At 42.1% G+C, this 72089-nt stretch overlaps 1 long non-coding RNA gene across 2 annotated transcripts; it reads left to right on the forward strand.

Annotated features, from left to right (window-relative positions):
- The first annotated feature begins 19006 nt into the window (after positions 1-19006).
- Positions 19007-59084, forward strand: LOC112254019. Of its 2 annotated transcripts, none has more exons than XR_002954098.2 (4): positions 19007-19260; positions 57119-57181; positions 57541-57646; positions 57783-59084. It is a non-coding gene; the product is annotated as an uncharacterized LOC112254019 (long non-coding RNA). The 2 variants fall into 2 exon arrangements; XR_002954097.2 differs by lacking the exon at positions 19007-19260 and adding an exon at positions 48664-49288.
- Positions 59085-72089: the final 13005 nt, after the last annotated feature.

Raw genomic sequence — 72089 nt, forward strand, 5'->3', positions numbered from 1 at the left:
GCAGCCCATGTCATCATCCCCCAGAGAGTAGCCCCAATCAGTCCGAGCCCCAAGTAATACATTTGGGTCAGATAACTCACACCGGAATTGGCCCGAGCTCAATCCCTGCATCCAAGCCATAAGTAATACTGCCGAAGTCAGCTTCCTGCGAGTCTGACTCTCAGCGAAGTGCCCAGACTCTCAGCGGAGTGCCCAGACTCTCAGCGGAGTGCCCAGACTCTCAGCGGAGTGCCCAGACTCTCAGCCGGAATCGGTCCAGATCCACTGTGCTAGCTGGGAGGCTTTTGGCACGAGCATGTCGACAATCACCAGCGAGTGAGCTGCGCACTGGAATTGGAAAGCATTTTAAGGACTATAATTTACTCCTCATGTAGCCTACGGTATGTGCCGACACACACCTAGGCCTAGGCTATTGATGGATTGTCGGATTCTCAGTTTGTCAGTGTCAAAGTAGCCTGCCATTTCGATCATTTGTGCGGTTTTCAAAAAAACTCTTCCAGAGTCTCCAGTCATGTAAAATGACGTGGAATTGCATGAAATGCGTTTAGAAAAGACCAACATCCTAGGCTACTAAAAATGTTCCCCATGTTTGCCTCTACTATATTGCTCTATGCCACTATGCAAATGCCATGATATGCATGCAATGCTTTATTATAAGGTGATTTATTTTACCTCTTGCATTTCGGTACTTTCAAACTCCCGTGGTCACCACCCTCTAGCGCTCACTTTTTGTTCTGGCACCTTTTTCCTACATAAAAAAAAACGTTGCAGTACACTTTGAAAATTCAATTGAGTACACATACATTTTACACCCATTCTTGATGCGACCAACTCCAACTCTACTCCTGCTAGCATGAAATTGCAATACAGTATATGTGTAAGTTTCTGCTTTTCTTGTCTTAGTCAACCTTGTGTTCTTTTTCTTTGTGTTCTTGAACGTCGCCCTGTTTCTTTAGGTTCTGGAACGTATCCCTGTCTTTCATTTTTGTTCATTGATTTCACCTGTGTTCGTTTCTCACCTCATCAGCTCCCTATTTAGTTCAGTTCTTTCTGTTTGTTTGGTTGCGAGGTATAGTTTTTGTTTTTTGACTGCCTACCTGTGTTTGACCATTGCATGCCTGTGACCACGATTCCTGCCTTCTGCGAAGGCTTAATAAACATCTGCCCTGCGTGAATCTACACCTTTTTCTCCCTGAGTAATCATAACAATAGGGCTATTACACTATAGCGGCATAGGTTTATTTAATGATACTGTTTTTCAAATGCCCCAGATATGCTCAATATTCCATATGCTATAAACCGTGGGCATCTCATATTCACATAATCTCTACTAAATCAGGACAAGCATGGTGACAGGCTTGGTATGGGCACAACACGATTGGTACAGTGGTGAGACTTTTTAGCACAGTGTGCACCTACCTCCACAACACAACCTGAGTACCCTTATGTGATTTTAAAAATGTTATCAAGTTGAAACAAGCTCCCAAAGACTTGGAGAGATTTACCTCGAGTTCAAGGAATGCAGTGACCTACATTTTCTTGTAAGTGATTGTCGCAATTGGAGGGTCAAGGAATTGGCGGGTCGAGGTGAGCTCGTGATAGGTGTATATGCCTTCCACCCTCAAACTACTTTCTACGATTAGGTCATGGGGGTCAAGTGCTTTACCCTCGCAAAATATTTCTGTTGGTAGAATTTCCAATTTGGTCTCCGAATCTTCATGCTTCCACGTAACTGCTCATTACTCTTTCAAACTCAGTTAGAGGAGACGCCACAGAGCTACATAGACCAGAGAAAGTGAGTTAGACAGAGATTTTCCCTCGGGTCAAGTTGACGGCCCATAAAACGTTGGAGAGAGAGAGAGAGGTAGGGAAAGTCCAAGGGCAAGCTGGCATTGATGCCTCCTTTTAGAGAGGAAAGTCATGTGGAGTACCAATTTCACACTGACTTATTGACCAATGGAGACCAGTGCCCAGCTACTGCATGAACTTAGCAAAGGCAGCACATCGGACTTCTCCATTTTGAAATCATCTGATAATCATTACTATTAGAGAAAGAAAAGAAAATACATAAAGTATGATCAAAGTATGAAAGCAATAATTTCTCTCTCTTGTTGAGAAGTGGAGTGGTGGACAGGAAAGAGATGAAGAGAGACGAAAGGCTAGACCACTATGGGCACTCCTGTTTTGTCTCACACTTTCCTCCGTTCCTCGTTCCTCTTTCCTCTTAAAACACAACCCTCTTTCTTTCCCTTGTTCTCCCCCCCTCGCTCTGCTACACTGCCCCTCATCCTGACTCCCTAGCTCTTTGATCCTTTACTGGTCGGCTGGTATGTCTTGGCACATCTGGCATAGTGCCCCACGGTTCTCTCCCGTGTTTTCCCAGCACTCTTGAGGCCAAGGGAGGGAAAGACTGGAAGGAGAAAAGGAGGGTACAAGAGGGTGAGTTTGCACCTGTAGCATTTAAGGGCTGTCTGGAAGCCAAACTGTGGGCCGCGGCGCGGAGGCACTTGTCTGGAGATGGCTGTCTTCACCTCCCTCCTTTCCCCCTCTCTTGAACTCTCTCTTTCATTCTGACATTCATATCACTCATTGTCATGTGGCAGCTGTGGCTGGTTAGTTATATTTTAATGACTTGTCCATGTCGTGATTTGTATGTTGCAGCCAAGTCATCACATGCACTTTTGAGCGCTCTGCCACCAATGGACAGTACATCAGTTCAGACAATACAGATCAAGACAAGGATGGAGGAGTAACTGCATCGGATACTGTGCTGTAAATGACATACTCTTCCTGTCTTCACAGTAGGTGAACACAATGTTCTGCATTCACTTATTGTGTTATAGTGTTTTGATGAATGTACTGTATGCAATAGGCCTTTGGCCCAATTTGTAATAACTACCCAACCATCCCCATCTGCACACACACACACACACACACACACACACACATCCCAGCGCACACCCCGTCCTTACACACTCCATCAAATCCGCCACCCTCTCTCTGGGCAGTCATAAAACCAACACATCAAAGTGGGCCTGCTATGGTGTTACCCACAATTCCCTATGGCTCTGACATCACTGCAGCCTGTTTGCACAGCTGCTGGCCACCAGAGTCAAGCCATGCGCCCCCACTCCCCTTCTCACAGCTACTCACTTCCGCCTGTGGATGTGTCTGTCTATGTGTCTGTGTGTGTCCTTTTACATTAGTCTGATTTTTGTCCATATGCAGAAGGCTGTGTTTCTCTGTTAAATGAGACTGTCTGAAAGGAGTGGTGGGTGTGTGATTGTCGGTTTATTGGCATCAGAACATGATGGCATATACTGCATACAGCACTTGGATTCCCCATGCTTCCACATCAAACTTTATTTGTCACATGCGCCCAATACGACAAGTGTAGACTTTACAGTGAAATGCTTACTTTACAAGCCCTTAACCAACAGTGCAGTTCTAGAAGAGTTAAGAAAATATTTACCATGTAGACTAAAATAAAAAGGAATAATAAAAAGTAACACAATAAGAATAACAATAAAGAGGCTATATACAGGGGGCACCGGTACCGAGTCAGTGTGTTGAGGTCATTTGTACATGTAGGTGGGGGTGAAGTGACTATGCATAGATAATAAACAGCAGTGTATAAAAAATGGAGGGGGGGGTCAATGTAATTGTCCGGTGGCGATTTTATTAATTGTTCAGCAGTCTTATGGCTTGGGGGTGAAGTTTCGCTTAGGTACAGATCTACTGTAGGATCAACTTCCCCAATCCAAATTGTAACCATTAGTGGGGAAAATGCTAAACTGACCCACGATCCGTGTGTAGGGGCAACGTTACCCTTACTGCGGACAACACCAGTCTTTTTATTGATCCGTGGTCATTAGATATTGGGACAAACTCCCTATTGTCTAATATTAGGACAGAAGCTCTACTATGTACAAACACCCATTACAACTGTATTAATCTATCATATTCTATTTGTATGGCCCTTGTTACAAAAACATTTGTCACAAAGGGGTTTAATAGGTTTTAGAAACCAAGCCTAGAGCCCCAATGAGAAGCATAGTAACAAGGAAATATCCACTGAAGGAAGAATCCTTGAGAGGAACAAGCCCCAGAGGGGGACCATTTGGAGTATATGGCCTGACATTTGGAGTATATGGCCTGACATTTGGAGTATATGGCTTGACATTTGGAGTATATGGCTTGACATTTGGAGTATATGGCTTGACATTTGGAGTAAATGGCCTGCCATTTGGAGTATATGGCATGACATTTGGAGTATATGGCCTGACATTTGGAGTATATGGCCTGATATTTGGAGTATATGGCATGACATTTGGAGTATATGGCTTGACTTTGAGTAGATGGCTTGACATTTGGAGTATATGGCTTGACATTTGGAGTATATGGCATGACATTTGGAGTATATGGCTTGACATTTGGAGTAAATGGCCTGACATTTGGAGTATATGGCTTGACATTTGGAGTATATGGCCTGACATTTGGAGTATATGGCCTGATATTTGGAGTATATTGACATTTGGAGTATGGCTTGACTTTGGCATGACATTTGGAGTATATGGCCTGACATTTGGAGTATATGGCATGACATTTGGAGTATATGGCTTGACATTTGGAGTATATGGCTTGACATTTGGAGTATATGGCTTGACATTTGGAGTATATGGCATGACTTTTGGAGTATATGGCTGACATTTGGAGTATAAGGTATGACATTTGGAGTATATGGCTTGACATTTGGAGTATATGGCTTGACATTTGGAGTATATGGCATGACTTTTGGAGTATATGGCTTGATTTGGAGTATATGGCCTGACATTTGGAGTATATGGCTTGACATTTGGAGTATATGGCCTGACATTTGGAGTATATGGCCTAACATTTGGAGTATATAGCCTGACATTTGGAGTATATGGCTTGACTTTTGGAGTATATGGCCTGACATTTGGAGTATATGGCCTGACATTTGGAGTATATGGCCTGACATTTGGAGTATATGGCTTGACATTTGGAGTATATGGCCTGACATTTGGAGTATATGGCATGACATTTGGAGTATATGGCTTGACATTTGGAGTATATGGCCTGACATTTGGAGTATATGGCCTGACATTTGGAGTATATGGCATGACATTTGGAGTATATGGCCTGACATTTGGAGTATATGGCCTGACATGTGCAGGAAATGGCCTGACATTTGGAGTATATGGCCTGACATTTGGAGTATATGGCCTGACATTTGCAGTATATGGCCTCACATTTGGAGTATATGGCCTGACATTTGGAGTATATGGCCTGACATTTGGAGTATATGGCATGACATTTGGAGTATATGGCTTGACATTTGGAGTATATGGCCTGACATGTGCAGGAAATGGCCTGACATTTGGAGTATATGGCCTGACATTTGGAGTATATGGCCTGACATGTGCAGTATATGGCCTCACATTTGGAGTATATGGCCTGACATTTGGAGTATATGGCCATCTACAGGCAACTGCCAAAATAATAAACACTTAAGTAAATGAGGGATACAAAGTGTTTTGAAAGCAGGTGATTCCACGCAGGTGTGGTTTCTGAGTTAGTTAGGCAGTTAACATCCCATCTTGCCTAAAAGGTCATGTGGAAAAATGTTGGGCAGGCCATTATTTTGGCTACCGTGGATATGCTCGCATGGGATGACAAGGCATGAGTAATCACTGGCTTGATGATCACGAAAACGATGTAAACCATATGCGATGGCCGTCTCAGTCACCAGATCTCAACCCAATTGAACGCTTATGAGAGATTCTGGAGTGGTGCCTGAGACGGCGTTATCCACCACCATCAGCAACAAACAAAAATGATGGAATTTCTCGTGGAAGAATGGTGTCGCATGCCTCCAATGGAGTTACAGACACTAGAAGACTCTTTGCCAAGGTACATTCAAGCTGTTGGGCTCATGGTGGCCCAATGCCCAATTAAAACCCTAGAGTCGATGTCCGGGCCCCTGCGGAAATCAAATTAAAATAATAAAATAAAAGCTAGGAATATATGTTTTTGTTTTGTTTGATGCGTCTCAGTTCACCACATACACCGATGTTGCACTTCCACACCTGTGGTGAAAGGTGACAGACCCAAAAATGGGTCTACAAACTATGACCCTCCTTAGAAATATCAGACTCTCATGAATACGATGGTGTTCTCCGTTTTGCTCTACGACCCCTACAAGCGTATTGGGACTCGTCTGAAGTCGGCGCAGCCGATCTGCCAACTTCTGTCTGTAGCCTCCGAACAGTTTGGGCTACACGCTAATATAACCCTTCTGTGGAAAGGTGAGACTTTCACATGTACAGGCCTCACAACACTCCTCTGAAGGTCCCGCGGTACCAGTTGAAAACGTTTATGGAAGTATACAGCATGTGGAGACTGCTTAGTGGCAAAAATAAGGGGTAAAACAAATCCTGATCTTTCTTATCTCTCAGATAAAGGACAGAGACTTCAGAACAAACTTCCTTTTACTCAATGCATTTGTATGCGCTAATAGCAGTATTTCATTTAAAAAAAGAATATTCTTTAAACTCAAAATCCGATGGCAAACTGATCCTCCTATGACCTTCTTAAAACAATTCCATATACATGTAGTTTAGTAGAACCACCCACCCCCCAAGTTTAGACAGTTATGGAATAAGACAATTTATGTTGGTGTTCCCTTTATTTTGGCAGTTACCTTTAGGTCATACCATTACGGAGAGAGGGGACACTTCTTTCCCCAATGTTCACTCCTCTACCCCTGTCTCTTCCCCTCTGATTTCATTGGATTTGGGATGTACTCATTTGGGGATTCCCATTATGTCAATGGTCCCTCGAGGTGGTCACTGGTTCTGCACTCTCATCACCATGTCCCCAGACAGACAGGATACCCAGAGGCCTCTGCTCTGTCACACAATGGACAACAGCCAGTCTTCTTAGCAGGGTGACACTGAGAAATGACTTTCAATTAATCTGGTCACCAGTTAACATTGTGATCTGTAGGGGGCAACTGTTTGGGCAGCATTTTCAGGAGCGAGTGCTTCATTATGTGTAATGATGCACTTTAAGATTCAAGAAAAGTGTCAGTAGCTTCATGTTGAATCGAATACAGTGCTAGTAATGCTGTAAACTCATGGATGATATATCATATATTTAATCCAGACATCAATAGTTTATTGAATTCACTCTCTCTACCCTTTGTTCCCTGTCTCTTCCACCTCCTCTCCTCTCCTCTCCTCTCCTCTCCTCTCCTCTCCTCCTCCTCCTCTCCTCTCCTCTCCTCTCCTCTCTCCCTCTCCCTCTCCTCTCCTCTCCTCCTCTCCTCTCCTCTCCTCTCCTCTCCTCTCCTCTCCTCTCCTCTAACACCACCTTTACCTCAAGTAAGGACATGAGTGCCCCCTATGGACACTCTAAAGGAACTGGTACTTTCCTGACCTACGTTCCTCTCAAGCTAACTGGGCCCTCCACTGCCACAAAGTATGAGTACTATTCAAAATAACACTGGGCGAAAAGAGTAGAGATTAGGGAAAACAGGAGAACAGGTGGAGAAATGAGTTCAAAAATGTGTTTGTGGCAGTCAGTCTAGGAGGACCTCTTCAGGATGCGTCCCAAATGGAAAATGTAGCAGTGAAGCGATATTTCGCAGGACAAGTGCCCAGTGAGTAAAAACACATAGCCCTATTACCTGACATCACCTACAAGACTTTTATTTTTTATTTCGATTCAGACCAAATACACGGAAGGTTGTATTGCAGGGCCTGTGGCCTGACTGGTGGCCAACTCAGGATGGTTGTAAGATGGCATGTACTACTGAAAGCAGGGAATTGTGGGGATGCTTTTGACAATATGGTGATTGGCTAAACCCAAACTCCCTTTCCATATGATATATTACATAATCCCAATATTACGCAATAGACATCCCAAATTGAAAGTGTGTGACTGTGGCAGAGTCAGGGGAGAACATTCACACTGTCATGTTGTGAAGGTAGTAAAGGTAGTAAATGTAGTAACAGGTAGTAAAGGTAGTAACAGGTAGTAACAGGTAGTAAAGGTAGTAACAGGTAGTAAAGGTAGTAACAGGTAGTAACAGGTAGTAAAGGTAGTAACAGGTAGTAACAGGTAGTAAAGGTAGTAACAGGTAGTAAAGGTAGTAAAGGTAGTAACAGGTAGTAAAAGTAGTAACAGGTAGTAAAGGTAGTAACAGGTAGTAAAGGTAGTAACAGGTAGTAACAGGTAGTAACAGGTAGTAACAGGTAGTAAAGGTAGTAACAGGTAGTAAAGGTAGTAACAGGTAGTAAAGGTAGTAAAACTAAACATTTCTACACGCCAAGGAATGCTCATTGTTTTGCGGCTCAATCTAACAGCCAATTTCACCGATAACTCTTCAATATCGGCTTTAAGTGAAGGCAGATTGTTGTCGACTAATTTGCTTTATTTATTGAAAGCACAAACATTTTTGCATCTACTCTTCGGGGTAGGTGTTGTTGCTCAATCACAAAGAGATATGGCTTTTACCAAGGGAGACTGTAATACTGACGAGTCCTAACTGAAGAAGCTAGGCTATTCAGAAGTCATAGTTGATGTCTATGTCACAGTCGGGTTGTACAATTGATTTACAACTCATTTGACACAACAGAGTTTGTCAAACACACAAATAATTACACAAGTGTTGTGGAGACACCGCGCAACGGTTGTGTAATCATTTTTGTGCAGACAAACGTTCCATTTTATCATAAAATACAGCGCTCTACCACCAATGTACAGTATAGTACATCAATTCAGACAAGACTGATCCAGACAAGGGTGATGGAGTAACTGCATTGGTTACTGTGCTGTAAAGGACATGTTGCTCTAGTAGAATGTGCTGTAGAAAAACACAGCACATTAGAATAGGGGGAATGCATACAGCATATGGTTTCTTATATTAGGGTGATATACAGTGCATTCGGTAAGTATTCAGACCCCTTGACTTTGTGCACATTTTGTTATTAAAAATGGATAAAAAACAAAACGTCTGTCATCAAACAACACACAATACCCCATAATGACAAAGCAAAAACATTTGAAAAAACAACATTTTTGCAAATTAAAAAAGTATTCAGGCCCTTTACTCAGCGGTTACAGCCTCGAGACTTCTTGGGTATGACGCTACAAGCTTGGAACACCTGTATTTGGTGAGTTTCACCCATTCTTCTCTGCAGATCCTCTCAAGCTCTGTCAGGATGGATTGGAGAGTTGTTGCACAGCTATTTTCAGGTCTCTGCAGAGATGTTCGATTGGGTTCAAGTCTGGGCTCTGGCTGGGCTATTCAAGGACACTCAGAGACTTGTCCCGAAGCCACTCCTTTGTTGTCTTGGCTGTGTGCTTAGGGTTGTTGTCCTGTTGGAAGGTGAACTTTCGACCCATAAAGGCCTGATTAGTGGAGTGCTGCACTGATGGTTGTCCTTCTGGAAGGTTCTCCCATCTCCACAGAGGAATTCTGGAGCTCTGTTAGAGGGACCATTGGGATCTTGGTCACCTCCCTGACCAAGGCCCTTCTCTACCCAATTGTAAAGACAGGGGGCATCTCTAGGAAGAGTCTTGGTGGTTCCGAACTTCTTCCACTTAAGAATGATGGCCACTGTGTTCAACGCCGCAGACATTTTTTGGTACCCAGATCTGTACCTCGACACAATCCTGTAATGGAGCTCTACAGACAATTCCTTCGACCTCATGGCTTGCTTTGACGTGCACTTTCAACTGTGGGACCTTGTAAGACAGATGTGTGCCTTTCCAAATCATGTCAAATCAATAGAATTTAACTCCAATCAAACTCCAATCAAATTGTAAAAACATCTCAGGGATGATCAATGGAAACAGGATGCATCTGAGCTCATAGCAAAGGGCCTGCATACTTATGCAAATCAGGTATGTAAATAAGGTATTTCTGGGGGTTTTCCCCAAACAATTTCCCCAAAACCTTTTTTTGCTTTGTCAACATGGGCTATTGTGTGTAGATTTGATGAGGATTTAATCAATTTTAGAATAAGGCTCTAATGTAACAAAATGTGCAAAAAGACAAGGGGTCTGAATACTTTCCGAATAATGCACTGTCCTTGCCTTGAGGCCCAGTCATTTTCTACGCTCTCCGTTCATGGTCATATATAGGATGAGAACAATAGAAGTGTTGACTACAGTATATGTGATCAGGCTAGTGATATACATAATTTCAAATAGGAAATAGTAAGTAGTTCTTATCATGACAGAGGGGACGAGAGGCGAAGGCTGCAAGGTTCTCAATGGCCCGAGATCTTAATAGCATCACTCCACACCTGAGGGGGGGGGGTCAAAATCAAAAGTAACAGTCAGCATCTGGTGTGGCTGCATTAAGTTCTGCAGTGCATCCCCTCCTTATGGACTGCACCAGATTTGAAGGTTCTTGCTGTGAGATGCTACCCCACTTTTCCACCAAGGCATGTGAAAGTTCCCAGACATTTCTGGGGGGAATGGCCCTATCCCTCACCCTCTGATCCAATAGGTCCCAGACATGCTCCATGTGATTGGTATCCGGGCTCTTCGCTGGCCATGGCAGTACACTGACATTCCTGTCTTGCAGGAAATCACGCACAGAACGAGCAGTATGGCATTGTCATGCTGGAGGGTCATGTCAGGATGAGCGTGCAGGAAGGGTACCATATGAGGTAGGAGGATGTAATCCCTGTAATGCACAGTGTTGAGATTGCCTGCAATGACAACAAGCTCAGTCCGATAATGAGTCTGAGCACTGGAGGGATTGTGCGTTCCTGGTGTAACTTGGGCAGTTGTTGTTGCCATCCTGTACCTGTCCCGCAGGAGTGATGTTCGGATGTACCGATCCTGTGCAGGTGTTGTTACACGTGGTCGGCCACTGCGAGGATGATCAGCTATCCGTCCTGTCTCCCTGTAGTGCTGTCTTAGGCGTCTCACTGTATGGACATTGCAATTTATTGCCCTGGCCACATCTGCAGTCCTCATGCCTTCCCACAGCATGCCTAAGGCATGTTTGCGCAGATGAGCAGGGACCCTGGGCATCTTTCTTTAAGGTGTTTTTCAGACAGTAGAAAGGCCTCTTTTAGTGTCCTAAGTTTTTATAACTGTGACCTTAATTGCCTACCGTCTGTAAGATGTTAGTGTCTTAACGACCGTTTCACAGGTGCATGTTCATTAATTGTTTATGGTTCATTGAACAAGCATGGGAAACAGTGTTTAAACCTTTTACAATGAAGATCTGTGGAGTTATTTGGATTTTTACGAATTATCTTGGAAAGACAGGGTCCTGAAAAAGGGACATTTCTCTTTTACTGGTTCATCATGTCACCATTGTGTCACTTCTAGTTTTAGTTGCAACGCCAGCAGGATGGAAGAAGTTAGGAAGAAGGGAAGAAGAAGAAGTTAGTGGATGGAAGTAAATGGAATAAAGCCCCAGTGTCTAGCTGCATGGATAACGTTGGTGTCGAAGACTAACATTCTCTCTGGGATCCAATCTCTCTTTCAGATGGTGTCACCCAGTTTTCCTCTCCACTCACATTAAGAGAGCTGATTGCTGTCTGTGTGTTCCCAGCTGTGTGCTCGCAGTCAATACGATTTTCCAATCGGTCAGCGTGCCCACCAGAGAAGGGGTGAGATAAACAGCTTAGCAATACTGAGGGGGAATATCACCATGACATGCCCACCCTCACCTAATTCCATAGTAGTTGTGAACAATGTCAAACTTTCAGCCATCATATTGACATCATTGACTTGCATATCTTCCTTTGGGATCAGTATTAGCAAGCGCATATCCTATTGTGCATACACACGCATGCATGGCCAAATGGCACCTGTGTTGCCTACATAGTGCACTACTTCTGACCAGGGCCTATAGGGCTCTGGTCAAAAGTAGTGCACTATGTAGGGAATAGGGTAAACCATCAGCAGCAACCACATATCCCTGTCAACGTCCATGTGATTATCACTGTAAATGTATAGTTTGACTATGAAGTTAACAAAACTAGTTGAGCTAACATACCTACTTGTTCTGTTAAGGGATCTGCTGTGTCGGGATCTCCATTGCTTTACAGTGCTCCTGCCCTTTAGTAAGTGACTGCAGAGAAGAGAGGGAAACGGGTTCTGCTGCCAAGACATTGTCATGTGAGGCGTACTGTAGGTCATACCAGGACAGAGCGATGTGGAGCACATCAGCCAGTGGGGAGTAGGCCTACTCAATCACAAACATAGACATAAAAGAAGCAATAGGCATTTACACATACATTGACAAAATAATTTACACACACACACACACACACACACACACACACACACACACACACACACACACACACACACACACACACACACACACACACACACACACACACACACACACACACGATAGCATGCATGATGGCTCATGATGCATACACACACAAACACACAAGGAAGCATCATATTTTCTGCATGTTCTATCCAGCTATTTGGGTTTATTCTTGGTAGAATCAAGTCCCTCATTACTGAACCTGCAAGCCTAACCAGCCTATACTGTACAGGGCAGTATAGAGCAGATCTCCTTGAGAGTCTGAAGAGATAGGAGAGGAAGGAGGAGAGGAAGGGGGGGAGATAACAAACAACAGAGAGAAATAATCTACAGAGGAAGTCACTTTTTTAAACACCGACCTGGAAGAGAAAAGAAAGGGTAAACAAGCATAAGTCTGAGAATAACCAGAAATGACAGAAAGAAAGAAAGAAAGAGAAAGAAAGAAAGAAAGAAAGAAAGAAAGAAAGAAAGAAAGAAAGAAAGAAAGAAAGAAAGAAAGAAAGAAAGAAAGAAAGAAAGAAAGAAAGAAAGAAAGAAAGAAAGAAAGAAAGAGGGGCAAGGTTTAAGAAAGAAAGAAAGAAAGAAAGAAAGAAAGAAAGAAAGAAAGAAAGAAAGAAAGAAAGAAAGAAAGAAAGAAAGAAAGAAAGAAAGAAAGAAAGAAAGAAAAGAAAGAGGGGAGAGGTTTAAGGGGGCAGTAATGAAAAGAGTAAGACTAAGGAATGCATGCATCTGAAGAATTCTAACTTTAAACTAAAACCGCTATCCCAATAACCTGCAATCAAGCTCCAAACCCTTACGTCACACCTCTTCATATCCAATAACACTACCTTACTTACACCTAACAGTAGTAGCACATCAGGGCTTGTATTCATAAAGCGTCTAGGATCAGGTCTTCCCTGTCCATACTATCTATCTATAAGATTAAACAGACCTTGGATATAATCTTTTAGGAAGTAGCACTCTCTGGTGTCAAATCAGGGGCGAGTCAAACTGTGGTCGTTGGAAATCCTCATTGCTATTATTTTGGTTATGTTGCCCCCAGCAGGACAAACAGTGAAGTGTTTTATCTCACAAGAGCGTTGTGACATCGGAAGGTTGTGAGTGTTAACAACCACCAGGTGGAATAAGGGAGCACTGGAAGTAGTACCTGAAAGTAGGGCAGCCCGTCTGCTATGGAGTCTCACTGGGTTTGTTGAGAGAGGCCTTACAAACTGGTCTCTCTCTCTCTCTCTCTCTCTCTCTCTCTCTCTCTCTCTCTCTCTCTCTCTCTCTCTCTCTCTCTCTCTCTCTCTCTCTCTCTCTCTCTCTCTCTCTCTCTCTCTCTCTCTCTCTCTCTCTCTCTCTCTCTCTCTCTCTCTCTCTCTCTCTCTCTCTCTCTCTCTCTCTCTCTCTCTCTCTCTCTCTCTCTCTCTCTCTCTCTCTCTCTCTCTCTCTCTCTCTCTCTCTCTCTCTCTCTCTCTCTCTCTGCATTATGGACTGAACTTAATAATCATCAATGTGTCTTTCTATGGCATATATTGTAATTAATCAAAAGTTGGGTTCTGGGGGTGCTATAAGTGTATATACTGTATACAATTGAGAGTGGCCAAAACCACAAGTTTGTAGCCCCACCACTTGGTTTCCTTGACTTGACAGGAATAGTCTTACTCCTCAAGTCTCTCCCCAAACAGTGTAAATACTGTAAGTAGGTTTTCAATATGAGGCAAGACTTCCAGCCTACAGGTCCCAGGAATCTTCCCCGTATCTCTACTGCCACCGTAAGTATGACCTCAGTCTAACGGTTGCCTCATTGTTTCAGCCTAACAGTTCAGCTCTTGCTCTCCCTTTCTCTCTCCACAATCCCTCAATCATTTACCTCATCATCCTGTTCTGCCCTTCACATTGTCCCTCACAGTCAGCTGTGCTAACTGCCCCATGGTCTCTGGACCGCCATATCCTCTGGAATGTCTGCTGCTGTGGGAACTCACCTACCATATATAACAGAGACAGTGGCCATGTCCCAAATGGCACCTTGTTCCCTATTTATAATATTTCTGACATCATTTTCTATGACCAAAAAAAGCATCTGGAAATCAGAACAGCGATTTGGATGAGGATTTCTACTTCAATGATTCAGAGGCGAACGACATACTGCTCATCCAGGATCAGGCCCAAATCTCCAACACTCGAAGGAGGAAGAGGCGGCAATATCGATGCAGGATACCTATACGTCGACGAGGCAATAAACTGCCTCTACCCTCCATTCTATTGGCGAATGTGCAATCACTGGAGAATAAACTGGATGAGCTCCATTCGAGACTAACCTAGAGGCTAAAAAAAAATGTTCCCTTTACTCTACACACAGAGATGCACACAAAGCTCTCTCTCGCCATCCATTTGGCAAATCTGACCATAACTCTATCCTCCTGATTCCTGCTTACAAGAAAAAACTCAAACAGGAAGAACCAGTGACGCGCTCAATGAAGTGGTCAGATGAAGCAGATGCTAAGCTAAGGGACTGTTTTGCTAGCACAGACTGGAATATGTTCCAGGATTAATCCGAGGAGTTTACTACATCAGTCACTGGCATCGACAACGTCGTCCCCACAGTGACCGTACGCACATAACTCAACCAGAAGCCATGGATTACAGGCAAAATCCACACTGAGCTAAAGGCTAGAGCTGACGCTTTCAAGGAGTGATACACTAATCCGGACAAGAAAGAAATCCCACTACGCCCTTCAGGGAAGCATCAACCAGGCGAAGTCTCAGTACAGGAATAAGATTGAATCCTACTATTAGCTCTGATGCTCAACAGATGTGGCAGGGCTTGCACACACAAACACACACATACGGTGGCTTGCGAAAGTATTCACACCTGCTGGAATGTTTCCTGTTCTGTTGCCTTTCAACCTAGAATTAAAATAGATTTTTGGGGGGTTTTGTATCAGTTTATTTACACAACACGCCTACCACTTTGAAGATGCTAAATATTTTTTATCATGAAACAAACAAGAAATAAGACTAAAAAAACAGAACTTGAGCGCGCATAAGTACTCAACCCCCCAAAGTCAATACATTGTAGAGACACCTTTTGCAGCAATTACAGCTGCAAGTCTCTTGGCGTATGTCTCTATAAGCTTGGCACGTCTCGCCACTGGGATTTCTTCCCATTCTTCAAGGCAAAATTGTTCCAGCTCCTTCAAGTTGGATGGGTTCCGCTGGTGTACAGCAATCTTTAAGTCATACCACAGATTCTCAATTGGATTGATGTCTGGGCTTTGACTAGGCCATTCCAAGACATTCAGGGTTATCTTTGGTCTCTTTGTTTGCTTCTCTGATTTTAACGCCCTCCTTGCCTGCTCCGTGAGTCTTGGCAGGTTTGTTGTGGTGCCATCATCTTTCCATTTTTTAATAATGGATTTAATGGTGCTCCGTGGGATGTTCAACGTTTCTGATATGTTTTTATAACCAAACCCTGATCTGTGCTTCTCCACAACAGACTCTGGGGCCTTTCAGAACAGGTGTATATATACAGAGATTGTGAAACTTAGATTGCACATAGGTGGACTATATTTAACTAATTATATGACTTCTGAAGGTAATTGGTTGCACCAAATCTTATTTAGGGGCTTCATAGCAAAGGGAGTGAATACATATGCACGCACCACTTTTCCTATTTTTTTTTTTTTTCAATCATTTTTTGAAACAAGTTATTTTTTTCATTTCACTTCACCAATTTGGACTATATTGTGTGTCCGTTAAATGAAATCCAAATAAAAATCTTTTTAAATTATAGGTTGTAATGCACCAAGGGGATGAATACTTTTGCAAGGCACAGTACATACACACTTTCACAATCTTCACATACTGCTGCTACTCTTTTATCATCTATCCTGATTGCCTAGTCACTTTTACCTCTACAGGAGCTACACTACTATTCAAAAATATGGGGTCACTTCTAAATGTTCTTGTTTTCCATGAAAACATACATGAAATGAGTTGAAAAATTAATAGGAAATAAAGTCAAGACGTTGACAAGGTTATAAATAAGGATTTTTAATTGAAATAATAATTGTGTCCTTCATACTTTGCTTTCGTCAAAGAATCCTCCATTTGCAGCAATTACAGCCTTGCAGACCTTAGGCGTTCTAGTTGTCAATTTGTTGAGGTAATCTGAAGAGATTTCAACCCATGCTTCCTGAAGCATCTCCAACAAGTTGGATTGGCTTGATGGGCACTTCTTACGGTCAAGCTGCTCCCACAACAGCTCGATGGGGTTGAGATCCTGTGACTGTGCTGGCCACTCCATTATAGACAGAATACCAGCTGACTGCTTCTTCCCTAAATAGTTCTTGCATAGTTTGGAGCTGTGCTTTGGGTCAATGTTCTGTTGTAGGAGGAAAGTGGCTCCAATTAAGCACTGTCCACTCCACAGGGTATTGCAGAATGTAGATCCCTTTTACCCTGTACAAATCTCCCACTTTACCTCCACCAAAGCACTTTTTCCAATGTTAATATCTTCCTTTTATTGGCCAGTCTGAGATGTGGCTTTTTCTTTGCAACTCTGCCTAGAAGGCCAGCATCCTGGAGTCGCCTCTTCACTGTTGACGTTGAGACTGGTGTTTTGTGGGTACTATTTAATTAAGCTGCCAGTTGAGGACTTGTGAGGCGTCTGTTTCTCAAACTAGACACTCTAATGTACTTGTCCTGTTGCTCAGTTGTGCACCGGGGCCTCCCACTACTCTATCTATTCTGGTTAGAGACGGTTTGCCCTGTTCTGTGAAGGGAGTAGTACACATGGTTGTACGAGATCTTCAGTTTCTTGTCAATTTCTCGCATGGAATAGCCTTCATTTCTGAGGAGAAGAATAGACTGACGAGTTTGAGAAGGTGTTTGTTTCGGGCCACTTTGAGCCTGTAATCGAACCCACAAATGCTGATGCTCCAGATACTCAACTAGTCTAAAGAAGGCCAGTTTTATTGTTTCTTTAATCAGGACAACAGTTTTCAGCTGTGCTAACATAATTGCAAAATGGTTATCTAATGATCAATTAGCCTTTGAAAATTATTACTTGGATTAGCTAACACAACGTGCCATTGGAGCACAGGAGTTATGGTTGCTGATAATGGGCCTATGTAGATATTCCATTTTTTAAAATTCTGCCGTTTCCAGCTACAATAGTCTTTTACAACATTAACAATGTCTACACTGTATTTCCTTCACATATTTTCTATGGGGGGAATTTATTCTTGAGTGAAGCGCATGCTATATTCCCTTTTCATACACTTTTCTCTCTACACATATTCTGAATTTGAACATAAGCATGCTATTCACCCGCTATTTGTTTGGGGTGGAGATTGAAGACATGAAGGTGTGGCAGAGGTGTGTCTACTCATACGTCATATTTAAACCTGGACTTAATTCCCTCATGATTCCACCACTTTTACGCACAAGGAAATGCTGAATAAGGTCGAGAAACCTGTCAGTTCCAAGTGTTGTTTTTTTTAACCTTTATTTAAGGCAAGTCAGTTAAGAAATTCTTATTTACAATGACGGCCAATCCCTAACCTGGATGACGCTGGGCCAATTGTCCACTCCCTATGTGACTCCCAATAACGTCCGGTTGTGATACAGCCTGGAATCGAACCAGGGTCTGTGGTGACGCCTCTAACACTGAGATGAAATGTCCTAGACCGCTGCACCACTTGGGGGCCCCAAGTGGAACAACATCAACAACAAAAAATGTCATTGTGGAAATAACACCATTCTCCACGCACTGTAATTTACAAATTGATAAAAGCTATTGACAAGAGCTAGGTAAATGAGTAAACCGTTTGGATAATGGGATTGTAAATATACATTACAAATGTTTTAGATCTCTTTTACGATCGCTGGAGACAAATGTGAAACCAGTCAAATGCATTGGTGTGAAGTACACCTAAGTAGTGTTCTGGTACTGTACTTTTACTTTTACTTCATTACATTCTTTAAGAAAATGATGTCGCTTTTACTCCATACGTCTTCCCTGACACCTAAAAGTACTTAAAGTACAATTTAAATGCTTAGCATGACAGGAACATGGTCCAAATCACGTTCAAGAGAACATCCCTGGTCGTCTACGGTCTCTGATCTGGTGGACTCACTAAACACAAATTATTTTGTAAATTATGTCTGAGTGTTGGAGTGTTCACCTGACTATCCATACATTTAAAAAACAATAAATTGGTGCCATCTGGTTTAATATAAGGAATTTGAAATGATTTATACTTTTTTCTTGGGATACTTAAGTACATTTCATCAATTACATTTACTTTTGAAACGTATGTATATTTAAATCCAAAAAAACGTTTATACTTTTACTTTAGTGGTCTTTCTCTCCTCTATATTATTTGTCCTACTGTATCTAACCTTTAACCCTTCACACTACTATCATCCCCCCCACACACACACAACAAAACAGACAATAGGTCCTTGTGCGGTTGCCAAGTCACGCCTCCATTACACCCCTCCTGTTTCAAGTGCCATGAAAACGGAAACAGACAGGTATCTATTCTATTGTCCCAATGTTTTCCCCCAGCCCTCAGATATCCTGGAGGATATGTAAGTCAGCCAGGTATTTCCGCAACGTAAGCTGTGAGTTGACGGCCTGTCAAACCCAGACACACAAACGGCATGCTACCGCACACACGGACACATAAACACAAACACAGACAACCACGGCCTCTCATACACAGGAGACGATGATAATGGAAGGCATGAGTGTCTTTTCTGTTTTGACATGACGCCACAGGTCTGATCTTTTTCAGCACTCAGCCTGGTGTGAGCTTGTGTGGTCCCCCGGCGCACCTACTACTATAGCCTCAATGAGGTCATTGTCTCAGAACAGAGAGTGGGGGAGCGAGGAAAGGGATGTCTTATTCAAACATCAAAAGTTAAAGCAGGTAGGATTTAGGAGTTTAATGGCTGTTATGTGTATCGGTGTTAACGACTGTGTGTATATGCTATTGACATATTAACATAAGAATAATGTACTTAGTGTACTTACTGTAAAAGTGTGCTGAAGTGTGTCTGTGTTACAATTTAGGACACTCGAACTCGGGTAGGCAGCTCTATTTAGCCCGTGGGCCGATTTTCGTCGGAGCCCGGAACATAATTATAATAATTTTTACACCGCAGATTGACTAAGCCCAAAAAGAGATTGTATTTGAGAATAACAATTTCATACCTTGATTACATTGCGACACGATCACGTCTCGTTTTTTTTTTATCCGTGCGAATGGGAACAGATCTCCAACATTAATCTTTTTTTTTCTGAGTTCCTGTTGATTTTAGTTTTCTTTTACCTCCTCAAAAAATCCCTTGCGGGACGGTTTTGACTAGACTCCTGCTTTTACTCGATAGACTTGAACTATTTTTTGATGAGCAGCAGGACCACATTCTATTCAGCCGCTGTAGACCAATCCAAAATCTTTAGGCTTTCTCTTTAAGGGAAATAATCGTCGTTATACCTTCAGAAACTGAAATCCTAAGATTAAGTTCACTTGATTTGTCAATAGAAGCTCCAACCGAAATTTGACTTCCGCTTTTATCCCAACCTTTCCGAAAGACACACGTGCATTCGGAAGTATTCAGACCCCTTCCCTTTTTCCAAAATGTGCTACGTTACAGCATTTTTGTAAAATGATTCAATAAAAGTAACATCCTCATCAATCTACACATAATACCCCATAATGTCAAAACAAAAACAAGGTTTTCAGACATGTTTGCAAATGTATTAAAAATTTAAAAAACAGATTGCTTATTTACATAAGTATTCAGACCCTTTCCTATGAGACTATAAATTGAGCTCAGGTGCATCCTGTTTCAATTGATCATCCTCGAGACATTTCTAGAACTTGACTGGAGTCCACCTATGGTAAATTCAATTGATTGGGTATGATATTGAAAGGCACACACCTGACCATATAAGGTCCCACAGTTGACATTGCATGTCAAAGAAAAAAAACAAGCAATTAGGTCGAAGGAATTGTCCGCAGAGCTCAGAGACAGGATTGTGTCGAGGAACAGGTCTGAGGAAGGATACCAAAACATTTCTGCAGCATTAAAGGTCCCCAAGAACACAGTGGCCTCCATCATTCTTAAATGGAAGAAGTTTCGAACCACCAAGACTCGTCCTAGAGCTGGCCACCTGACCAAACTGAGCAATCGGGGGAGAAGGGCCTTGGTCAGGGAGGTGACCAAGAACCTGATGGTCACTCTGACAGAGATTCAGAGTCCCTCTGTGGAGATGGGAGAACCTTCCAGAAGGACAACCATCTCTGCAGCACTCCACCAATCAGGCCTAAATGGAGGAGTGGCCAGTCGGTTGCCACTCCTCAGTAAAAGACACTTGACAGCCTGCTTGGAGTTTGCCAAAAGGCATGTAAAGGACTCTCTGAACATGAGAAACAAGATTCTCTTGTCTGATGAAACCAAGATTGAACTTGGCCTTATTGCCAATTGTCATATCTGGAGGAAACCTGGCACCATCACTACGGTGAGGCATGGTGGTGGCAACATCATGCTGTGGGATGTTTTTCAGCGGGAGGGACTGAGAGACTAGTCAGGAAGAGGGAAAGATCAATGGAGAAAAGTACAGAGAGACCCTAATGAAAACCTGCTCCAGAATGCTCAGGAACTCAGACTTGGGCGAAGGTTCACCTTCCAATAGGACAACAACCCTAAGCACACGGCCAGATAATGCAGGAGTGGCTTCTGAATGTCCTTGAGTGTCTCAGCCACAACCTGGAGCCCGGACTTGAACCCAATTGAACATCTCTGGCGAGACCTGAAAATAGCTGTGCAGCGACGCTCCCCATCCAACCTGACAAAGCTTGAGGATTTGCAGAGGAGAATGGGAGAAACTCCCAAAATACAGGTGTGCCAAGCTTGTAGCTTCATACCCAGGAAGACCCGAGGCTGTAATTGCTGCCAAAAGTACTTCAACAAAGTACTGAGTAAAGGGTCTGAATACTTACGTAAATGTGATATTTCACTTAGATTTTTTTCTATACATTTGCAGATTTAAAAAAAAAACAACCTGTGTTTGCTTTGTCATTATGAGGTATTGTGTGTAGATTGAATGGAAATATATTTTTTAATCCATTTTAGAATAAGGCTGTAACGTAACAAAATGAGGAAAAAAGTCAAGGGGTCTGAATACTTTCCAAATGCGCTCTGTTTTCAGGTTGGAGCAAGGTGCTACAACACTGGGCGACAATGGAGCAGTTGTTCTGGGGGATTAAGTGCCTTGCTCAAGGGCACAACTGCATTAAATGGCATCTAGGATTTTATACCCTTTGGTTGCCAGCTCACATCCCGACATATTTCGAGGAGGGATGCGACACCACTCTTCCACAAGATCATTTGGTGTTTTGTTGATGGTGGTGGATAACGGTGTCTCAGGCGTCGATCCAGAATATCTCAGAAGTGTTCAATTGGGTTGAGATCTGGTGACTGAGACGGCCATGGCATATGTTTAAATCGTTTTCATGCTCGCTCAGTGACCACTTGTGCCCTGTGGATGGGGGCATTTACATCCTATGGGGGCTTAGCCATGGAAGCCAAAACAATGGCCTGCACAGACTTTTTACATATTACCGTGAGCATGATGAAATGTTAATTGCTTAATTAACTCAGGAACCACACCTGTGTGGAAGCAACGTCTTTTACTCTACTTTGTATCACTCATTTACTCAACTGTTTCCATTATTAGGCTCTGGTCAAAAGTCGTGCAGTCTAGGGAGTAGGGTGACTTTACGGACACAGGCATAGAGAACATAGAGTCCCCCCCCCATCATGATGTTCTAGCTCTAGCAAACCCTCTGCCCTCTATCTCTCTTCCCCATTAGGCACACATCCACCAGGCCAAGTCACACACACACACGCACACACACACACACGCACTTTGCTGTCACACAGACCCACTCACCACTGAGAGCCTGCTCTTCAGGCCTCTTAGGGTGATAATGTTATCTGTCCTACTTAAAGTACCATATCCTCCTGCTCTCTATTGAGCTCCCCCCATTTTCTCCTCCTCTACCTCCTTCTCTTCCTGGATGTATGCAATCTCTCATGGTGTGTGTGTGTGTGTGTGCGCGTTCGCATGTTTGTGCAATCGGTAAATCTGCTACGGGGCCCCACTGGCTGGTCGGTCCACCTGCTCTGAGGATCCTCTTTTAGTATAAAATGTCTTATCTGCCTGCTGACGTGCGCATGCGTGAGCACACACACACACACACACACACACACACACACACACACACACACACACACACACACACACACACACACACACACACACACACACACACACACACACACACACACACACACACACACACACACACACACACACACACACACACACACACACACACACACACACAGAGCTGGGTAATATGAGTGCATGGGAAGATCTGCTGAACTCCCTACTCTACATGTCTCTACCTCCTACCATACCCTTCCCTTCTACGACTTATAATTAAAACCTCCATTGTATTGTACTGTCCATCATCCATTTCTTGACTTTCACTGATTAATTTGAGCTCTTAGAAGAGCAAAATACCTCCCCGGTGTATCTCAAGCTAACACTGTTCTGGGCCCATATTCATAAAGCATATTGATTGCTGATTTACTTTGGTTTTTTGGATCATGATGCATATCATTACATCCAGACTGGGTACAAATCCTTTTCGTTTCATTTTTCAGTATTTTTTAAAACTGTATTTATTATTGTTTTTCTACTACTCTAATTATTGCTTGGATAACCTTATTTGTTATTAACCACTCGGGGTGGCAGGGTAGCCTAGTGGTTAGAGCGTTGGACTAGTAACCGAAAGGTTGCAAGTTCAAACCCCCGAGCTGACAAGGTACAAATCTGTCGTTCTGCCCCTGAACAGGCAGTTAACCCACTGTTCCTAGGCCGTCATTGAAAATAAGAACTTGTTCTTAACTGACTTGCCTGGTAAAATAATGTATTGATTTATTTTTCACATTTATGCGGTGTACATTGCACGGAACACCAGACAAATGATCACTAAATTATCACGTGTCAATTGATCCAGTAAGGGATAGGTTGTCAACTGGCGATTTGAACGAAAATAAAACGTCATTCATTCATTCATTAATCAGCACTCCTCGTCTGAGATACTTTGTGAATAAGGGCCTAGGGCAGTTTTCTTACCCTCACAGGTGATTCCTTCATCTCCTACTACATCTCTAATACAGTTCTTTCCACTCCCCCCCATCCTGAGTTCCTAACAGCTGCTGGGGAGACAGGGAGGAAGGGCCCACAATCCATCACACTAAAACACGTGCTCAGTAATTCAGCTGACGTGCAATTATTTTGCGTGCGCACACACATGTCAAGCTACGAGACATGATGAGACAGTTCGTCATAGCGTGAGGCCTTATGAGCATACAGTACATACCATGGATTGAGAAGTAGGACCAAAAAAGACCAACACTACGTCAGCATTTGTGTGTGTGTGTGTGCGTGTGCGTACGTGCGTGTGTTAGAGGTCGAACGATTATGATTTTTCAATTACGATTATTGGAGGACTAAGAAAAGCTGATACCGATTAATCGGCCGATTTTTATATGTATATGTATATGTAATAATAACAATTACAACAATACTGAATGAACAATGAACACTTTTATTTTGAGTTAATATAATACATACATAAAATCCATTTAGACTCAAGTAAATAATGAAACATGTTCAATTTGGTTGAAATAATCCAAAAACACAGTTTTGGAGAAGAAAGAAAAAGTGCAATATGTGCCGTGTAAAAAAGCTAACGATTAAGTTCCTTGCTCAGAACATATGAAAGCTGGTGGTTCAATATTCCCAGATAAGACGTTTTAGGTTGTAGTTACTATAGGAATTATGACACGTAGACTATTTCTCTCTATACCATTTTGTATTTCATATACCTTTGACTATTGGATGTTCTAATAGGCACTTAGGTATTGCCAGAGTTGATTGGCTTGAAGTCATAAACAGCGCCGTGATTCAAGCATTGCTAAGAGCTGCTGGCAAACGCAGAAACGTTTGAATGAATGCTTACGAGCCTGCTGCTGCTTACCACCGCACAGTCAGACTGCTCTGTCAAATATCAAATCAGACTTAATTATAATATAATAAACACAAACGCGAGCCTTTGGTCATTAATATGGTCAAATCTGGAAACTATCATTTCAAAAACAAAACGTTTATTCTTTCAGTGAAATACGGAACCGTTCCGTATTTTATCGAACGGGTTAAAACATCACCTGTTTGGCAAAGTAGTCTGTGATTCAATGATAAATTAACAGGCACCGCATTGATTATATGCAATGCAGGACAAGCTAGTTAACCTAGTAATATCATCAATCATGTGTAGTTAGCTAGTGATTATGTGAAGATTGATTGTTTTTATAAGATAAGTTTAATGCTAGCTAGCAACTTACCTTGGCTCTTTGCTGCACTCGCGTAACAGGTGGTCAGCCTGCCACGTAGTTTCCTCGTGGAATGCAATGTAATCGGCCATAATCAACCTCCTAAAATGCCGATTACTGATTGTTATGAACATTTTTAATCCGCCCTAATTAATTGGCCATGACGATTAATCGGTCGACCTCTAGTGTGTGTGTGTGTAACTATTCTTGTGGGGACTTCTGGTCAAGAAGAAGAATAGTAAACACAAGAATACAAGAATAGTAAACAATCACAAATTTGACCAAATGGGGACATTTTGTTACTTCCCACGAGTTCAAATGCTATTTTTAGGGGCTTAGAATTTTGTGTTTTGGTTTAGAAATACGTTTAGAAATACGTTAAGGGTTAGGAGCTAGGGTTCGTTTTAGGGTTAGGAACTATTGTTTGGTTTAGGGTGAAGGTTAGGATTTTGAATGGGACTGAATTGTGTGTCCCCACAAGGTTAGCTGAACAAGACCGTGTGTGTGTGTGTGTGTGTGTGTGTGTGTGTGTGTGTGTATGTGTGTGTCTCTGTCTCTGATTGCTTCACCTCAGTTACCACACTCTGACAGGTGGGGGAAATTCCCACTTGCGGAGCATTTTTTGAAGCATCAACAGATTTTAGGCAGGTAAGCACCAAGCTTAAGACGAGTGTAACCCTTCCAGGCATGTTGCCAGTACGGACGGCACCTTGTTTTGGTCTCCAGTGGAGACTTCTCATAAATTTGCCCCAGGGAATATAGGGGAGGTGAATCTGCAACAATATCCCATTGTCATGGCGCCTAAACGAACATAAAACAGAGGGACTGACATGCAGATTGGCAGGTGGGTGGGGCTAACATACAGAGAGACAGAGCCTTAAGATACAAGCTCATATTTGCTGTGTGAGTGGATCACACAAATCCCCCCCACAAGCACAATAGTTGTATTATCATCTTAACCAAATTGCCACTACCATGGCTACCCATACCGTCTGCCCAGGGTGGAGCTAGGGCTGTGTGACCAACAAGGAGAGGTTTGCGACAAAAAAACAGACTAGAGTCTCACTCACTTCAAGGTGTCTGGTTTAAGGAGTTGGGAACATAAGTATGTTTCTTCTTGTCGTCTTAGTGTTTCTTTGTTAGCACGCATAGTGAAATGATGTGCTCTAATAGCCAGATAGCGGATTGTTTACATATGTTACATGATGACGTCGTGATGTATTCCTTGGGGCCCAAGCTTCACAACCAGTTAGGGCAGGTTGTAAAAGAGAAAGAAGTGCCCTGAGTTTGGACCTGTCACTCAGGCTAGTAGTTAATAAATCAGATTAAATTTTGTATTACTCTGGGCCCATCAAATCTCTGTCAGGGTAAAGTGTACTCAATGATCATAATCCCATCCCAAAACCACTGAGGGATTGGCCCAAAGGTTTGTTGAGTTTCAGCTTTTCATACAACTCATGGCCTAGCCCAAATGGCACCCTATTCCCTATGTAGTGCACTACTTTTGACCAGGACCCGTAGAGCTCTGGTCAAATGCGTACACTATGTAGAGAATAGATTGTCATTTGGGATGCAACCCTGTATGTGATTAAACAGAGTGATGTACAATATGATACATGCAGTCTTGAATAGACAGCTAAGAAATGGACTCGGTCTCTAAGACACAACAATAGACTTGTATCTAGCAACAGGGTTTATTTGAAGTGAAAGAACTTGCTAAGCAGTGAATCATAAAAATGGCATCTAATTGAAACATCTACATCTTCTCAGCTCTGACCATATTTGAATTACTTTGAGTTTGATTTAGCTTCTCTGGAGTGCAAGATGGGAACGGTTTGCAGTTTTGGCACTATTCTTGTAATAAATACTCAGGCAGAAAAAGGTGTAGATTCACACACAGTACGCGACAGGTGTTTATTTCGCCTTCACAGAAGGCTGAAATTGTGGTCACAGGCAGGCAATAGTCATACACATTTACACGGAACCCAAACCAGCTGCGCGCGTGCGCCATCGTGCGCTATCGTGCATATCGCTACTCCCACACCAAACGCGATAACGACACGCAGGTTAAAATATCAAAACAAACTCTGAACCAATGACATTCATTTGGGGACAGGTCGAAAATCATTAAACATGTATGGCAATTCAGCTAGTTAGCTTGCGCTTGCTAGCTAACGTTAATTTGTCCAATTGAGCTAGCTTGCTGTTGCTAGCTAATTTGTCCTGGGATATACACATTGAGTTGTTATTTTACCTGAAATGCACAAGGACCTCTACCTGACAATTCATCCACACATTAAACAGCCAACCAACCGAATCGTTTCTAGTCATCTCTCCTCCTTCCAAGCTTTTTCATCATTTAATGTATATGGTAATTGGATCTAAACTTTCATTGTATTACCACGACTACCGGCAAGACAGTTCGTCTTTCAGTCACCCACGTGGGTATAACAAATGAGGAGATGGCACATGGGTACCTGCTTCTATAAACCAATGAGGAGATGGGTTTATACGCAGATCGCGACTTTTAGCGCGATCTGCGTCAGAAATAGGAATGAGTTCTATTTTAGCCCTTGGCTTCGCAGACGCTCGTTGACGAGCGCGAGCAGTGTGGGTGCAATAATTGAATAACATGGATTATTGAATAATTGAATAACATGCACGCGACGTGTCCAGTATGGTCAGCATGTTAGGCAAAAAAAATAAAAAATTGCCAAGGGTGTGCAAAGCTGTCATCAAGGCAAAGGGTGGCTACTTTGAAGAATCTAAAATATATTTTTTGATTTGTTTCACACTTTTTCGGTTACTACATGATTCCAATTGTGTTATGTCATAGTTATATATTCATAGTTATACAATGTAGAAAATAGTTGTAAAAAATAAAGAAAACTCTTGAATGAGTAGGTGTTCTAAAACTTTTGACCGGTAGTGTATATGTGTGGGTATGCCTGTTTCTCTGTGTGTGCGTATATATGTCTGTGTCTAGGGTGTGTGTGTGTATGAGTGCGTGTGATACTGGCGCCACAAGCACCAATGCCAGAAGGAGGGTAAGGGAAGGGAAGCCTCATTAGCTAAGACTTGTTGTTTAAGCTAGGATTCTCTTAAAATTCTTAGGTAACATGTTACATTAGGTAACAGGGCTATATACCTGTGGAGATTGGTGTGTGTTGTAGGTTGGTAACATTATTACCATCTGTTTTGGGTTCATTTATATACCATCTGTTGCATCCCATGTCATCCCCAGAAATACAGGATTGTGGTGTGTGTGTGTGTGTTTGTGAGCGTGTGCATGTACATGTGTGTTTTCAGAATATCCTAGTCTGATATAAATCCAACTATATAGAAATGGAAAACCTTTTGTGTGCGCCCATGCTGCTTTCATAAACCACAACTAAAGTGTGAGACTTTCTGCATCAGCCAGTCTGCTGTATACATTCAACATGGGGAACACATCCACGCATTCAGTTACAAAACGTCTAACCGTACCAATACACTTAATGTATATTTTACACTACTGTACTGCATAGACTTTTTTTTTTAAACTGCTATGTATTACAGGTGTATTGCTATCCCTATGGGACAGTCTCTGTGGAGACTACTGTAGAGACTATGGAGCGGCCAACAGCAGTGAATGGTTATGGTAAAAAACCTGACTTGCAGGTCTGCTTAGAGAAACATTTACTAAAGGGCAGAGACCTGTTCAAGGCCTCAGCTGTATAAGAGCATCCTTTGTGCTATGGGCCTGTGTGTGTGTTAAGGTGTGTGCGCGTATAGCAGCTCCTATGTACAGTAGGTGTACTGCTGTGTGTGTGTGTGTGTGTGTGTGTGTGTGTGTGTGTGTGTGTGTGTGTGTGTCTGTGTGTGTGTGTGTGTGTGTGTGTGTGTGTGTGTGTGTGTGTGTGTGTGATAGAGACACAGAGCTCAGTTTGTCAAAGCAGCTCTTCACCCCCAATGTGTGTCATCAGATTTCACACACTGCGTGTTACGTAAGGTTAAATCCATCCATCTCTCTCTTTCTCTCTCACAAACACGCTATTGATGATCTAGCGTGTTACATAAGGGTTGTGTGGGAGCTAGATAGGGTAACTAGAGATTACACTGTTAATGTACCGCGGTGGGTGCTGCAGACTGGACCAATGGTGATGCACCCTATTCCCTACGTATATAGTGCACTACTATTGACCACAGCAGAGAGCGAGAGCCAGAGCGAGAGACTGCTCCATGACTGGGAAAGGTGTGTGTGTATGTTTGCATACAGTGAAGAGAGAAGGAGTTGGTGTCCCTACTTTACCTTGCTGAACCTCTGAGTCTGAGAGTGGGAGCAAAGATCAATTCACATAACAGAAGCCGCTATTTTTCAGAGCCAGTAAATCCTTAGGAGCGTGGCTGGAAAGCTCTCAGCAGGGAGGAATACTGACCACATGATTTCTGTCTTTCTCTCCTTTCTCTCTTTCTCACTTTTGTTCATTATACTGTATGTCTCTCTCTGTCCCTCATTCACTCTTTACCTCTTGCTAACTCTCTGGCTGTGTCTGGATACCTGCACTTGTGTTCTAAATAGTAGGCATTTTGGGTATGCGAAAATAACATGTTTTGTAGTATGTGACATTTTCTAAAATACTGGATGCTTTAAATGCCAGACTGTTTCACTCTAGTAGATTTCTCTGCACATATCAAGAAAGAGAATCATCTTCCCTGATCCAAGTGTGTTTGAAAACAGCTGATAATCAGATAAGGGGATGCGGTGTTTCAAACTGAACAAAGGACAGAGAACAAACGCAGTTGCACATTTCTTGACGGTTTTTCAGTATGGATGAACCTATTTTGTTGATATATATATATTTTAACACTTTCCAAAACCTTACCCCGTAACATACTAAATTTGATGTTTGCATCAGCTTTGAAATCGTACGTTTAGAGAATTGGAAGGATACTGAGCAGGAGGAGTCAACCCAGGGTGCCCAAAAAAACGTTGACATTTTGACGATTGGAGAAACATGGATAAACATCTATTTCGGCAGTTTAGATTTTATCGAGCTCTGTTAAGTTAGATGAGGAGCGGCAGAATTTCCATGGATTTTCAATGGGATACAAGTCTGGGCTTTGGCTGGGCGACTGAAGGACTTTCACATTCTTGTTCTGAAGCCATTCCAGCGTTACTTTGGCTGCATGTTTGGGGTCATTGTCCTTTTGGAATGTAAATCTTCGCCCCCTGTCTAAGGTCATGTGGACTCAGAAGCAGGTGCCTTGCAAAAGTATTCACCCCTGTTGGCGATGTTCCTATTTTGATGCATTACAACCTGTAATTTAAATAGATTTGTATTTTTATTTCATTTTGTGGACATAGACAAAATAGTCCAAATTGGTGAAGTGAAATTAATTATTTTTTTTAATTATTTTTTTTTTTACGGAAAAGTGGTGCGTGCATATGTTTTCACCCCCTTTGCTATGAAGCCCCTAAATAAGATTTGGTGCAACCAACTACCTTCAGAAGTCATATAATTACTTAAATAAAGTCCACCTGTGTGCAATCTAAGTGTCACATGATCTCAGTATGTATACACCTGTTCTAAAAGGCCCCAGAGTTTGCAACACCACTAAGCAAGGGACACCACCAAGCAAGCGGCACTATGAAGACCAAGGAGCTCTCCAAATAGGCTAGGGACAAAGTTGTGGAGAAGTACAGATCAGGGTTATGTTATAAAAAATATCAGAAACTTTGAACATCTCACGGGGCACCTTTAAATCCATTATTTAAAAAATTGAAAGAATATCGCACCACAACAAACCTGCCCAGAGAGGGCCGCCCACCAAAACTCATTGACCAGGCAAGGAGGGCATTAATCAGACAGGCAACAAAGAGACCAAAGATAACCCTGAAGGAGCTGCACAGCTCCACAGCGGAGATTGGAGTATCTGCCCATAGGACCATACACTCCATACACTTTAGCCGTACACTCAGAACGGGTCTTTACGGAAGAGTGGACAGAGAAAAATAAGCAAACATGCTTGGTGTTCGCCAAAAGGCATGTGGGAGACTCCCCAAACATATGGAAGAAGGTACTCTGGTCAGATGAGACTAAAATTGAGCCTTTTGGCCATCAAGGAAAATGCTATGTCTGGCGCAAACCCAACACCTCTCATCACCCCGAGAATAACATCCCCACAGTGAAGCATGATGATGGCAGCATACAAAGGCTCTACAAAGTATTGACTCTGGGGGGATGAATATGCATGCTCCAGTTTTCCGTTTTTTTGTCTTATTTCTTGTTTTTTTTTATGCACAGAAATATTTTGCGTCTTCAAAGTGGTAGGCATGTGTAAATCAAATGATACAAAAAATCAATTTCTAATTCCAGGTTGCAAGGCAACAAAATAGTAAAAATGCCAAGGGGGTGAATACTTTCTTAAGCAACTACCCCAGGTCGTTGCTGTAAATGAGAACGTGTTCTCAGTCAACTTACCTGGTAAAATAACGGACAAATAAACTAATAACATTTGGCTTCATTCATTGTTCCCTCTATCGTTACTAGTTGCCCAGTCCCTGCCACTGAAAAGCATCCCCCATAGCATGATGCTGCCACCACCATGCTTCATGGTAGGGATGGTATTAGACAGGTGATGAGGTGTACCTGGTTTTCTCCAGACATAGCACATAGCACTCAGGCCAAAGAGTTACATTTTTGTCTAATCAGACTACAGAATCCTTTACATTATGCTTTACGTTAGTCTTTCACCTGCCTTTTTGCGAACTCCCGCCGTGCTCCTACGTGCCTTTTTCTCAGGATTGGCTTCCGTCTGGCCAATCTCCAAGCCAAGGTTTGTGAAGAAGCTCTAGATACTGTTATCCGGCAGGTTCTCTGATCTCAGCCAAGGAACTCTGTAGTTCTGTCAGAGTTGTCATTGGGTTCTTGGTCACGTCCCTGATCAATGTCTTTCTTGCCCGGGTGATCAGTTTCGTCGGACAGACAGCTCTAGGCAGAGTCTGGGTAGTTCCATATTTTTTTTAATTTCCCAATGATGGAGACCACTGCGCTCTCAGAAACGTTCAACACTCTAGAAATTGTTTTATACTCTTCCCCAGACATATGCCTGTTCACAATTCTATCTCCGGACAGTTCCTTGGACTTAATAGTATAGCTTCTGCTCTGTCATGCTCTGTCAACTGTAGGACCTTATATAGACAGGCTGTGTTTCTCCCTGATCAAAGGAAAGTGGATGCACCTGAGCTGTCAGGTGCATCCACTGTTTGAGTGTCATAGCAAAGGAGTGTGAGTACTTTGCAAAAATGTCTAAAAAGATGATTTCACAGTGTCATTATGGGGTATTGTGTGTAAATGGGTGAGAGAAAAACATATATTTCATCCATTTTGAATTCAGGCTGAAACACCATTTTGGGGAAATAAGTCAAGGGATATTAACACTTTCTGTTTTTTAGTATGATAGATTTTGAACACAGTCACCCTCTCTCTCTCTCTCTCTCTCTCTCTCTCTCTTAAATTAATGTTCTTGTAATTTGATCACTCACTCTCGCTTAACTCCTTTGATATGTTAATTGGTGATACTTATCATACAGAATCATGTGGGTATTAATTTCCCTGCCTATGCATTAGTCCTATCTAGTGTTGTACTATAGTTAGTACTTTGAACAGACACATTCCCACGCCTCAGACCTTACTCATCCCAGAAACTAAGTATTGTATCACCTCATTTAGGCTCAAACCGATTACAGTGCATTCGGAAAGTATTCAGACCCCTTGACTTTTCCACATTTTGTTACGTTACAACCTTATTCTAAAATATATTAAATCATTTTTTCCCCTCATCAATCAACACACAACGCCCCATAATGATGAGGCGAGAACAGGTTTTTAGACATTTTTGCTAATTTATAAAAACAGAAATACCTTATTTACGTAAGTATTCCGGCCCTTTGCTATGAGACTCGAAATTAAGCTCAGGTGCATCCTGTTTCCATTGATCATCCTTTAAATATATTTATACAACTTGATTGGTGTCCACCTGTGGTAAATTCAATTGATTGGACATGATTTGGAAAGGCACACACCTGTCTATATAAGGTCCCACAGTTGACAGTGCATGTCAAGGCAAAAAAACATTTATGCAGCATTGAAGGTCCCCAAGAACACAGTGGCCTCCATCATTCTTAAATGGAAGAAGTTTAGAAACGCCAAGACTCTTCCTAGAGCTGGCCGTCTGATAAACTAAGAAATCGGGGGAGAAGGGCATTGGTCAGTGAGGTGACCAAGAACCTGATGGTCACTCTGACAGAGATTCAGAGTTCCTCTGTGGAGAAGGGAGAACTTTCCAGAAGGACAACCATCTCTGCAGCATTCCACCAATCAGACTTTAGTGGAGGAGTGGCCAGATGGAAGCGACTCCTCAATAAAAGGCACATTACAGCCCGCTTGGAGTTTGCCAAAAGGCATGTAAAGGACTCTCAGACCATGAGAAACAAGATCCTCTTGTCTGATGAAACCAAGATTGAACTCTTTGGCCTGAATGCCAAGAGCACATCTGGAGGAAACCTGGCACCTTCCCTACGGTGAAGCATGGTGGTGGCAGCATCATGCTGTGGGGATGTTTTTCAGCTGCAAGGACTAGGAGACTAGTCAGGATCGAGGCAAAGATGAACGGAGCAAAGTACAGAGAGATCAGTGATGAAAACCGGCTCCAGAGCGCTCAGGACCTCAGATTGCTTTGTCATTATGGCGTATTGTGTGTAGATTGATGAGAAGAAAAAAAGATACAATCAATTTTAGAATAAGGCTGTAACGTAACACAATGTGCAAAAAGTTCAGGGGTCTAAATACTTTCCGAATGCACAGTATGTGGGACGCCGAGGTATGGCCAAAATGTTACACATTTCTTTACTTGAATGAATTATTCATAAATTATTATTGTTGACACAGATTTCAAAGTTATGTTCTTGCCCTAAAAAAACTTTCTATGGATTTAGTTTCAGGAAGATCCAAAACATCCTAATTAAGTTTTGACTGTTGTTTGGTGATTTGATGTGTGAAGAAAAAAAACGTGTGATTTGGGAATAGTATAAGTGTAAATGAAAAGACAGCTAAGCTACTTACTGTAACACATGGCAATTACAGGGCTGATATTTCAGTTTCCTAAATATCATACCTTATGTGTGTGTGTGTGTGTGTGTGTGTGTGTGTGTGTGTGTGTGTGTGTGTGTGTGTGTGTGTGTGTGTGTGTGTGTGTGTGTGTGTGTGTGAGAGAGCGTATGTGCCAGTGTGCATGCAGGTTAGTGCATGCTTGTATGTGTGTAAGTGTGTCTGCGTGTACATGCAAGGGCATATTGTGTGTGAAACTGTGTGTGTGTGTGTGTGGGTGTGTGTGTGCACACGTGATTGTATAAGGTCACAGAGCTGTCTGGTCTCTGCCTCTTCCCTTGGGGGATACCGTAAAGAATCAGACCGGTTGTCGGCTACCCTCTCCTCCCCCTCTTCCCCTCTCATCCCCCTTCGCCTTGTTCCCTCCTATCAGACTCTGAGTGACATAGCAGCAGCCTAACTGTGGTTCACAATCACCAGCCTGCTGGAGGCTCGGCCAATTATCCCCCTGTCTGGACCACAGTGTGTGTGTGTCTGTCTGTGTGTGCGTGCAATTGTGCATTATGAGGAATATGCGTCTATGTGGAGATAGCTCATAGGTGCAGAGAGCTGGTTAAGGTATTTTCTGCAACAAGCTCTCACAGTCTCACTGCAGAATTAGACGTTTATCCACGTTTCTTCAAATGTCATATTTCGAAATTGGACAGTGTTAAACATTACGTTTAAGCACTCCATACCGAATGGTTAAGGTCTCTCTCTCTCTCTCTCTCTCTCTCTCTCTCTCTCTCTCTCTCTCTCTCTCTCTCTCTCTCTCTCTCTCTCTCTCTCTCTCTCTCTCTCCTCTCTCTCTCTCCTCGCTCCTCTCTCTCTCGCTCTCCAGCAGATTACCCCAAGCCTGACCCAGAATCCTCTTCACAATGTGCACTCCGCTGTGCCAATTCTCCTCAACTTTTGTCTTTTTAACGTTGCAATAATCTTGCCGTCAGCCATCTTTCCTCCTCTTTTCCTATCTTCCAACATGTGCTGACTCGATTTGAACTTGTCTCTCCACCTCTGTCTCTGTTTGTCTGTCTCGCACTCTATCTCTTATGCATGACTTCTCTCTCACTCCAATTTTCTCTCTCTCTCTCTCTCTCTCTCTCTCTCTCTCTCTCCTCTCTCTCGCTCTCTCTCTCTCACACACAAACACAGGCGCAGGTAGGTCTGACATGCCAGGTGCCACAGCACAACGCTCCTTTGTTATGCTCGGGACTTAAGTAAAGTTAAGATAACAACTCAAAGCACTTTCAGGCCAACTGAAGCATCATTTGTTCTATGTCTGGATTTCACAGTTGTCTTACAGTTGCTATCATTTGGATTCAGGTAGAGGAAGAGAGAGTGTACACGTAAACACACGCCCACATCAAACAAATATGCACACGAATTTAGATGTATAATCATTTATAGACACCCATTCAATGTGTTAATACACGAACACACACACAAAATTTCTTATGCATATGGGCAAAATCCGACTAAAGGCCTTCACACACTGTATGTTGGATCCGGTCTTTCACAATTATTTTATGTCACAGTTTGCGATGTTACCAAATAAAAAATCTTGATAGCAACCTGGACAGATTGTATAATTTGCTTCAGTTTTGTAGTCACATTCTGTGATGGGCTTGTGAGGTTAAGTCATCTGAAGTATGCTACGTCAACTGCAGTGATGTATTTGATCTGCAGATGTGCCTGCACAAGCAGCGCAAACCTCCCTCTTCTGAACAAACCTCCCTCTTCTGAATGAGTGAAGTGAGTTCAGAAAGTCAGTTCGGGAAAAAAACTGAAAAGGGCTCAATTTCAGACAACAACAGAACGTTGTCGGGGTCTAGGACTGCACATAGTGGTACTTCATCGGCAGACCTAGACCCTGTCACACTGAACGAGCCAAGACGTCCGACAATCACTTACGACCTAAGACTTTGCCACAGTGTGAAAATTTGGTCTGTGACAGCAAAATCGTACCATAAGACGGCTAAACCCGTACAGTATTTTTTTTTAAATATTTACATTTTTTCAGGGGATAGATCAGCTTTATTATTGCAGACAGATTGTGTATTTGTCTGCATCATTTCCAATCCCCCATATATTTTTTTGTATGTATAATATATATATTTTTAAATATATTTTCCTTGATTATTTTCCCCTAACCCTACCACCCCATCCCCTAATTGGAGTAAACCTTTAGACAACAACACTAACATGCTGACCACACTTGCAAATAATTTTACACATACAGAACATCTTATTAAATCATTGCACCCACACTGCTCGCGCGCATCAACGAGCCTCTGCGTAGCCAGGCACTAAAACAGAACTTGGTTATATTTGTGACGCTTGACGCGTTGCAAGTCCCACCCCTTCCATCTCCTCATACATTTTTTGGAGCAAATACCCACATGGGTGATTGAAAGATGAACTGAGGTCCACACTCCAGTCCAGTTGGTGGTGGTAATGCACCTTAAAGTTGGTTGCCAACCCGCCATATAAAGTTCGAAGAAGAAGAAGCCTGACAAAGGAGAGATTACTAGAAACAAACTCAGTTTACCATTTAATCTGTGGATTAATTGTCGGAGTAGAGGACCTTGTGCATTTCAGGTAAAATAACAACCCAATGTTTATATCCCAGGACAAATTAGCTAGCAACTGCAAGCTGGCTAGCTAAATTGCCATAAATGTTTAATTCACTTCGACCTGTCCCAAAATTAATATAGCTGGGTCAGAGTTTGTTTTGATATTTCAAACTGCATGTCCTGATTGCATCTGGTGTGGGTGGACAAAATCAACACGCGCGATGGTGGACGCATGCAGCGGCCTGGTCAGCATGTTAGGCTTCTACATACAATATACATTTTACGGACATAGTATATTTTACGAGAGTTATCTTTTGTTCATTTTTAGTCCCATCCTTCAGCTACCTTCAACCCCTACCATCTATCTCCGAAGACCATCCAGTTTTGATTTCTATTTGATTTCTGTATGGTACAGTCTTAATGGACCTTAAAGTAAACATACTCGCACATGTTTGCACACACTCTGTTTACATGTGTATGCCCTACGGTGACAGAAAGTATTCATACCCCTCGACTTATTCCACATTTTGCTGTGTTACAGCCTGAATTCAAAAAGTTTTTTTTTTTTTAATGTCTCACCCATTTACACACAATACCCCATAATGACAAAGTTAAAATGTTTTTTTTTCAAAATTTTGCAAATTTATTAAAAATCAAATACAGAAATATCTAATTTACAATGAGTATTCACACCCATGTCAATACTTTGTAGAAACACCTTTGGCAGTGAATACAGCAGTGAGTCTTTCAGGTTAAGTCTCTAAAAACTTTCCACACCTGGATTGTGCAACATTTGTCCATTATTCTATTCAAAATTATTCAAGCGCTGTCAAATTGATTGTTGATCAATGATAGACAACCATTTTCAGGTCTTGCCATAGATTCTCATCTAGATTTGGGTTAAAACTGTAACTCAGCCACTCAGGAACATTCACTGTCTTCTTGACAAGCAACTCCAGTGTAGATTTGGTCTGTATTTTAGGTTGTTATCATGCTGAAAGGAGAATTCATCTCCCAGTGTCTGGTGGAAAGCATACTGAACAGGTTTTTCTCTAGGATTTTGCCTTTGTTTAGCTAACATATGGATGGTCATACCATGGATCATTTAGCTATTGGATTTAGAATTTTAGGACCCCTTTAGGTATATATATATATAAAGATATTTGATAAAATAGTGAATTTGGCTTTTTCTACTATAGCCCATAGAAACGCATTGAATAGCACCTTCATACATGGCAAAAAAGGCAGTCAAAAAGTACATCATAAGGAATACGGTTTTGGAGTGTCTGTCCTATGTCTAAGTGATAAGAAAGCTCAGGATTTAATAAAACATATTTGGACACATAACTACCTCCATACTTCCATTTGTTTGTATGGGCTACCTTCGGACAAGTCCTGTGACACTTGTGGTGATCGTAGAGCAAAACGTAGAACACCATAGTGGTCGTGAGTCTCCCCTTTCCATGGTGTGGATCTGGGTCAGTTTGGTATTTCCCCCGACTAATGATTAAGGTTAGGATTGAGGAAAGGACAGCTGATCCTAGATCTGTACCTAGGGGCAACTTCATTCTACTCCCTGCACTTACAGCTGCTTCCACTCTCAGCCCCTACGCCTCGACAATGGTTGCCAAGCACCGCAACTGGAAACTATCACAGAGGTTGGCAACTGGCCAGCCTGCCAGATGTGCAGCATTCTCCTCGTCCCTGTAACCCAAGCTGTAATCCTCCCTCCCTCCCTCCCGCACGCACGCACGCACACACACACACACTGGCCAACACAAAATACCCCATAATGTAAAAGTGGAATTATGTTTTTGGACATTTTTACAAATTAATTAAAAATGAAAAGCTTAAATGTCAATAATTATTCAACCCTTGTGTTATGGCCAGACTAAATACATTCAGGAGTAAAAATGTGCTTGACAAGTCACTTAATAAGTTGCATGAACTCACTTTGTGTGCATTAACAGTGTTAAACATGATTTTTGATTTACTACCTCATCTCTGTACCCTACACATTCAATTATCTGTAAGGCCCCTCAGGCGAGCTGTGAATTTCAAACACAGATTCAACCACAAAGACCAGGGAGGTTTTCCAGTGCCTCACAGAGAAGGGCACCTATTGGTAGAAAAAAGCAGACATTGAATATCCCTTTGAGCATGATGAAGTTATTAATTACACTTGGTGTATCAATACACCCAGTTGCTACAAAGATACAGATGTCCTTCTTAGCTCATTTGCCAGAGAGGAAGGATACTGCTCAGGGATTTCACCATGAGGCCAATAGTGACTTTAAAACAGTTACAGAGTTTAATGGCTGTGATAGGACAAAACTGAGGATGGATCAACAACATTGTAGTTACTCCACAACACTAACCTAAATGACAGAGTGAAAAGAAGGAAGCTTGTACAGAATAAAAATATTCCAAAAACATGCAAGTAAAAGTGCAAAACGTGTTAAATAAAGGAACTTTATGTCTTGAGGCAAATCCTGAGGCATATCCAACACAACACATCACTCAGTACCACTCGTCATATTTTCAAGCATTGTGATGGCTGCATCATGTTATGGGTATGTTAGGATAAAAGAAACGGATTACAGCTAAGCACAGGCAAAATCATAGAGGAAACCCTGGTTTAGTCTGCTTTCCAACAGACACTGAGACACAAATTCACCTTTCACACACAAGGCCAAATATACACTTGAGTTGCTTACCAAGAAGTCAGTAAATGTTCCCGAGTGGCCTAGTTACAGTTGGACTTATATTGGCTTGAAAATCTATGGAAAGACATGAAAATGTCTGTCCAACAAAGATCAATAACCAGCTTGACAGACAGAGCTTGAAGAATTTAAAAAAGAATAATGACAAAACGAGAAATAAGAAATAGTGTACAATCCAGGTGTGCAAAATGCTTAGAGACTTACCCAGAAATGCAGTACTCACAGCTGTAATCGCTGCCAAAGGTGATTCTAACATCTATAGTCAAGGGGTGTGAATAACTTAAGTACACAAGATATTCCTGTATTTAATTTTCAAAAAATGTCTTAACATGTTTTGACTTCATCGTTATGAGATATTATCTGAAGATGGGTGAGAATATATATTTATATTTTTTAATATACATTTTGAAATCAGCCTGTAACACAATAAAATGTGGAATAAGTTAAAGGGTATGAATGCTTTCTGAAGGCGCTGTGGTCCCTGCTACCATACTCACACCCACACATAGGTGTCCCCATCCATCCAAGCGCTTTTCCTAGTGAGGTAGCAGAACCCTGGGAGTAGAGTGAAGTTGCCCTAGATGCTGATCTTGGGTCAGTTTTGTATTTCTCCCACTAATGGTTAAGGTTTTGATTGGGTGAAGAGATGCTGATCCTAGATCTGTACACTCTCAGAAAAAAAGGGTTCCAAAATGGTTCTTCGGTTGTCCCCATAGGAGGACCCTTTTGGGATCCATGTAGAACCCTCCGTACAAAGAGTTCTATTTGGAACCCAAAAGTGTTCTACCTGGAACCAAAATAATTCTACCTGCAACAAAAAAAGGGTTATTCAAAGGATTATCATACGGGGACAGCCGAAGAACCCTTTAAGGTTCTAAATAGAGCCTTTTTTCTACGAGTGTACTTAAGGGAAACTTCTCCCTGGAGTGCCAAACCCCAGCTGGACTTGGTTCTGCCTAAATATTCCCCTGTAGAAAGTAGCTACTACTCTTACCCTGCAATTGAGGGTTTGTCCGCGAGAGGTGACAACACGATAATGACACACAGACACAGCAGTTGCTAGAACCTCTGTACCCTGCTCCACTAACCGCATGACGGTAGGTCACCCAGTGCCGCAACAGAGTAATTTTTTTTGTTAGTGTTAAAGAATAAGGCATGATACACTGTGGGGAAAAACCTGTTGAAATTACTTTATTTCAACAGCAATACTGGTTGGCATGATGCCATTCCAACCAGTCTTTCCCTTTGGGTAGAAATGTCAATTACTCAGGTCCTAGACATAGAAATAGATCATAAATGCTTGAAAAGGGTTTTGGATCTCAAGAGATTTTACTTATGTACTCAATGGTTATGTACACACACAACGTGCTACCTGCCCCAGACCTGCTGTCTTCTAGTCTCTACAGACAGCAGGAGCGGTAGAGATACTCTGAATGATAGGCTATGAAAAGCCAACTGACATTTACTCCTGAGGTGCTGACGTGCTGCACCCTCAACAACCACTGTAATTATTATTATTTGACCCTGCTGGTTATCTATGAACATTTGAACACATTGTCCATGTTCTGTTATAATCTCCACCCGGCACAGCCAGAAGAGGACTGGCCTCCTCTCAGAGCCTGGTTCCTCTCTAGGTTCCTTCCTAGGTTCTGGCCTTTCTAGGGAGTTTTTCCTAGCCACCGTGCTTCTACACCCGCATTGCTTACTGTTTGGGGTTTTAGGCTGGGTTTCTGTACAGCACTTTGTGACATCAGCTGATGTAAGAAGGGCTTTATAAATACATTTGATTGAATTTGATTGACATCAAGTGAGCCTATTTAGTACTCAGCCAGTGTGGCATCCCAACATGACTCCAAAGATGATGAGAGAGAAGGCCAACCAATGGTCCATTTATATCAGGAATATGCAGCACTCTATCCACACAATTAGCTCTCACCTACCTGAATCGCCTCCGCAACACACCATTGTTTAAAAGTCTTACGGTTCATAGAACACATTCCATAGAATAGCCATGCTCTGAGGTTAGATAGTTGTTAGATTGACGTGGTCATGAATTGAGTTTGGCCTGGGGCATGACCAGTCGCCTCTCTGGTCGGGTTTAGAGAGTTGGTAGCTCTGTTTGAAGTGGTAGCGAGAGATAAGGAACGATTCAAGGAACTTGACCATCTTTTGTAGTCTTGTCATGGGAACACACATGTAATAGTTACAGAGAGCATGTCTATATTTACAGCTAATAATCCCTTAATATTTTCCATCTGATTTATGTGCTTGGGACCATACAAACTCCAGCCTTGAGTTGATTCCCACATGATAAGGAATCAAGGTCATCAGACTGCTGATTCCACTTCTGATAGCATTTTAGACTTGACCCTAACCCCTATCTCCACCCGCTCACCCCCATCTGTGCCCTATCTCCCATGGCTTCCCCAGAAGCATTTGTGTTCTGTCACAGGCTGTGACCAGGGGAATGTAAACATGGAGGTTCTGATGATTATGAAAAATTATGAGAATTAGCAAGGACGTTGTGAGTTAGCCGAGGCCTTGGTAAATAAAATGTGAATTATGTTCGGAAAGCTTTTGCCAGTTTGAAAAACAGAGGGGTATCTCCTGGGGTCCCTCCAAGCTGGGTGGCCAAGCACAGAGGGCTATTAGCATAGCATAGCTGTTAGCCATAGCATTAGCTTTGACTTTAGAAACAAAGGTATAATTAGCTAGGCTACGCTAACGACACATGCCTCCATAAATCAGCTGGTGCCTGGCGTGCCTCTCGTTCAATGGCACGTGTGACTGAGCGCGTAAAATCCTGGCTGTGGCTTCAGAGAGACAATGATAAAGTCAAGAAAGAGAGACAGAGGACTCTGACAGAGCTTTCTGCTACAGTGCATTACTTAGATGGAGAGGGAAGCTGAAAGCGATGGTGAAGTTGGAGTTGAGGTGAAGATCATAAATCACTGCTGTCTCTCCTCTCTCTCTCTATCTCTCTCTCTCTCTCTCTCTCTCTCTCTCTCTCTCTCTCTCTCTCATCCTTTCACTCTTTTTTTCTCTGCTTTCCTTCTCGCTCTGTCTTGTTCTGATATTCAATGCCTCATTCTCTCTCTTTGTCTGCCCCTCTCTTTCTCTTTCTCTCTCTCTTTCTTGCTGTGACTCCCTCTCTCGTCCCTTCCTCTCTCTGTCTCCCTCTCGCTGTCTCTCAGCCTCTCTCTTCCTCTCGCTCTCTCTCTCTCTTCTCTCCCTCTCTCCTTCTCTAGGCCAGAGGCAGCACATTTTAAATCCATTAGTGATGGTGTTGCCAGGTATACATCAGCAGAAGCCATAAATTGTTTTATTGGATGAAGTTTCTGCAAAGTGATGAGCTCAGCGATACCAGTTCCCGGCAAAGTGCTATGTTATTGTGTGTGTGTGTGGTGTGCGTGCGTGTGTTGGATCATTCTATGTCTTTGATTGACAAGCAGTCCTCTGCTTAACATTAGCCATGCACATTTCACTATTCTTTGATATCTGTGTCAGTAGCCTTCGTAATCGTTCACTTGAATGGCGTCACTATCCAAAATTATTTATCACAGCTAGTTTATCATACTTTACACTCGCATCTGTAGTTTTCATGTGCTTTTGATAGGCTACCGACAGTTCCCCCTTGGACCACTGATATTAGAGCTGACACTGTAGCGCCACAGGGTAGTTACGCCTAGGTGCAGGTCTCGGATCAGCTTCCCCTTCCCCAAACTTAACCTTAAACATTGGTTGGGAAAATGCTAAACTGACCAAAGATCAACGTCTAAGGGCAATTATACCCTACTCCCTGATGCAACAGTTGATACAGTAACCCCACATCCCTATGGCGATATTGTACCTCCACCTCCATCTTTCTGCCCCCTACATCTCTCCTCCTCACTTCTTCTTTCAATTCAATTCAATTCAATTCAATTCAAGGGCTTTATTGGCATGGGAGACATGTGTTAACACTGCCAAAGCAAGTGAAGTAGATAATAAACAAAAGTGAAATAAACAATAAATGTCATATTATGTCTATCTATGGTGTTGTAACGATAGGCAAATAGTTAAAAGGGAAAAGAAATAAACATAAATATGGGTTGTATTTACAATGGTATTCTTCACTGGTGACCCTTTTCTTGTGGCAACAGGTCACACATCTTGCTGCTGTGATGTCACACTGTGGTATTTCACCCAGTATATATGGGAGTTTATCAAAATTGGGGTTGTTTTCAAATTCTTTGTGGATCTGTGTAATCTGAGGGAAATATGTGTCTCTAATGTGGTCATACATTTGGCAGGAGGTTAGGAAGTGCAGCTCAGTTTCCACCTCATTTTGTGGGCAGTGTGCACATAGCCTGTCTTCTCTTGAGAGCCAGGTCTGCCTACGGAAGCCTTTCTCAATAGCAAGGCTATGCTCACTGAGTCTGTACATGGTCAAAGCTTTCCTTAAGTTTGGGTCAGTTTTTCTGCCACTATGTACTCCCTGTTTAGGGCCAAATTGCATTTTAGTTTGCTCTGTTTTTCTGTTAATTCTTTCCAATGTGTCAAGTAATTATCTTTTTGTTTTCTCATTATTTGGTTGGGTCTAATTGTGTTTCTGTCCTGGGGCCCAGTGGGGTCTAGTTGTGTTTTTTGAATTGATTTTTAAAATTTAACTAGGCAAGTCAGTTAAGAACAAATTCTTATTTACAATGACAGCCTACCAACAGTGGGTTAACTGCCTTGTTCAGGGGAAGAATGACATATTTTTACCTTGTCAGCTCAGGGATTTGATACAGCAACCTCTCGGTTACTGGCCCAACACTCTAACCACTTGGTTACCTGCCATCCCCGTGTTTGTGAACAGAGCCCCAGGACCGGCTTGCTTAGGAGACTCTTCACCAGGTTCATCTCTCTGTAGGTGATGGCTTTGTTATGGAATGTTTGGGAATCGCTTCATTTGAGGTGGTTGTCGAATTTAATGGCTCTTTTCTGGATGTTAATAATTAGCGCGTATCGGCCTAATTCTGTTCTGAATGCATTATTTGATGTTTTACGTTGTACACAGAGGATATTGTTGCAGAATTCTGCATGCAGAGTCTCAATTTGGTGTTCTTGGTTGGTGAGCTTACCACAGACCTCACAACCATAAAGGGCAATGGGTTCTATAACTGATTCAAGCATTTTTTACCTGATCTTAATTGGTATGTCAAATTTGATGTTCCTTTTGATGGCATAGAAGGCCCTTCTTGCCTTGTCTCTCAGCTCGTTCACAGCTTTGTGGAAGTTACCTGTGGCGCTGATGTTTAGACTGAGGAATGTATCATTTTTTGTGTGCTCTAGGGAAACAGTGTCTAGATGGAATATGTATTTGTGGTCCTGGCGACTGGACCTTTTTTGGAACACCATTATTTTTGTCTTACTGAGATTTACTGTCAGGGCCCAGGTCTGGCAGAATCTGTACAGAAGATATAGGTGCTGCTCTCTCTCTCTCTTTCTGGTTGAAGAAGGGACTGTTTGTGTAGAGTTGTTGACGTTAGGCCCCGCGCCCACCGCCAATCTCCTCTAACTCACACAGCTGTGTGCAGTGCAAACACAGTTGGCGGGCCTTGAGCCACGTTGCCATGGCAAAACACTGGAACAACCCTGGATACCGTCCCTGGATACCATCCTGCCACAGTCAAATCCAGGCCTAAGTAGTGCAATGAAGATGTAGAGGCCTCTCAGTGAGACGCCCCCTATAGGTAACAGGAGGTATGTACAGGCTGTGTCCCAAAAGGCACTCTATTCCTTATATGGGTGATTGTATAGAAGTGTAGCAAATTACAGTCCCACCCCAAAACAACTATTTAAGAAAACAGTAAAGTCTCCAAACATAGGATTTATTTTTTTATTTTTTTACATCATGCTATGTTATAATTTAATCCAGGGCAATAACAAACATATTGTTGAATGAATATAGTGTAAAGACATTGTTTTTACACCTACTGTATTTCTATTGAGAGGTGACTGTCCCAAACCTGACTCCTAAATGTCATGTTTGAAAATAAAGCAATTCATTCATTCAATTTAACATCTTGAGTTGTTCTATTATTACATTGAAAATACTGATCTAATTCATAGTTGTGTTTATTAATGTGCCACACCCCTACACATATCCCCAGGTGATGGGATTGCACTACTCTCCAGCATTGACCCATGTGTGACTGGTCTGTCTGCAAACATTTTGGAGAAAATGTGTGAGCAAGTTGGTAAACCTTCATGTGTTTTTAAGAAGTGTCACTACTGAACATCTAATATATCAAGAAATATGTAAAGTATGATTTTGGGACTAAAATATATGTTTGCTGGGATTCACATCTGTCCAAATGAAAGATTACCAGACATACTATACTGTATGCTAGGTATGGGGATTCTTTCAAATCCAAAATAACTTCAAATTGTCCCAACCGAAATAGCTACAACAGAAACAGTTGACACCATAGAGATATATCGAGATCTCCTCTTTGTATCCATACTATTATGGCTTCTGTGACAGCAAGGGAAGCACCATTGAGGCTATCTCCATTTTAAAGTTGCATTCTCTACTAACTGAGATACAGAGGACCACCACATGGGTAGTGGACAAGTGCACACTTCACAAAAAAAAGTGTAGAGTACTGAGGTGCATAGCCATAGGGGCTCCAACCCTCTACGAACCCAAACATCGACATCTATTTGGGCAAAACATAGATGTTTATAATGTGCTATACTTGACTGTACTGTACTCTACTGTAATTTACTGTACTATGCTCTACTGTCCAGTACCCTACCCCAGCGGAATAAAACATTCTGTGGCACACCTAAACGTTTCCTAACAATGTATTTAGTGGTAATGACCTCCATCTCATTTGATCCATACTGCAAATCATCCATTTTCTGTGACAAGAATATTTAGTAGATTAATAAATAGGGTTTATTTCAAGTTTTTCCATAGTTCCTTTACGTATGATGGTTGTGTTGTGTATACTCATTTAAGAGCACTTTGCAAATCTCTTATGGGACGAAAAACTCAGGTAAAATAGGTGTTGCTTTTGAACGGAAAGGTTGACATGTAGATATGAGCGGTTTTCTGCATTGTAAAGGTGCCACCACAGACACAAAGCCCTGCTCGGTTTGATTATTTGGCAGAGGCTGTGGTACTGCTGAGCCTCATCAGACTTGCCTGTGCTAAATGGTTCTCACAGGCAATGTAAAATGATTACAAATGACTTTGCTCGTAATGCGCGGCCCTCAAATTATACAAATCTAACAACAGCTCCAGCAACAGCTCCATAACGATACAGATGCAACCATGTGTGCCATTGAATGTATTCTCTGAGTGGCACAGGTGCTCCCAAGTCAAAATCCCCACTTTCATTCCACGGGTCACATTTAGAAGTGAGTGTGACAAAAATATCACAGCACACGGTTGAAAACCACTGCCCTACTTTACTGTACTGTGCTCTACTGTACTGGTCCCTACTCTATTGTGCAGTACTGTACTGTGCTCTACTGGACTGCATTGTGCTCTACTGTACTGCACTATACTCTAGTCGAGTTTACTCGAGTTTACTCGACTAGAGTTTCTCACAATTGAAGAAAGGGCCCATTGATCTTGTGGTCTTGGTCTTGAGACCTCTGGAGACCACATATTTGCAATCTGTAGACTTGTCATGGTCACAACTCACTGGGTCTGGTTCTTGGGACCAATGTCCTGGTTGAAATCTTCATCTTGGCTCATGATCTCAGACAATACCTTAACACAATTTTAAGAAGAAGACAATGCTCTCTGATCATTGGCTGCCATAATGCCCAACCCATAGGAATCTCCACCCTGTTGACTACTTTTAAATGGTGGAAGCCCTCAATATCTATACTGAAATTAGTTATATCCATCTAGATTTATTTATCTATTTATCTCTATTTATCTCTATGATTGACACTTTTCCCACAATAAAGATAGGTAAAAGTGACAATTTAAACATTCAGGTCTCTCCAGAGATTTTTGATCGGGTTCATGTCTGGGCTCTGGCTGGGCCACTCAAGGACATTCAGAGACCTGTCTCAAAGCCACTCCTGCCTTGTCTTGGCTGCGTGCTTAGGGAAGGTGAACCTTCATCCCAGTCTGAGGTCCTGAAAGCTCTGGAGCAGGTTTTCATTAACGATCTCTCTGTACTTTCCTCCGTTCATCTTTGCCTCTATCCTGACTAGTTTCCCAGTCCTTGCCGCTGAAAAACATCCCCACAGCATGATGCTTCACCGTAACAATGGTGCCAGGTTTCCTCCAGATGTGACGCTTGGCATTCAGGCTAAAGAGTTCAATCTTGGTTTCATCAGACAAGAGGATCTTGTTTCTCATGGTCTGAGAGTCCTTTATCTAACCCTTGGAAAACTCCAAGAGGGCTGTCATGTGCCTTTTATTGAGGAGTGTCTTCCGTCTAGCCACTCTACCATAGAGGCCTGATTGGTGGAGTGCTGCAGAGATGGTTGACCTTCTGGAAAGTTCTCCCATCTCTACAGAGGAACTCTAGAGCTCTGTCAGAGGGACCATAGGGTTCTTGGTCACCTCCCTTACCAAGGCCCTTCTCCCCCTATGGCTCAGTTTGGCCAGGCAGCCAGCTCTAGGAAGAGTCTTGTGGGTTCCAACCTTCTTCCGTTTAAGGATGATGGAGGCCACTGTTCTTGGGGACCTTCTTGGGGTCTGTGCCTCAAAACAATCCTGTATCGGAGCTCTACAGACAATTCCTTCGACCTCATGGCTTGGTTTTTGCTCTGACATGTTATTTAGTAGGCTGCCTCACATGTGAATCCTTAAACAGATGGGTGGGGCTAAGGGTGTGAACGATGATGAATGGGTATAGACAAAGAAGAGCTCTCCGGTAGGTTTACCAAAACAAGGGACATTTTCTCAAAAGTGAGGTTAGTTTATCAACCTTCAAAGCAGAATTTACTTTCCCATTGTTCCTCAACTGTAGTCTATTATTTGCCATTTTCTAGCTCTGAGTCTTTACTTTTATCCAATGTGAAAAATAAATAATACATCAAATTTTGCTACATTTTGGCCGATTTTCGTTATCTCCCAAAGTCCTTTGACATGGATAATCGATGAATGCTGACTTGTATCACGGGCGACCTGGCTGCCTTTTATGGCACGCAGACATGTACCTTGAGAATAAAAACATGTTTTTGTGTACAGATGGAGGATGAGAAAGGCAGTGAATCAGCCATGGGTTTATGAGAAGCATACATTTGGTCTGGATGAGCCCAGCCTGTCTTTTAAGGAGAGCGAGAAAGAGAGGGAGTTTCCCTTACAACCTTGACTAAAAACAAAGCCTTAAAGGGATAGTTCACCCAAATCACAAAAATACATTTGGTTTTCTTACCATCTACGGGCAAGGTAACGGGTCTACGGGCAAGGTAAGACAGCAATGCATGTTTTGGTTTTGTTTCCCTGGCCACTGTCTCCAAATGTCAACTTTGTAGCATTTTAATCATTTGGGGGAACTATTCCTTTTAACCATCAAATTGCCCTAGTTGGTATGCTACCCATCCCCCCAAGCAAGTGTCCCAGGCCCCAGAGTCTCTTACGTCTCTTCACCCCACACAGAGAACATCTGTGTCTCACAGCGTTGCGTAATCCCACTCTCCACCACCGTCCACCCACAGGGTGTGCCATTAGGCTTTGCTGACGTAGGCTGAGCATTGGGTAGAGCTAAAGAATAGAGAGGGGACGTCTGGTACTAATGAAGTGATTACTGGAGAGAGGAGGAGAACAGGAGAAATAAAAGTAAGAAATAAGGAGGAGGAGAAAAGGAACGGCTGTACAGGATGTTCCCACGTTTCAATAAACAGACGGAGGGGAAAAAAGAAAGAAGAAATATAGAATGAGACAGCAAGAGAAATTGGAGGTAGAGAGGAGGGGAGGGGAAGTTAGAGAAAACAACAATGAGCAAGAGAGAGAAAGAGAGGATGTGAGAACAAATGTGAGTGGCAAAAAGAGTTAGAAAAGAGAAGAACGGAATATGGTGTTGAGTAATGGCATGTTGACCGGAACACATGCATGCGGTAAGTTAATGTACGGTACATACGAGAATACACTGAAATACGCGCACGAAACATATACACTCCCATGTGTGCATGAAAACAAACGCAGGCTTGAATTCACATTCGGGAATAACAAACATACTTTGATGACTTCAGAAACAGACACACACAAACACACACACACACACACTGAAATATGATTACAGTATGGGTGAACAATATAATGTCAGTTATGTACGTAAGATTGCTCTTAAAATCTGTTAGGGCTAGGCATCCCGCAAGCTGGACAACTTCCGGTGAAACAGGAGGGCGCCCAATTCAAATAAATAATCAGAAAAATTATGGCTATTAAACATTTAGGTACTTATAAGTGTTTTATATCGGTTGAAAGCTTAAATTCTTGTTAATCTAACCACACTGTCTGATTTACAGTAGCTAGTACAGCGAAAACATTCCTTTTTTTCAGCGAAAACATTCCTTCCGATTTTTTGAGGACGGCGCACTAAATCAAAATGTTTTCCCCCGGCACAGGTTTAATAAATTCACAAATACCGATTAAATATTCACTTACTTTAAAAAAATCTTCCTCTGGCTTTTCATCCAAAGGGTCCCAGCTATAACATGTAGTGTCGTTTGTTTTATAAAAAAAAAATGTATATCCCAAAAAGTCTGTTTAGTTGGCGCCATCGATTTGGGTAATCCACTCGTTCAACTTGCAGAGAAAGGAATCTGAAAATCTACCCCTAAACTTTGTTTCAACAAGTCAAAATAAGTTTCTATTAATCCTCAGATACCCTAAAATGTAATAAAACTCAAATATTTCTTACAGATGAAGTATGTTCAATAGGAAACTGATTTTAGCAGGTGCGTGCTGTCTTCATGGCACGCGCAAAAACATGAAATTCCAAGACTGTGTCCTTCTACTAAAACTGTTATATCTTATTCGTTTTTTGAAGTTACAAGCCTGAAACGTTGAACATAGACTACTTCAAAGCTTTTTCTTTCCAATGGTACCAATTATATGCATATCCTGGCTTCAGGGCCTGAGCAACAGGCAGTTTACTTTGGGCACATCATTCAGGCAGAAATTGAGAAAAAAAGGGGCCTAGCCCTAAGAAGTTTTTAATTTATTAGCCATAAATGCCCATCACAAGTAAAACATGTACTGAGTAACACATGGACGTTTTAATGATGTCACACACATCTAATGGCGTTCACATGGAGGCCCATGTAGTTCTGACTATTAATGGCCACTTCAGGGGAACAGGCTCACTGACTCTGATGTTGTTACACAGTCACAATGATGTTTTCTCTGTCAGTCTGATGTTGACAATAAGGAAATATAGCTGTACCTCATCTCTCCCAACATCAGTAACAAACTGACATCTGTTGGGAATTTATGGGATACGAGGGAAACAAGAAACAATAATTCTGGTAGGCTGGTTTATGCATCACTGATTATTTGGACAAATCATGATTTTGTGGGGGTGTTCATTTTGACCGAGAGAATTTCAGAGGAGGTGGTCTGCATCATTGGCTCTAGTTCAAAAATCTCTACGCTCCCTTGTGACCAAATCCAGTAGTTCACTTACAGTCCCACGTGAGGATAAAAACAAATTAACATGATAAAATAAAGGTAAAAAGTAGTTAAAAAATATGCTGAGCTTCAAACAGACAATGACTGTGAAAACTACAATGACAGGGATGTACGTATGTAGACTGTTAGAAATAGTCATAATGTCCCGTAAATGCCCATCACGATTACGGAGTAACACATGTGCACACACTTAAATTACATCACACATGTCTAGTGACGCTTATGTAGAAGCCCCTGTAGATTTGACTTAATGGACACTTCTGGGAAACCTCAATTACTCTGGTGGTTTACGCACAGTAAAAGTCACAATGATGTCTTCTCTCGAAAAGTCAGCGACATTGAAAATAATGAAACATAGCCCTGTTTGAAGTAAAGGAACGACTGTCTTGTTGTGAGTCACAGCTGCCTTTCTTTTATTCTACAATGATTTCTGGCGATGGTGCAAGTCCAACACCGAATGTTTATCCAAAAACAAAGTAAGCTTTGACAACACAGATCGAGGTCGAAACATGTCAGCTTTGACACTATGAATTGAACAAAAAACTTGTCGCGTTTTTTATGGAAGATGCCAATACCTTTTCTGCCCTTTCTACCTTTCTACCTAATGTTATGGTTATCCTCGCCAGGGCTGGATTTCAAGTAGTGCTGAAGAATTATCATTGGAGGTGATGCACACACACAGAGACCTATACACACCACCTGGTCTCAGAGCATTTCGTAATATTCTGTACGTAAATCTAAAACACTCTATTTAGATGGATATGTTCCATTTCATATGATATGTTACAAATGAGAATTTGTATGATATGTTACAAATTTGAAAAACAGAAATACGTTATGAATTTGCAAATGTATGATGTTACAAATTAGAATTAGTTGTGGCTAACGTTAGCTAGCTGGTAAACGTTAGCTGGGTTAGGGGTTATGTTTAGGGTTAGGGGAAGGGTTCGCTAACAGTAGCTGAAATGCTACATTTGTTCGTGATGAGATTTGAACAAACAAACTTTTGGGTTGCTAGACTTTCGCATTATACTCCCACCCATCCACCCTTCTTGCCTTCGGTAACCTTCTGTATTATGTAACCCTACCAAATTTAACATATCATACTGATCTGAGTTTTCGGATGTACATATACTGTGTTATGTCTAGTCTATGAGACCAAGCTGAGACACACTAGGCTTCATGCTCACACCTGTAATAAATTTGCCCATATGCATAAACATCAAACAATAGACAATGCTCATATTGTAGGTGACTGCACAGAGTACACACACACACACACACACACACACACACACACACGCACACACACACAGAGGATCCTGTGCATTTGCCAAAAGGACCCTATCCTGATGGTAGCTCTGTGTTTAAGGGGATTTTGCGGCGCTAGTCAATGGAGCATTAAACAACTGAGGCGATCAAGGTCAAATCTTAACATGAAATGATGTGGAAACATCCCACTGGCATGTGGTTGGCCAACACTGCTGCTCCAGAGAACGAGGGAGAATATTTGCCATTTTGGCTCAGAAATAAGGGTAGGGTAGAAGTTCCTCAGAATGGGTAATTCTAGTAAGTTTATATCTATGAAGGATTTTGGTTATTTCAGTGCCATGATTCAACACATCTATTTTCAGACAGTGTGTGTAGTCCAGCATGAAGTGCTAATCCATATGGATTATTTTGAGGAAATGTGTTGTAATTGTCTCAGACTGATATCATAGCAAATAATTGGTTTTAATTAACCTCTTAACTTAGGGCTTAGGCCCCTTTTTTCTCAATTTCCGCCTGAATGACGTGCCCAAAGTAAACTGCCTGTTGCTCAGGCCCTGAAGCCAGGATATGCATATAATTGGTACTATTGAAAAGAAAACACTTTGAAGTTTGTAGAAATGTTTGTAGAAATGTTCTTTTTGAGAGACCATCCTCTTAGAATGGCAGTATAAGGTCATATTGAAAATTAGCTCCCTAGATGCAATTCTTGTGGCTTCCACAGGGTGTCAGTAGTCTATGTTCAACGTTTCAGGCTTGTAACTTCAAAAACAAATAGGAAATAACCGTTTTCGCACAGGGGCACAGTCTTGGAAATTCATGTTTGCGTGCGCCATGAAAACAGCACGCACCTGCTAAAATCGGTTTCCTATTGAACATACTTCTTTCCGTAAGAAATATTATAGTTTTATTACATTTTAGGGTATCTGAGGAGTAGATAGAAATGTATTTTGACTTTTTGAAACAAAGTTTAGGGGTAGATTTTTGGATTCCTTTCTCTGCATGTTGAACGAGTGGATTTGGGGCGGCAGGGTAGCCTAGTGGTTAGAGCGTTGGACTAGTAACCGAAAGGTTGCAAGTAACCGAAAGGTTGCAAGTAACCGAAAGGTTGCAAGTAACCGAAAGGTTGCAAATTCAAATCCCCGAGTTGATAAGGTACAAATCTGTCGTTCTGCCCCTGAACAGGCAGTTAACCCACTGTTCCTAGGTCGTCATTGAAAACGAGAATTTGTTCTTAACTGACTTGCCTAGTTAAATAAAGGTTAAAAAAAATGGTTTTACTCAAATCAATGGCGCCAACTAAACAGATATAACAGGATATAAAGAAGGATTTTATCTAACAAAACAACACTACATGTTATAGCTGGGACCATTTGGATGACAAATCAGATTTTCAAAAAGTAAGTGACTATTTAATCGCTATTTGTGAATTTATGAAACCTGTGCCGGTGGAAAAATATTTTGATGTGGGGCGCCGTCCTCAAACAATCGCATGGCATATTTTCGCTGTAATAGCTGCAGTAAATCGAACTGTGCGGTTAGTTTAACAAGAATTTAAGCTTTCAACCGATATAAGACACTTATATGTTCCTAAATGTTTAATATACATACATATATAATTTTTATGATTATTTATTTGAATTTCGCGCCCTCCAGTTTTCCTGGAAGTTGTCTCGCTAGCGGGACGCCTAGGCCTAAAGTATTGGACCCTTTTTTTTAAAAATTCACCAAAAATGACGTACCCAGATTTAACTACCTGTAGCTCAGGACTTGAAGCAAGGATATGCATATTCTTGATACCATTTGAAAGGAAACACTTTGAAGTGTGTGGAAATATACAATTTATGTAGGAGAATATAACACATTAGATCTGGTAAAAGATAATACATAAAACAAAATGTGTTTTCTATAATTATTTTTTGTCACCACCTTTGAAATGCAAGAGAAAGGCTAATATATCACTCTGGAGTCTAGGCACAATTTAGATGTTGGCCACTAGATGGCCACAGAGTATGTGCAAAGTTTTAGACTGCTACAATTAATAATTATTAATTGCATTGTTGTTCAAAATGTTGAACCAGGTCTTCCCAAATGTGCAGAATTGGTAAATTGATACATTTTCAAGCACATAACTATAGAGAAAATACAAAAATTATATGGTAATAAAAAAAATAGTTTACACACTCACAGGAATATCATAAATATGGATAATTAGCATCCCTACAGAAAAGACACTCATCTTCACACATCTAGATGGGAAGGAGGGCCAGCAGGGGCTCTAACTGTAGAACCCAGTTCCTACATTTGAATATAAAAATTGATTTTTTCAAACAAAACTGCTACATTTTATGTCTGGGACCCTCAGGATGACAAATCAGAGCAAGATTACTGAATGTAAGTACATTATTTACCTTCAGAGGTGAATGTATCAAACCAGTTGCTGTGATAAAAGTAGGCTTCTCAAGGCTTCTCAAAAGTAGTGCACTATATAGAGAATAGGGTGCCTGCCTTTTGGCACGGGCATATTATTTTATACTCCTTGCTTCCGAACCCCCCAGAATATCAGTTTAGGGTTTATCACCCTAGTTTTAGCAGTGGTGTAAAGTACTTAAGTAAAAATATTTTAAAGTACTACCTAAATAGGTTTTTGGTGTTTCTGAACTTTACTTGACTATTTATATTTTTGACAACTTTTACTTTTACTTCACTATATTCCTAAAGAAAATAATGTACTTTTTACACCATACATTTCCCTGACACCCAAAAGTACATTTTGACAGGAAAATGGGCCTATTCACACACTTATCAAGAGAACTTCCCTGGTCATCCCTACTGCCTCTGATCTGACAGACTCACTAAACACAAATGCTTCATTTGTAAATTATGTCTGAATGTTGGAGTGTGCCCCTAGCTATCTGCCAATAAATAAAAAATAAATAAATTGTGCTGTCTGGTTTGCTGAATATAAGGAATTTTAAATGGTTTATACTTGAACTTTTACTTTTGATAATTAAGTACATTTGAGCAATTCCATTTACTTTTGAAAATTAAGTATATTTAAAACCAAATACTTTTAGACTTTTACTCAAGTAGTATTTTACTGGGTGACTTTCACTTTTAGTTGAGTAATTTTTTATTAATGTATCTTTACTTTTACTCAAGTATGACAATTTAGTACTTTTCCCACCACTGAATGTTAGTTATAAAATAGCATGGGCTTTTTAGGGATCCCTGCCTTACTCAGATTTCAATCACATTTATGTCACATGGATTGTAAGGGATAGTAAACGAGAGGCTATGCGTTCTATGGAAAATAATAAACAACGTGGAAGGTGTGTTCCACGATGCGTTACACGGAACCCAAACCGGCTGCGCGAGTGCGCCATCATTAACATACATTTATTTTGTTCCCCCACACCAAACATTATCACGACACGCAGGTTAAAATATCAAAACAAACCTTGAACCAATTCCATTAATTTGGGGACAGGTCGAAAAACATTAAACATGTATGGCATGCTAGCTAATTTGTCCTATTTAGCTAGCTTACTGTTGCTGTCCTGGGACATAAATTTGAGTTGTTATTTTACTTGAAATGCACAAGGTCCTCTACTCCGACAATTAATCCACATATAAAACGGTCATCCTAATAGTTTCTAGTCATCTCTCCTCCTTCTAGGCTTTTTCATCTTTGAACTTTTATGGTGATTGGCATCTAAACTTTCATAGCATTACCATGACGACTGGCAAAACAGTTCATCTTTCAATCACCCAAGTGGGTATAACCAATGAGGAGATGGCACGTGGGTACCTGCTTTTATAAATCAATGAGGAGATGGGAAAGGCAGGACTTACAGTGCGATCTGCTTCAGAAATAGAAATGACTTCTATTTTAGCCTATGGCAGCGCAGACGCTCGTTGGCGCTCGCGAGCAGTGTGGGTGCAATAATTGAATAACATGGATTTCTAAATGTATTTCGCAACGCTCGCGCAAGCGACGTGTCCAGTCTGGTCAGCATGTTAGAGTGGAACTGACCTCCCACGCAGTTACATTATTTTCCAGAGAAGGTATAGAGCCCCGAGTTGATTATTCCTTTCATACCATGGCTATAATTTAACACATTTGCCACTAGAAATGTGTTAATTTGCCAGTAGAAGTATGTTCAACATCTACTAATGTAGCTAGTAATTTTACAAGATAGCTACAGTAGTTGCTGTGGTAACAAAACAAACAGACTGGCTAGTTTAGCTAACCAAACCATTAGTTCTAGCTTGCCATCTAGCTTGTCATAAAAATCGAATTCAACAATGCCAATAATGTTTTCAATTCGACTCAAACATAGCTCATTCTTACATGTTTTATAGCCATTTAGTTATACCATGCAAATATGCCATGCATTATAGGGAATTAGAAACTGGGTGCATAAGGACAGCCATTTGTTGACCATACCATACCCCTTCTGGCCGTATTGTTTAAATAGAACGGGCTTGGAAGCTCTAACCATGGTAATTCACTAGCAAACTCATGGGTACACTCACAATGGCTGCCTGGCATTGTGATGCAGTCAAATGATGCTAACTGATGTGGCTCATGCAATTGAATGTATTTTTTGTAAGAGTGTACCCAGGGTGGCTGTCACTTTAAGCTACCCTGGGTCATTGTACGTTCATCATGAATGCTTTAACTAGTTTACTAGGACATACAGCTAACTAGCTAGCTAGGTATGATATGCCAGGACTGTCACAGAGAGAGGAGGGCGGAGCATGGGAAAGAGTGTTGGTAAGGTATGTGAGTGTGTTTGTGCGCATTTTAATTCTAGCTGATCACTACCACTAATACATCTGACAAGCTAATTACCAAGCCCTTGATTGGCTTTTCAGTGTTTTACTGCTGGGCTGGAACAACATGTTCAAACTTCTCCAAGACCAGGAATAATTAAAAAAAAACTAATTTACTGGTGACCAAGGACGTGTTTTAATTGCAGAGAACATAAGCCCCAAGGAGCAGGGGATGGTTCAGCTGGCTGAGGATGCAGAGTGGAGTGCAGGTATGTAGATGGCTCTACCCAATAAATTAGGCTGCCATTTTTTTTCGTTCAGCTATCTCCTATTTCTGTAATGTGAGGCAGCTTGATGTACAAGTACACCCCCTGGACAGGACATCTGTTGCAGGGCCTTAAATGCCTAAAATGTATGTCGGTTTTTGAGTTAAGAATTGATTCACTGACCTATTCATTCACTTTTGTATGGTATTCCTAATTTATTGTTAGTCATCCATTATTTCTAGAAAATGTACAGAGGTTCTGTGTTTTTCCCTTAAAAATAGTATTGGTTAGTACTGTAGGCTACATGTTAGAAAAGCAGCATAGTTCCTGTGGATTCAAACGCTTTTACTTCTCTTTTCAAGGCATTTAAGTGAGGGGTTCTGTGGATTACGGGTAAAAAAGGACATTAAGAGGCATACTGATGGGCCAGAGAAGATGTCATTCAAAGCACTCAGCAACTACCTGAGGGTATGTCATTAGTAGTACTTTTGTCACCACATGGTGCTCATATCAATGGTCATTTTCACTGACAGTTTTGCCAAATTTGTTATTGATATTATAATTATATTTTGTTAATTCATTTATTTTTACTGGGGAAAAAAAGGTCAGGGGCAGGTCAACAGAAAGAGCTGAAAGACGAAGAGGCAGAAGAACAACGCCACAATGTTTAGTACATTGTGTGAAAATGAGTGTAAGGACATGGCTAAGGAGTTCATTGGGGTGATTGGCAAGTCTGCTTCAGTAGACACAATAATTGGTTACATGGCCCCAGAGGAGAAAGTCTCAGTCAGGTATAACTGTCTATATCAGAAGTAAATACAATAAAAAGTATGTGTCTCTGTGTGGATAGGATTGGATAGGAGCCTCATCAGAGTTATTTTTAAAATTATTTTACCCAATTTTTCTCCCAAATTTTGTGATATATATATTCATCACAGCAACTCCCCAACGGGAAAAGGTCCAGTCATATGCCCTCTGAAACATGACCCGCCAAACCGTGCTCCTTAGCACCTGCCCACTTAACCCAGAAGCCAGCTAAACCAATGTGCCAGAGGAAACACCGTTCAACTGATGACTGAAGTCAGCCTGCCAGCGTCTGGAGTCGCTAGCCGCCCTATGGGACCCCCGGTCACAGCCGGTTTTGACACAGCCTGGGATCAAGCTCAGGTCTGTAGAGACGCCTCAAGCACTGCGATGCAGTGCCTTAGACCGCTGCGCCACTCAGGAGGCCCCTCATCAGAGTTTCTATGAATGTAACCAGGTTCCTTGTCTGTTCTGCCTTTGTCATTTTTTCAGTTTTATCTTGCTGCCTACCCACTGGGCACAGACATCAGTTCAATGTCTAGTTTTGATTTCCATTTGGTTGAGTTGTGAATTGAGTTGTGAATTCAACGTGAAACCAACAAAAATACGAAATGTGCTTTGTCTTAGCCTATTTTGGCCCTTGGCAATTGTTTGCCCTTACAAATGTTGGGCCATGATGTACCCTGCATGCATACAGGGTAGGTCAAGTTGCAAGCCCTTTAGCACTGTATTTTGTAATATACATTTAATTTCATTGTCTACACTGAAATGGACTACTTAAAACGATCCACACAATTGGTTGGTTCCAAGGAGGAAGAGATGCAGGAGTGGTCAATGATGAGACACACCTTCAGACTAGAGCTCCTGCATAGGCTGTTCTCTGTTCTCAGTGCATTTGGAAAGTATTCAGACCCCTTGACTTTTTTCACAGTTTGTTATCTTACAGCCTTATTCTAAAATGGATTACATTTTTTTCCATTCTACACACAATGCCCCATGATGACAAATAAAAAAGTGTTTAGAAACCCTTGCAAATGTATTAAAAGGAAAAAAACAAAATATCACATTTACATACTGTAAGTATTTAGACCCTTTACTCAGTACTTTGTTGAAGCATTTTAGGCAGCGATTACAGCCTTGAGTCTTCTTGGGTATGACGTTACAAACTTGGCACACCTGTATTTGGGGAGTTTCTCCCATTCTTCTCTGCAGATCCTCTCAAGCTCTGTCAAGTTGGATGGGAAGCGTCGCTGCACAGCTATTTTCAGGTCTCTCCAGAGATGTTCGATCGGATTCAAGTCCAGGCTCTGGCTGGGCCACTCAAGGACATTCAGAGACTTTTCCCGAAGCCACTCCTGCATCTTGGCTGTGTGCTTGGGGCCGTTGTCCTGCTGGAAGGTGAACCTTCACCCCAGTCTGTGGTCCTGAGTGCTCTGGAGCAGGTTTTCATCAAGGATCTCTCTGTACATTGCTCTGTTCATCTTTCCCACGATCCTGACTAGTCTCCCAGTCCCTGCTGCTGAAAAACATCCCCACACTATGATGCTGCCACCATCATGCTTCACTGTAGGGATGGTGCCAGGTTTTCTCCAGACGTGACGCTTGGCATTCAGACCATCAGACCAGAGAATCTTGTTTCTTATGTTCTGAGAGTCCTTTAGGTGCCTTTTGGCAAACTCCAAGTGGGCTGTCATGTGCCTTTTATGGAGGAGTGGCTTCCGTCTAGCCACTCTACCGTAAAGGTCTGATTGGTGGAGTGCTGCAGAGATGGTTGTCCTTCTGGAAGGTTCTCCCATCTCAACAGAGGAACTCTGGAGGTCTGTCAGAGTGACCATCGGGTTCTTGGTCACCTCCCTGATCAAGGCCCTTCGCCCCCGATTGCTCAGTTTGGCCAGGCAGAGAGCTCCAGGAAAAGTCTTGGTGGTTCCAAAGCATGTCCAATCAATTGCATTTACCACAGGTGGACTACAATCAAGTTGTAGAAACATATCAAGGAGGATCAATGGAAACAGGATGCACCTGAGCTCAATTGTAAAGGATCTGAATACTTATGTAATCAAGCTATTTCATTTTTTTTTATACAGTAGCAAAAGGTGAAAAAGGGTCTGAACACTTTCTGAATGCGCTTTATGGCAGTATTCCTTGGTAGGTACTTACGTGAACAATACATTACAGCACTGTCATTACGTTTTTTCTATACCACACCATTGTTGAATGCCAGTTGTTAGTTACATTTGCCTGGTTGCTAGACAAAAGCAAATGTTTTTGCCTGTGCGATAATGGAATACAAAATTAATATGAATTCATATTTTTGATAAATTTTTATACACATATTTATTAATGCACTTGGTAAAGTGGTTCTCTGAGACGGTGCTCGCACAGAACTTAATTATGTCTAATATAGATATGATATAGCTGACTCCATTTAAAATGATACTTAAACAAGGCAACAGTAAACATATCATCCCCTCGAATGATGCAGCACCTCCCATGGGCCAGTTGAGATATTGCGTGTGACTAACACATTTCAGTCCATTTCTATAGATCCCGCTTTGGACCAATTAGTATAATATTGTAGATTCTGGATCTCTGTGGCAAGATGCATCATTCACCCAAGTTTCTTCAAAATCAGGTAAGTGCTGTTGTCTGAGACATTGCTTGTGACTAATGTACAAACGGCCAGAGCCAGATCCATAGTCTCCTCCCCGATTGTATTTTGGGGGACAAGAATGTGCAATTATGAGTTTAACTCACTAAGATCAATCAATTGTTGTGAGAATCATGTCAAACCAAGGGTACTCCTGGGTACTGTAAGAGAGACGGAGGCATTTTGACCTCTCAACTGAGGAAAGACTTACTAGCCCCTAAACGAGTCATTTTGTGTGGCAAAGAGCACATGTGGGAGCAGGGCCTACACTTGTGCACAACATGTAAACAGGTAGACTAGAAAAGAACTTGCCCTAAATGCTATTAGGAGATGTCGTTAATGTCTGGCTGACCATTTAGCTTTGTTCCTGAAGTCAGATGGCCCTGGATGCTCTTTTGCTTGGCCCCTGTAGCTGTGCTCACTAGCATTAGAGAACCTGGCCTGCATTGCCTTCCTGTATGGGTGAAGAGGTTGCACTTTTTGTTTTTGTCTTGGTGATGTAGTTGTTGCTTTTGGTGACCTCTCTGTGCACATTCTCTATTTATTTTCATTGCTGAAGTAACGCTGCATGTTTTCAATTGCTCCTTTTATATCATCCAGTTTTTCCAACAGGCTTCTTTTGCACATTTCTTACGTTGATGCTCGCGATTGTGTTGATGTTGGTGATGGTGCTGCTGATGTTGTCTCCAAAACTAGCTCTACACTCTCCTGTGTCTCTTTGGATTATGGGAACAATTTCCTAGCTAGCCTCGTGCATGAACAGTCTTCGAAATATGAGAAGGCCCTACATGGGCATGCATTGTTAGTAATAGATGCAAAATAGGCGGTGCTCAGTAACTGGCTTGTGACCGCCATCTCTCCCCTGTCACAAGATAAGACTTGATAGATAAGACTTGATAGATAAGACTTGATAGATAAGACTTGATAGATAAGACTTGAGAGATAAGACATTTGCTTCAAAATGATGACCTGGCAATGGCGTGCGCACGTTGGTCTGTGGATTGCTCTGTGAAAACACCAGAAGTAGGTGTTTTCTCTTTTGCACAGAGCACCCCTCAGGCCAACTTCACACGAGCAGTGACACTCCGATGATGAGACCACATACTGTATGCTTAACCTTCTTTAAATTAGCATGGAACAGAGAAGAGGCCTCCAGAATTGACAATGGTATTTTCTTGACAATTCTTTGCCGAGGAGTCTCAACTCCTTAAACATTTATTGTGCTGGTTCGAGTCGGTCTAAGGCGACCACAGTCCTGCAGTTTTGTCCTCGAAGAGGAGGGTGTTTATTAAGTTAACTAATTAGCGGTTCTCACCCCTCCAAGGACCTGGTAGCTGATCCGCAGGAGGAACCTTATAGGAAAGTAAGTGAGCGATTGGTTTGTGTTGTAACAACTCAACATGAAATAGTTATGCATGTATTCCTCAAATACATCTAATGTGTGCATGTCTAGATGCATGGTATGGCTGTAATTCATTTAAAAAATCCTCATTGCATATATTTTTAGTTGGTTTATGCTTTCTTTTGCTGCTTTATTGTTGCCTTATCATTACTAATCAGGGTTTTAATCTGATGCTTAAACAGTGCCTTGCTTTTTGTTGTGTTGTGTGTAATCATCTATTTTGCAAATAGGTCTAGAAGGCAAACTATACGCTACACTGTTCCCAATACTTATTTAATATAGCACACTGTTCAGGAAAGTGTAGGTGATTGTCATGATGTCATTTTATTTAATAAATCCTCTTAAGGATCCCTTGGATCGGTGTCCCTACACCCATTAGCGTTACTAACGTGCGCTAATGTGACTAGAATGACATTGTCAGTCACAGCAAGCACTTATTTGATGTGTCTTAACGTGTATTACCTCTCAATCAGATTGTTGGTCTCTGACCGTGTCGTGGTTGAATGTCCGTCGAAAGTTGGCCCACATCTCACCAGGGCCCTGCCAGTTGTTCTCTAAGTACTTGGTCAGCATTGGGTGGTCTGCTGCATGGTTCTCAATGAAGTCGGCTATTCATTCCTGGAAACTCTGGGGCTGATACGATGGAATTATGTTAATCAAATGTAATTTACCCAAATCCTAAAATCTTTTTTTTTTAAATTCTACAATATCTGTCATGTACTAACATTTGTCTTGGACTCATTTATTTTCTGTGCATTCTCCACTCCACCAAGGCTGGAATCCTGCAGCTGCATCCACTTTTGCGTAGCTATTGTGATCGAGACATAAGCTCAATATTATTCAATGGTATGCGTACTGTGTCACACATCTGACAGTATAAGTCAATCAGTTATTGTGAAAGGGAAAAAGCCAGGTTGGATCTGTGTTGGCTATTGTTTTGGGGGTGATTGGTTGATTCAGTGTGTGCATGTTAGTCATAGTAGGAAGAGGATGTCATGACCACAGATCATTTATCTGTCAATTTTGTTTTTGCTGGTAACCAATACTGTATCTGTAACACATGAAACCAGCAGAGTAGCACATTGGCTTCCAGGAAGCCATGAAGCATCTATCAAACAAATGACAAGAGGTAAACAGCTTAACTAACAAGAAAGTGGACAGGATAAGATCATTGTGTGTGTGTGTGTGTGTGTGTGTGTGTGTGTGTGTGTGTGTGTGTGTGTGTGTGTGTGGGGGGGTCTGATTTACCTAGGGGAATTTGAAGTTGACTCTTCGATCTTGGTTGGAGCCAGGTCCAAAGCACTCTGTGTCTCTATGCTTGTGATGACGTAGGCAGCTGGCAACCCATGGCCATGACCATCTAACCAGGAGGGTGTAGATAGGGAAGCCATAGTTGGTGAGGCCATTTGTGGCATCCATGAAGACCATGGCCTTACCATAGGCCATGACATTTTTCCTCATTTATTTTTGTCATCAATACAAGGACGAGGTGCTGTTTGTTGTGGATGTATTGTTGATTAAATACAGTTTCCTCTGTGTGTTTCCGAAGGATTTCCAAGACACTGATGGTATAATTTTTGTCCATTTGTTTTCTCTGCATCATGGTTTTTCTGATGTTGTGTATGTCCCCTGGTGTCACAAAGGATTCTCTCTGGTTCCAGACACTTTGCCCTTGTGCCTTGGTCTACTTCTGTGCAAGTACCAGAATCATTGACAGTGTTACCCCAATATACGTTTCTGCAACCGTCTCTTATGACCGAAACAAGCTTCTGGACATCAGAACAGCGATTACTCACTTCGGACTGGACAAAGATTTTTTATTTAAGGAATTGGAGGCAAAATATTTACAGCTCCTCCAGGACCATGCCAAATCCCCGTTATTCGCATGAAGAGGAGATGCCGATACAGGAGCCGCAGACCCGGATGCTTGGTGAGAATTTGTTGGCGAGTGGAAAATCCACCTTTACCATCCGCCCTACTGGCGAACGTGCGATCAGTGGAGAATGAACTGGATGAGTTCCGTTCGAGGCTATCCTACCAATGGGACATTAAAAACGGTAATATCTTATGTTTCACCGATTTGTGGCTAAATGAGAATATGGATATTATCTGTGTCTATTTGTCATTATACACCAGTTTGGTCTGATTGGTACTCCAGCCTGTGTCTATTCCACAAGTTACCCCAGGCTAAATCTATGACGTTAAAATGCCTATTTACTCTGTTCCATCTGACTACGAAATCCACTGTCTCATTAGCCCAGCCAGACACATTATAAACTTGATCTCCACTATAAAGAGCATCTAGACATTATCTCACGTTTCTTTTAGACTAACATTTCGTTTTCAACAGCAGAGATGTGTATAAACCTTGCTGTCTCTCTCTCCGACATTTGGCTCTCCGACATTCGATCTCCAGCTGTCCCATAGTAATGAACATGTTGGGATGAGACAGACAGGCAGGCAGCGTTTCTTAGCCAGTCGAAAGCATGAATCAGCCGGCATCATTTTTATGAATATACGTATACAAAGAAATGTCAATTGAAAAAGGTCAAATGAAATGAAGTGCAGCTAGTTTGCAGTCTTTCCAGCTACAGTTTGAAGTGATTGTGTTAGCTGTGTTGTTGGCTAGCTCCTAGTGTCCTGACAAGAGAGTACATTTTCTATGCCAGCCAAAATTGCTCATTGTTATGGATGTATCCAAGTAAATGTCACTAACAAACAGCTTAAACAAATGCAAATGCATGCTGTTATTGTGGTTGCGCTGTTTGACGTGACTGTAAGTTAGTCATAGTCGACCAGCTAGCAAGCAAGGGATAAGAACTTTGCCAGCCAGTATGGCAATAGAACAATATGTCAATCATTATTTGAATATTTTGGCAACTTGTTGTATAAAACTGATAATGCCCTTGAAGCCGGTGTTAGACTTTGTCTCCGGCCTAACAACACCCGTGCCAATATATCCTCCAAACACCGGCTTCTGGGGCATTATCACTTAAATGTGACCGACCGGCTTGATTCGGTCTTATGTAGCAAAATTCTAAACATTTTCTTTTTACATTAGATAGAAGTAGAGATTCAGAGCTAGAAAATGTTATATTATACCCTAGAGTTGAGGGAAAATGGGAAAGTAATTCTGATTTGAAAGTTGATAAACTTGTAACTGCACTTTTGAGAAAATGGCCCTTGAATGTTTTGGTACACCTTCTGGAGAGCTCTTCTTTGTCTACACGCCCCAACCAGCTCTTTAATGATTCACATGTGAGATCATTTACTAAACAACCAAAGCTTTCAAGACTAAAGGCTGGTTTGTACTACAGGTGTGTTCGTCAATTCAATCTGGAGTGCCAGAGTGCCAGATTGTCCGTTTGTAAATTCAGAGCGTTTCGCTCTCGGAGCGTTCAGAGCGCACACTGGACGCTCTGGCGAAGGAGTAGGGTTGATCCAAGCATTCTGACCTCACAACAGCAGTCAAACACTCAAGTTAACTGGCTAATGTTCAGGTAGCTTGCTAGCTTCTTCCAGACACAAATGAGGGAACAGCTCACTCTGACCATTTTATTCACCCTAGCAGAGCTGGTTAGGCTGTTTTCATGTCATCGAGAGTGTTGGTGACTGCAATTGTGCTGCTGGCAACAATTTATGACACTTTTTTTTTGCCGTTTACTGACACTGGCCCTATTCAACGGTTGTTTAGCGTTTGTAAATTTGTCAGATATTCTGCGCTCTGTTACATCACCAAGAAGGAGGCCCTGGATTTCAACCCCTCCCTGTGCAACTGGGTCCTGGATTTTCTGAAGGGCCGCCCCCCAGGTGGTGAAGGTATTAAACAACATCTCCACTTCACTGACCCTCAACACTGGGGCCCCAGAAGGGTGTGTGCTCAGCCCTCTCCTGTACTCCCTGTTCAACAACAACTGCATGGCCATGCACACCTCCAAATCAATCATCAAGTTTTCAGACAACACAACAGAAGTGGGCTTGATCACCAACAACGACGAGACAGCCTACAGGGAGGAGGTGAGGGCACTCGGTGTCAGGAAAACAACCTCTCACTCAATGTCAACAAAACAAAGGGACTTCGTAGACTTCAGGAAACAGCAGAGGGAGCACCCCCCTATCGACATTGAAGGGACAGCAGTGGAAAAGGTGGAAAGTTTTAAGTTCCTGGGCGTACACATCACAGACAAACTGAAATGGTCCACCCACACAGACGGCGTGGTGAAGAAGGTGCAACAGCGCCTCTTCAACCTCAGGAAAATAAAGAAATTTGGCTTGTCACCCAAAACCCTGACAAACTTTTACAGATGCACAATCGAGAGCATCCTGTCGGGCTGTATCACAGCCTGGTATGGCAACTGCACCGCCCTCAACTGCAAGGCTCTCCAGAGGGTGGTGCGGTCTGCACAACGTATCACCGGGGGCAAACTACTTGCCCTCCATGACATTTACAGCACCCGATGTCACAGGAAGGCCAAAAAGATCATCAAGGACAACAACCACCCGAGCCACTGCCTGTTCACACCGCTATCATCCAGAAGGCGAGGTCAGTACAGGTGCATCAAAGCTGTTACTGAGAGATTGAGAAACAGCTTCTATCTCAAGGCTATCAAACTGCTAAACAACAATCACTAACTCAGAGAGGCTGCTGCACACATTGAGACCCAATAAGTGGACACTTTAATAAATTGATCACTAGTCACTTTAAACAATGCCGCTCTAAATAATGCCACTTTATAATGTCTATATATCTTACATCACTCATATCACATGTACATACTGTATTTTATACCATCTACTGCACCTTGCCTATGCCGATCGGACATCGCTCATCCCTATATTTATAGTACATATTCTCATTCACCTCTTTAGATTTGTGTGTATTAGGTAGTTGTTGGGGAATTGTTAGATTACTTGTTAGATATTACTGCACTGTTGGAACTAGAAGCATTTCACTACACTTGCATTAACATCTGGTAACCATGTGTAGGTGACCAATAAAATTAAATTTGATGTTAAACACTATTATTGCACACAAAGGGAGTTCATGCAAATTATGTGACTTGTTAAGCTAATCTTTACTCCTGAATTTATTTAGGCTTGCCATAAAAAAGGGGTTGAATACTTATTGACTGACGACATTTCAGAATTTCACTTATAAACAATTAGCAAAAGTTTCGAAAAACATAATTCCACTTTGACATATGGGTTATTGTGCATAGGCCAGTGAATGTTATGCATTTTAAATTCAGACTGTAACACACACACCAATTGGAAAAAGTCAAGGGGTCTGAATACTTTCTGAAGGCACTGTATATACTAGACAAGTATGTGTCTAGCATATACAGCAGAAAGGCACATTTGTCCATGTAATGAAGCTAATGTAACTAGCGAGAAATTATGTTTGCAAGCTAGAAACTTTGTAAAGTTGCCTTAACATTGTGGTAACTTTTTTTTCTCCAACCAATGTACCTAAGATAGCCAAAATCATTCCCTTGTCAGCATTGTTTTAAAGATGGTTTAATCACTATTTCTGCTGGAAAGCAACCATAGACAAAGATTGGAAAGCTGCCGCGGTCATCCCCCTCTTCAAAGGGGGAGAGAGTCTAGACCCAAACTGTTATAGACCTATATCCATTCGGCCCTACTTTTCTAAAATCTTCGAAAGTCAAGTTAATAAATAGATCACCGAACATTTCGAATCCCACCGTACCTTCTTCACTATGCAATCTGGTTTCCGAGCTGGTCATGGGTGCACTTTCAGCCACGCTCAAGGTCCTAAACAATATCATATTAATATCGATAAAAGACAGTGCTGTGCAGCTGCCTTCATCGACCTGGCCAAGGCTTTCGACTCTGTCAATCACCGCAATCTTGTCGGCGAATCAATAGCCTTGGCTTCTCAAATGACTGCCTCGCCTGGTTCACCAACTACTTCTCAAATAGAGTTCAGTGTGTCAAATTGGAGGGCCTGTTGTCCGGACCTCTGGCTGTCTCTGTGGGTGTGCCACAGGGTTCAATTCTCGGGCCCACACCTTTTCCTCTGTATATATCAATGATGTCGCTCTTGCTGCTGGTGATTCTCTTATCCACCTCTACACAGACAACACCATGCTGTATACATCTGGCCCTTCTTTGGACACTGTGCTAACAAACCTCCAAATGAGCTTTAACACCATGCAACACTCCTTCTGTGGTCTCCAACTGCTTTTAAATGGTAGTAAAACTAAGTGCATGATCTTGAACCGATTGCTGCCCGCACCCTGCCGCCTGACTAGCATCACTACTCTGGACATTTCTGACCTAGAATATGTGGACAACTACAAATACCTAGGTGTCTGTTTAGACTGTAAGCTCTCCTTCCAGACTCACATTAAGCATCTCCAATCCAAAATTAAATCTAGAATCGGCTTCCTATTTCACAACAAAGCCTCCTTCACTCATGCCGCGAAACATACCCTCGTAAAACTGACTATCCTACCGATCCTTGACTTCATTTACAAAATAGCCCCCAACACTTTACTCAGCAAACTGGATGTAGTCTATCACAGTGCCACCCATTTTATCACCAAGCCCCATATACTACCCACCACTGCGACCTGTATTGTAACGATCGCTGTCCTCCTCGGATGAGGAATAGGAAGGATCAGACCAAAACGCAGCGTGTTATGTGTCCATGTTAATTTTAATAAATATACTGAACACTGCAATATTCAAAAAACAACAAAGAGAGAGCGCAAACAAAACAAAACAGTTCTGTAAGGTGAAGACACACAAAACAGAAAACAACTACCCACAACCCATAGTGGGAAAACAGGCTGCCTAAGTATGGTTCTCAATCAGAGACAACGATTGACAGCTGCCTCTGATTGGGAACCATACCAGGCCAAACACCTAGAAATATAACACACAGAACCAAAACATAGAATGCCCACCCCAACTCACTCCCTGACCAAACTAAAATAGAGACAATGCATATATTACGCCCATATGTCGTTGTCTTCTCTGTTGGAATTGCCTGTCCGTCTGCTGGAGAGTCAGTTCATCAGAGAGTCTCTGGTTAACTTCCCCAGAAGTCACAATGTCTCTGGATAATGTCTGTTGTAATGGATACGATATGTTCTTAAAGTAGATGTTTCGGCGGTTGTCTGTATTCTCGTCCTAGGTTTACGTAATTTCTAGCTGCAGACTAGTAATTCTACATCTAGGATTTGCTCTTATTCTGTAGTGATTGATAGTCTCAGAGTTTGACCATTTCCAGCCGTGTAGCCAAAACTACAGCTGTATGGCCTCCATGGCCCATAGAACTCGAGCCATTCCAACGTGGGGACTTTGTCCCGGCGTTCTTTGACTTATATTTTGACGTATATTTTGTAGGAAGTGGGTTTTATACTCTGTGGAAGAAGGGCTGGTTCTATGACACCTAATGAGCCGTCTGGGCTCACGGGGGTGTGGCCACTGACGAGTTCATCTTCATACGAAAATCCTTACTCTCATTTTGAAGGTCAACATCACATTACATCTTTTCACAAAGCGTTTCAAGTTTAATCACATATGTTTCACAATATTTAGATGTAAACCTGACAGCTCGAAAATGTACACGCTAAGAGACACAGTTATGTGTGTTCCCTGTCCTTCATGAGATCACCAAATGAAACACACTCGTCAGTACTGTCCCTTAAGAATCCACGGACCATCCCCACATTCTCAAAAGTAGAAACATTGAATAATTAAACAAACCTTTGATGTCCAACGGTCTCTCGTGCGTTCTACAGTTTACATTCCAAACTCGAAAGCTACACAGCATAGGGGCAGCATATTTTAGAACCGGCCATAAAACAGTCAACTTCCTGCCCTCCCCCTCTATGAGAGAGAGCACGCAGTAGAGCGGACCCCCCTATAACCTGATCCTTCAGATCGTCACAGGAGAGTTATGACAACGGTATCCATATTAGGACAGGCTTAGTTGGTGAGCCTGAGGCAACTCCTGCTGAGGCTGTCCAAATATGGACAACGTATACATCATATTAATATCAGCAGAAAGGCACAAAATAGCTTAGCAGCAAAGTGCACTTGGCCAGGGCTGGACTCTCCAACCAGAGCCAGGCCATAGGTGTGGAAGTGTCTCTCTGGACTGTTGACAGCACCACAGTGTGTGTGTGTGTGTGCGTGTGCGTGTGTGCGTGCATACTTGCCTTCCTGTGTGTGTTTGAAAGAGAGAGACTGTGTGTTTGTGTGTGTGTGCGTGTGTCTGGGCTGGTGACAGCAACGGTGCCGGGGGAAGAGAGAAAGAACAACATACCACTGAAAGACTCCATCTCACTGCCACATTTAACTGCCTGAGATTGCACAGAGCATCGGGCTAGTGTTCTTTGTGTGTGTGTGTGTGTGTGTGTGTGTGTGGGTGGGCATGTGCATGTGCTTAACCATACACCCATGTGTGTAGATGGCTGTGACCATTCTTGGAACCAGTATATCTCCAGTACCTGGTTGGAGGAATGTGGAACCAGTGTGTCCAGCGAGCCCAAAGCTCAGTGCCCATCATCCCACACTGGTGTCAGACAGCCCCCCGTACTTTCAGGGGCCATTTTTCCAGGCCGGCAACCCACACCACTTCAAACAGGCAGCCCAGCCATCACACATTCCACACCACCAAGACAACACTTTGAACCGTAGCGCCACACACCGTTCCACCATGCCGGGAAGTCAATAGCGACATCATCGGAGCGCCGTCGCTCAAACCACCTCTAGTTACCTCCTGTCTGAGTTTGAGACGGATCTTCTTACCACAAGCTCTCAGAGTTGCACTGCAGAATTAGATATTCATTGAAGTTCCTACAAACATCAAGTTTCGAAATGAAGGGTTAAGGTTAAGGGTTAAGATTCTGAATAGGGTTAAAACATTGTTTAGGCATTCATTCCAAATGGTATAAATACACATGTACACACACACACACACACTCATGTACACAAGCACGCACACACTCATAAAGCTATGAGGAGCTGAAGTGTGAAGCAGTGTTAGACAAAACAGTAGCTGTCTCCAAGGTAACGCTGACACACACACACACACCTCTGCAGTTACACCCAGGGCCTCCTGTATTATGGGTGCACTGTGAGTGGGAAGGGGACCCTTGTTATGGGTAAACAGTTGCCATGTGTGCATTCATCACCAACAGACACTCCCACATGCAGTCACACACATGTAAATGCATGCACAGATGTGCACACACACACACACACACACACACACACACACACACACACACACACACACAAAAGCACACAAAACACACACACACACACACACACACACACAAACACACACAAAAAACGTTTAGCCAACCAGCAAAGTCAAATACACATGCATTCACAAACTATCCAGCTCTTCAAAAACACTGGTAACTTTCACACTTTGTCACTAAAATCTCCAACATGGCTCGAAAAGAATACAATGCCAACATTCTCACTCTGAGACTCTCTCCTCCTCCCTCTCTCTCTCTCTCTGTCCCTCTCTCTCACCTTGTCCCTCTCTCTCCCCTCTTCTTCCTCTCGCTCCCTCTGACCAGCTCACATATATTTCGCTGAAACTCACTTTTTCATTTCTGTGTATTGACATGAAGGAAGGTGTATGTCTACTTTCGCGGGCTGTGGGTGGATGGGGAGGTTGCTGCTCCTCAAACAGACTGGCAGACATGATTTCTGGGAAGGGGTGGATTTTTGGAGCATAGGTGCACATTCACATAGAATTACATATACAGGTATAGCTTAGCCCAGACTCTGTTCCAATGTCCACACGAGAATACCGTTAAGAATGAAGCAATGCATGCGTTCTAAGTGGTATGTCAGTGTGGATATTGCCTGAGTGCATGAATGTGTGACCTTTTTCCTCAGTGAGTTTATGTGCGTGTTTTGTCTTCATGAGTGCATGCATTGGTGTATGCTTGTGTCTGTGCATTTGTGCGTACGTGTGTGTGTGTGTACGCGTGTCTGTGTGCCCGCACAGTCTGTCACTTGTGTTTGTATGTTGCTGTTATTTACAGCACTCCGCACCCTCTTCA

Source organism: Oncorhynchus tshawytscha, linkage group LG07 (assembly GCF_018296145.1).
Source record: "Oncorhynchus tshawytscha isolate Ot180627B linkage group LG07, Otsh_v2.0, whole genome shotgun sequence".
NCBI classification, from domain to species: Eukaryota; Metazoa; Chordata; class Actinopteri; order Salmoniformes; family Salmonidae; genus Oncorhynchus; species Oncorhynchus tshawytscha.